The following is a 72089-nucleotide window of genomic DNA, read 5'->3' on the forward strand; positions in this document are numbered from 1 at the left end:
GACAAATTATAGGCGAAGCTAGAAACAGTTCTTTCAGTTAATTTTGCTTCTGAACAAATATTCTTTGAAAAACACTTTCTTTTTTTATCTATAAAATGTAACGATATACATATAGGCTATTTATAATACACTTATAGTAACATCAAGGTTTTAAAATACCCATATATGTATGTACTACTGAACGCAATAGACGTTGTCCTGCCCGAACATTGGCTATTTATATAGATTGAATTATTTATTTCAATATTAAAACAAATTTTATAAGTTGATCCCTATAACATTCAATTAATGATTTTGTTGTGATATGTTCTTATAATCGCAAAATATTTAAAGGATAAAAAATCGCAGTGCCCCTTACCGGGTCCGTTAGTGAGTCCAAACCATACTTCAATGCATGCAAACTCATAGAAAGTTGTTCAAGATTGGTCTAACCGTTTAGGATTTCAGTAATATACACACGAACCGAAGAATATTATTTGACAATTCGTATATTTTCTACTGTCCATAAATGACGCCGTCATGTTGAGAGTACCGCATAGACCATGTTAGTAGTAACAATGGCAAACAACTCTTGAATAGTATTTCTATCCGGAATTTTCGCTAAGATACCTTTATCAATCTTTTCTGACAGTACCTTATCGATCAATTAAATATAAATATGTCCATGTTCAAACCTCGGTTTTGGCATTTAACATAACGTAGTCAGCAACTTGTTTCGCCAAAAATACCGAGTGATTTCTAATCAACTTCATCAACCAATTCAGTTTTTGTTTGAACATACGAGCAGTAATATTATGGTGATGCGTTGATATATGATCGGACAATAACACCCAATCCCAGTTTGGATTGCAGGTAAACATGATGAACAGATATAGCGCAGACTACCAGTATATGATTATGGAATAATATATACGGTATCGATGATGTTTATATCAATTATTCCATCTACGTTACTGACGATAGCATTAGCCAAGTGTATATAGTTCTCAGAACGAAATTCTCGCACACATATCAACAATGTATTAATGAAATAGCTAGCGGCACCGGAGAATGTTGTTATATTGATTTGTACTGACCATCAATCTATATGCGCAGAAGTTCATAGCGCTAATTTTATTTTTATACGGTGTAGATGGATCATATTCAGTTGTGTTTATGATTTTGGTAAAAGCCCCCAGAGTTGTCACATTTCCTTACTCCTCCATCTGCTCGATGTGGTTGTATATACAGCGTATGTTAATGTGTTGCCCGTCGTCGCCCATAAATTAGATTTGCAAAAAATCAATTTGAAGGTATGCGTGGCCCGAAATCTTGAATGTTGAATAAAAATTACGAACAATAACCGGTAAAAGACGTTATAAATTAAGGATGTATGTTGTTATGTAAGCCACAATTTTAGTTTCTGGATAACTATTCCAATTTAAAGGAAGAAGATGTTATGTTAACCATAATGAATGAAGGACAGTATGAATTATTAAAATAGTATGATGTATACATGTACTAGCGACCCGCACCGGCTTCGTACGGGTGCAATGCTGATACTAAATTAAATACACTGCAGAAAAAATATGAACGTTGTATATAAAAACATAGCGGCCCGCTCCGACTTTGCACGGGCATAAAATATATATGCCTATGTCACTCAATGAAAACATGATTAAAATCGATCCAGTATTTTTGGTTCATTCATTATTGCCCTTGGCCTGCACGCATTAAATTTGGAGTAAAACAATTCCTCTTCCCCTATACTTACTATGAAGATTTCCTGCTATCTTTGGAATATCTAAATTCATACAATTTTTATTACATTACACATTTTTAAACGCAAATTTTAAATTTGTAATATGTCCGAAAATATTTGTTTAATTTACATGCTGTAAGGAACCATATTGATCTATATTAATTGCACACTGTATTTAAGGTACTTAATTCGATAAGGATTAATGCCGTATTGCTTAAAATAGCTTCGTAAATAAGCCATTTTCTCACGTAAAAAATAAACAATAAAAATGGTTAATGTGGGTTATCCCTAAAAGATAAACATATACCATCGCGGACTTTTTTGTAGACCTTTTTATGGTGTACAATACTGTAGTACATTAATTTGATCTTACTCGTAAGGTTAGGCAGCGTTTTTGCTAATTGCTAAATAAGGCTAAAAAATAGGTTAATTTACGACATCACGTTAGAAACCTCTAAAATTAGCAATGTTGCCTTAGTATATTATGCATGTATTATACATACAAACCTTCCTCTTGAATCACTCTATCTATTGAAAAAAACCGCATCAAAATCCGTTGCGTAGTTTTAAAGATTTAAGCGCACATAGGGATATAGGGACAGAAAAGGCGACTTTGTTTTATACTATGTAGTGATAATCTAGACACGGACTTAAAGCATATGGATTCATATGGATTTGAATTGCATTCCTTGCCTGTATTGAATGAATTGACAGAGGGATTTCCATGCTCTTTTTACGTATCGAATGAGGAAGCAGTGAAGGAATTGTTTATTGCCCTGGAAGATATATTATTGAGTAATTTTAGAGATAAATTGATACTTCTGTGTACATGGATGATAAGTGGTAAATAAATTATATTTGTTACCTTACATATTGTTTTATTTTCTATTTTTCCTTTTAAAATTAAATATGTTTATAAAAATTTAAATAATTTAAACATAATATATACACTTAAAATAATATATAGAAAACTTAATTAAATTTGAACTTACGCTTCAAGAGAGGTTTTAGGTTAACTTGTGAATTTGAGAAAATATGTTATACTCCTGAAATATACCAATAATTTACAAGAACTATAGCTTTGGTTTGTTATTGTAATGTTTATGTATTGATATATTACATGTTCTTTCATTTTCTCTACTTTCCACCAAAATTATTTCAAAATGAAAGATGTTTACAAAAGATTCTTTATATTACATTTTTTATGTACCAAAAAAATTTAACTTGAGTCTCAACGGAAATATTAGGTTGAGTTTCAAATTTAATACTATTAATAATTTATACTATTTATATTATATTCTTCAAATATACGTATAATTTTCAACAACTGGCAACGTTGAAATTTCAAGTTCTACATATGCAATGGTTCTCCTGAATTGTGACAGATGCATACCAGCTGAAATAAAAAATATTGCTGGAACCATATCTACAGGGTCCAATTGTGAATCAAAATCATTATGGAACCTACAAAAATACAAGAACAGCATTCCATCAAAATCGATCCAACCGTTTAGGGGGAGTTCACATACCCAAAGACAAAAACAAATTGTTTATAAAGATATCGCGTGATTATATTATCTGACCAAAGAAATTTGAATGCCCAGGCCACACCAAATTCTCGTAAGTAGTGTTACCGACTTTCACTTGCTTTACGAAACACTGAGGTCTAACTATATAGTATTCAAAGAAACGATACTAAACAATGGATAAATAAAATTGAACAACGAATGTACGTACAAAATTCACAAAAACAATAGATTGTTTAGAGTTGCTGAAACAGCAATGGCACTCTAATAAAGATAAACAAACCAGATACATTAAAGTTATGGCAAGAAGCTGGAAATGGGCTTAAATGTTTAAATGCTGCAAATATTTTGAAAAAAGAAAAGACCAAAAATAACAAAGGAGAAATTTTAGTCCACACGAAGCCATTACCTCTATTTATGTTAGCCTTTGAACATGATACGGACGCAAAAACCATTTTTGGTATTAAAATAATTTTAGGGGTCGAAATAAAAATCAAACCTCTAAAAAAATCGAACTTAATACCGCAATGCTAAAGATGCCAATTGCATGGACACACACAGAAATTCTGCAGAAGAGAACCTGGATGTGTAAAATGTTCAGGTAAACATATCACCATAGAGTGTAGAAAACCCAAAGGAACTAAGATGAAATGTGCAAATTGTAATGAGGCGCATCCGGCAAGTTATAGAGGATTTGTAGTTGCTAAAACACTTTCAAGAGAGGAGAAATAGAGTAGTTCCTCAAGTTAAACCTCAAGAAACAATGAATGAAAAGAAAACCGAAAAAATATAACAAAGTTAATGGTGATATGACTTATGCCCAAAGTATCAGTCAAAATAATTAAACAAACAAAAAGGAAAATGAAGCAACCACCAACGAATTGCTACTTAAACTAATAGGAAAGCTAGACAGGCAAGAAAAAATGATCGAATATTTTTCCGACAGGATTGAAAAACTAGAATTGAAAAACATTAGGCCTGTGGCCCGAAATGGCAAATAAAGATATCCGAATAGCAATTTGTAGGCTATGATTTAATAATTGGAGAGTTACTGCAAAAGCTACCAAGAATTATAAATCTCACCAACTTGATCAATAGAGCATTTAGATTAAAACGTGTCCCAGACATTTGGAAGATGGCGGAAATTATAATGATCCCAAAACCTGGGAAGTCACCAAACGAAATAAAATCCTATAGACCTATATTACTGTTGCCAGTAATATTTAAGGTTTTTGAAAGAGTCCTGTTGAAAAGAATAAAACAGGTGATAGAGAAAAAAAAACTAATACCTATACACCAGTTTGGGTTTATTAACAAACACTTAACAATTGACCAGGTCGTATTATATATATAGAAAACAGATCGTATTGAAAAAGCCTACGAAAGTAAAAAGGTATGCTCAGCTATATTCTTAGATATGGCACAAGCCTTCGATAAGATTTGGCATGAAGGTCTTGTTCATAAACTACAGAGAATCTTACCAACTGTTACAGCGAACTATTAAAATCATACATTACAACCAAAATGTTTAGAGTCAAACAAGGAGAAGCTTACTCTACAATAAAAGAAGCTAAGGCAGGTGTACCACAAAGAATTGTACTGGGACCAATGCTTTATCTACTCTACACTTGTGGTATACCACAAATATTATAATATTATAATGGCTACATTTCCTGATGATATTGCGATTATAGCTGTCGGAGACAATAGTAAATAAGCTTCACGAAAATTACAACAGGCAAGTGACAATATAAATAATTAGACACGAGCTTGGAAAATAGGAATTAATGAAACTAAATCTAAACATGTGCAGTATATTAAATAATACTATCATTCCATATATCCACAATGCTAAACATCTCGGAATGAATCTCGATGCAAAACTTCGCTGGAAGGAACATATAAAGAAGAAAAGAAAAGAATTGGAATTGAAATATAGGAAAGTGTACTGGCTAATTGGAAGAAAATCACAATTATCAGTACGTAATAAATTGCTAATATATAACCAAATACTGAAACCTATATGGACATACGGAGTTCAATTATGACCAATTTTTCAGAACAAAGTCCTGAGAGTTATTGGGGTGCACCCAAATACGATAGGACTGATTACCTACATTGAGACCTTCAGATACCCACAGTCAATTAAGAAATCAAGAGAATTGTAAGGAGGCATCTGAAAAAGCTCCATTCTCATGAGAATATTGAAATATTGCAGCTTTTGGATACCACCAGAACAGGACACAGACTCAAAAGAATCAAATCATCTGATCTTGTGTAGTGTTGTGTAGTGAGGTGCATATATTAAAAAATACAGCAGCGACATTTATAAACATTATTTCACCAGAGTCTGAGATAGGGCCGATGGGTCCCCCTAGTTATATACCTAGATTTAAATTATCATAAAGACAAATTGTAGGTTAGACGGAAACGACTAGTAACAATGTATTAATTAAATAATAATAAAATAATAATAAAAATATTATCCGACCACATTAAATAATTAAAAATTCTTTTTAGTTTTATAAGTTTTTCTGTCTCTCTCCTTATCCCTCCCTTATCGATTTTAAAGCAGTAAGTCCGATTCCGATCCGATTTATAGGAAAGTATCGATAGTAATAGGGCAGCAGAACGTGAATGGGATTACCGTTATTTATCAATTTATTAGAACAATTTGGGAATACGCTGTAAAGAGAAACGTTATAATCTAATGGTCAAAAAACTAAGTGTTAACAAATTCTTGTGAATCTGTAGACATTCGAGAAAATGCTTAGAAATCAGTTTAGGACAAAGAGTATTTCCCAACCTAATTTATGCGGTTTATTGCTTGAAATTCTTTTAGTAAAAACCCACCATATTACATACGTGGGAATATATTAAGGCTTGTTTTCTTTATGTGCAGTATGAATTAAATAAACGATAGATTGTAAATAATTCTGAAAAATAATTATTTATTAAAATTAAGAACAGATGACTAATGAAATACTTAAAATTAATAAGGATTTTTTTGGAAATGCATAAAGTAATTAGAAAAATATTTTAATACATCGACAACAGCCTTAATGATGTAGCTAGTGATAATAGTAAAGTACGTTTGAGTCACTATATCACGTTAAGACTATAAAAACCATTTAATCACGTTACTTAAGCGTTCATTTTGGTTTTGTTTCCAATAGTAAAGAAAAGCACGATGTTGGTTAAAGCAATTTTTTTGGTTGTTTGCCTTGCAGTCCTGTTGGGTGATGTTCGTTCAGCTCGAAGTCACTACCAATTGGGAAAAAATAAAGCCACTGTTACTACCGGACAACATCGATGTAAAAATGGAAGGAACAGCGAGGTAACTTTATCAGTAGAGGCGGAACTCCATGAAAAAAGTAACAGAAGAACCAATTTTGGAAGAAGGTATATGTTTTTTTTTAAATATTTTTTGTAATTTTATATGAGGCCTGTTATTTATTTTCTTATTTTATACTATTCTATAAAAATTTGGTTTTAATAAACAATCTATATATACGGTAGTTCTGTAAGTGTAAAATAATTATTACTCCAATCAACAGTGACATTGTTACTTAATTAAGCAAATATTTCTCCTTTACAAATGGAGTATGGATCATAAATATTAAAATTAGCTATTTTAAGATAACTCATTTTCAACAATACTGCACTGTAATTTCGATAACAACATATTTGCCAAAGTCAAACTTATATATTCAATTTACGTTTAAATTTAATAACATTCTAGTTAGTTTTAGTTTTCGTTCTTAATTTCAGAAAGTCACTTATTTAAAATATTTGAAAATATAATAATGGATTTTTTTGCAAAATAAAAAGTCTATGATTCGGAACAATTGTTTGAAAATAAAATAAAAATTTGTATCCCTTTATATATAGATTTCTTTTATATTAGATAATATAGATGGCGCTACATCCGTTTAAAAGGAATCAATGAAATTGTTCTAAAATATCTGAAAGTGGTAGTTTTTCCGATAGATGGCACTATTATTAAATCATTGGTCTTATAAATGATTAGGCGAAATTAATTAGATGGTAATGGGAAGATTGTAAATAATAATAAAATAAATAAATGACAGTTGGACGATGATTATTTACTAAAATTTTACTAAAAATTTGTTTTTTATTCTTTTAATAATGACAAGAATTTTATACTTTTTTAAAAGTATTTTAGTTGATGATGATTCCTTCTAAGATGGTTTGAAAAGTGACTTCAACCTCAAACTTCACATATATAGTATTTAGCTTATTAATATTGGATCAGTAATTATTTTTTGTATTAATAATTTTAAATCGTTGAAATTATATTACTGGAGTATTGTATCTTAATAATGAAATTTATTCCTTTATTCCGGGCCTATTTGATTTCTTCAACATTATTACATATCCACCTGCCGTACTATTTTATCCTACAAAAATCATCATTTTGTCCAAACGTTTCTTTGTGAACTCTCCACACTTCTGTTTATAGGATTTTCGTATATAAATTTTGAGGTTCAATAAAAAATTACTTAAACATTAAGAGTTATTTATGGGTATTTAATATTGCTACCTTGAACAAACATACTTATTTACAAAATATACATAAAGTTAATTTATTTTTATATGGGAGCTGATGCAAAGGGGGATATTTTAGGATGTTGAAAATTCTCTCTTTTAACAACTCCGATTTAGCCATCTTTTTATTTCAACAAAAGTAAATATACGTTTAATCAAATGTTTAAATAAACGTAAAAGTGAGCTCGCCCGGCACCCACTTTGCACGGTGTTTTCTCATACCGAAATATTAGTGAATGATATGATGTACACGTTTAGTTGATATTTTTAGAGTGTCTGCTATTTAATTGAGTTAAAATTTACGGTCATTCCAAATCATTTTGTGGATTTTTAAAATGTTTTCGTCGGTAACAACCTCTTTTGGGCGTCCACTGCTTTCACCGTCTTCATTTCACCACGTCTAAACATAGTATACCAATCGATAATGGTTGATCTTCCTGGGGCAGTGTCCGGAAACTCGGCAGCAAGCCAAGTTTTTGCTTCAACTATATTTTTTCCTTCAAAAAGCAATATTTTATCGACACGCGAAATTCCGTTTTATCCATTTTCTTGACAATAATTAAAGTTGCTTCACTCAAAATACCATAATACACAAGCTAATGATCCGACAGCTGTCAAATTTATACACGCATCTTTTGAGGATTAGGGCTAACTAAAAAATTATATGGATGTTAAATCATATGGATTTAATTCTAGTAGCGCCATCTATGTGTCAGGACAGGGACTTTTCTATTAATCTGTCATAGCTTGCCAAAAATGTTTCATAGTTTTTTAGGTAAATCTTAATAGGGAATGTGCAATTAAGAGTGGACCAAAAAGAGTGGAGTAAAAAGTCATAGATTTTGTTTAGAAGGGCATTATTGCAGACCTATAACTACAAAAGATGTATTGTTTCATAAAAGACCAGCGATAGCTATTAATAGACACAATGCCCTCTGTTGTGTGAATACTCAGCCACTCGGTTGCATTAGATCTAAAGGGACACTGTTACAGCACGAATGAGATGTTCTGCCGCATCTAGCATACTAACGAGATATTGCGCTTTCTAATTACTACTTGCTCAGATCGATGCAACATAGCTCGGCAGGTATATGGTTTCGAAATATTGAAAAAAAGTGTGAAAATTGGTCGATTATTGTCGCTAGAAGATGACAAAACGTCGTAGAAAATGATGAAAAATAGTTTTATTAATATTAAATGGACCAATTTTTTTCAATAACCACCTTCTTAAAGTAAAAAAGTATCAGAATACATATAAGACCTAATAGTTAATTTCTTTCATCAAAGTTATTCATAACCAATTCTAACGGATCAAGTTCTAGTTACTACCTACGTAAACTTCCGATGCAAATATATTGATATTATAATGTGTTTTATTTAAACAGTTTCAATAAACGAATGAAAGAGCTCAACTCTATCAAAGGAGACCACAAAGGCCATATATTGGCTTCAGCTTTTGGGGGACCAGCGAAAAACTGGAACTTAGCACCACAAGCTGACAATCTGAATCGCAAATATAGATGTCGGACGAGCATATTGAACGTTTGGTAAAACTAGTTTTAGTCATATTTCAGTCAGAGTTTTAATTATTTATTCGTCATTTTAGGTACGATTGCGAAAAATGGATTTTAGATCAGTTAAAAAATAAAGTTGACCTACCCATATCTGTAAAAGTTACTTTGGACTATGAGGATAAAAACTGCAGACCGACCCGTTGGAGCATCGAGGCCAGGTCTAAGCACCGTTCAGGATGTGAAGCGAAACATGTTAGAAATGGAGGATTACCGTTTGGTGTTTGTCAAAGAGCTTAATTAATATACACCAAAGAATAAACCAAATACGATTTAATTGTATTGTAGAGTATAAAAATATGTTACAATAAATACATGAAAGTTAAAGTAACAAAAGGGCTTTTATTTTCAAAAACATTTCGTTTGATTTTCTGAATCTAATGAAGACGACTAATGAGATTAATTCATAATAGAGTAAAGGAACTAACTTAAATGATAAGATACTAAAAATAGTTTTCACATTTCAAAATAAGATCAGAAATGTATTGGATATATAACAATAATAAAATAATAAATGTCTGTGCATTAAAACATATTGAAGAACTAACGCAAGAACTAACACACACTAACTTTTTTGAATAATTAACAATGTATTAATACTACTACATAGACTACTACAGATGAACCATTGAACCACCAATAAAAAGTATCATAAGCAAGATTATTCTCAGAATTGTAACAGCTTCAGGGCATCATATATAATTATATATGGTCTTTCTTTACTTTTATGTATAGAATACATGATTGTATATTAAAACAGAGAATATATGAATGATACAATTTTGAAAGTGATATTTGACTTTAGTCTGTATTTTAATATATACAATAACGAACGCAATTAGGTAAATTATTTTTTATAAATTAAAAATGTGTATTAAAGGAATCTATTTACAATCATTAAATTAACTATTGTTTTTTAAAAACTGAGGTCTATAAATTAAATAATCAATATAATTGATAAGTTTCAAATAATAAAATTCTGCATAATATAATATATTAATCCTTGTTGCATTAATTTACACCTTAATATTTATCAATGCTTTAAAATGCTTGAGAGTATTCTGGAAATAATTCGTAGTTTCTTCTATTTGTTCTATGTGTTCTATATATACAAATTATGTAGTTAGTTTCATTTTAACAGCTGCATATTTTCATAACTTCCTTTAGGTATTCAGATAGCCCTTATCCATATTTCTTACCAAAAATATATATCGTAAAAACAATAACTACACCAGGCTATGTCTTTCGTTTATCTACTTTGTCTTATATCCCACGTTAGATTCCAATATTCGGTTAGTGCTTTGTTAAAAAATGTATTTACTAATGAAACTTGAAATGGACCAGAAGTTAATACCACTAAGATTTACAGGAAAATCTTAGTAACCTTTGGAATTACCTTTAGTACAATAATGTATTATGTCCCCAGAACCATATCAATTACGATCAGTCCTTAAGCAAAAACACTTTTTCTGTTCTCTGTTCACCGTACGTCAAATTATATTAAAAGCTGTTTTCGTCTTGTAATCTAACAAGCTTAGTAAACAGACGATTCTTGTTATTCTTGCATTTTGTTAATCTATGTTGATAATATTTTCACATATATGGGGTTTTTATTTCACAGATGTCACACACCTTCCTATAAAGGGGTCACATTAATTTGTTCTCTCTACAGAATATGTAAAATATAACTTTACATGACCATACTGCTCCATACCTAATTGTTATTATTCAAAATTGCAGTAACTCTTTAATAGTTACAACAATGCGGGAATAACCGAAAGGAACACAACATCTTGAATAACCTTGCGTATTTTGTTTTACTGGAATCCTACTTACTAGAGTTATCCAAGGGTTGCAATAGTTCGGTATCAACAGGCTAGTATAGTTTCATTTCATATCTTCTTGGGATATTCTTGATTTTCTTTCGGTGTAATGATTCCTGTAGTATCTAGGTGAAAATTTTCAATTTTCTTTATATTACTTATGGCCAAATATCTATATAATTGGATGTCATAGGCCTGTATCAGTTTTAGATTTGTTTGTACAAAATCCACTTATTATGTACGGTTAATTTAGATTGTCCTTTATTATATTACAAATAAATTTTATATTCCTACTTCGGTTTTCTCATTTTCTTTTCAATGTGTTCCTTGAAACGGAATTTTCCATCCACATCCATCCCAAGATACTTAAATTGGTGCTATATGTAAACTCATTATATAAAAACTCAATATGCAATTCTTTGCTATTCTTAACTTTTATTCTCTATAACTGGGTGCAATATTGTTATAAGACTGTTGCAATCTTCGGGTTGTTTTTTCTGTATTATGTTCAACAATAGATATTACAGCATCGGCAATTTCAGCCAAAGTGACATCTTCAAGTAAAGCGTTTAAAGGTAAAGAATTGGTTTTAAAATATTTCCTTGTGGTACAGTTGCTTTAGCTATTTTATTGTAATATAGGCTTAGTCTTATTTTACTCTAAATATCCTGCCTGAAATGTGAGAGTATTTCAGTGTGTTTCTGTGGTAACATTTTTTGTTACGTTTAAGTCTGTTTTCAATCATTGTAGCATTGTCTGTAGGGTTTTAATTAATTGCTCACAATTTTAGAGATTTCGAATCATGTTTTCAGCCACTTTCCAAACATTTGAGACATGGCTTAGGCCAAATGCTGTATTAATTAAGCTGGTAAGATTTATCCCTTTCATCGTATATTTTTCACAGCCTTTGGGTTGATGTCAGTTTTTGTAACTTTAGTGAGTTCTGGAAACAAGCTGGATTTCAAGCGTCTAGCTTAATCGAGCTTTTCTATTTCTAACTTTAATTGTTCGGTTGTCTTAAGTGGTAACGAATGTCTTTTATTCTGCAAATCTTTTCCGGTCTGTTAGCTAATTTCTTAACATTATTATTATTTTTTTATTTATTATATATTCACTCTGAGTCAGAATTATTTTAGTGTCAACAAGTTTAGGTTTTTATTTGGACGAGTTGGCCTAAGTTTGTAGTTTCGTTGATATGTAACTAAATCCCAGTTCAGTAGAATTGCTCATACAAAATTAAGAATACTGACGTTGAAAACACAACTTGAAGTTTTTTACAGATAAAGAATATAATTGTACATGTGTGCATTTTAGTGTTCTTTCTAGAACATTTGTTTCTATTTTAGTAATAATAATAGAGTATTAATGATTGCTATTATGCAATATAACATATAAACTTTACGAGTCAGTTTGGATATTTGTCTTTGGAAGTTTTAGAAGTGAAATTCTGAAATAATAATTGAGAAATAATTAGGCTACATACAGTAGAAAAAGAAAAATTAATTTTTTTAAGGTCTGAAAACACAGTTATAGAAAAATAGCTAATAGAGTTTATAACAAGAAAAAGCCAAGCAAGTTTTTTTGCCTGTAGAGATATTCAAAATAAGTCTACAAATCGTAACTTAATAACATATTAATTCAAACAAGCCTTTCTCGTCTAAAAGTTATATAAAAAGTCTTTATTTTTAATATAGTGATATATAAAACATACTGATATTTTATCATCCAGATATTTAGTTATTGATATTTGATTATCAATAATTTTCGCCAAAGGTCAAACTTCTAACAAGAATTGGATGGATCTTCTTAGTTTTCTCATCAAGAATACAATTCATATTATTTGGCAACCGCGCTTCAGCTCTAAGAAGTTAAAGTTTATTTCCTAAAATCACCAACTGAATCGAAGAAGCATATGAAAATAGAATGTAGGAAATCATGTAATGATGTTGGCAGAAATGTATTATGTATATATGTATATATATGTATAGACTCCTATTTGTTTTACTTATTCTATCCTAGATTAATAAAAACACATTAAGCAATAATAATTGTAAGACGTATTCATTAATAATTCATAGAAGCATTCAATTAACTGATATATATTACTGTATTGATAACAGTTTTTAGTAACAAATGTTTGCAATGTAACAATGTATTAAATATATGTTAATAGCACTTAGGAAAACAATAACTCTTAATAATTTAGTGTAAAGTTGATGATAAAGCTAATGTATTAAGGCTGTTTTATTTGATGCAAATTTTGTACTGTATTTCTCATTGAATATTTTCCTTAATTTAAAGTTAATTTACTCTCCCTCAGTGGTAGTTATATTTCATAGTTTTGTAGACGCAATTGAGGTCTGAGACAAACCGCTAAAGTTTTCCAAATTTGACGAAGAATTCATTGGGGCAAGTTTTCAGAAGATTTTCATTTATTTAAGTTGCTGGGTTCAAGCTTGTTCACTAAAAAAAAAATAGTCAGCTAACAGCTAAATTCTGTTTCTTTTCGTAAAATTTAGATTATATATGTATATATTATATTCTGCTGATATTCGAACCACCTCATTGGAGACCCCATACCTTTAACAGTTTTTAATGTGTCTTTGGTGGTTCTATTAACAGAATGGTGAAGTTATAAAATTGTAGGCTTTACAGAAATTATAGTGAGATTGAGCAAATAAGCTGTATGTTTGTGGGAAATTATTATTTCTTTTCTAAACAGAATTACAAATAATTCCACGTAATAGATTACCGTTTTCATTATATATATTTGTCATATTATACTATGTCAATAATTTTAACCGCCTTCAATTGATATATAAGTTATGAAAAATGTAGGGTTTCAAACAAAGGTTTTTATTTTACATTAAAATTATTTTATTCTATGAAAGGAAATGACAACTTATTGAACCGAGAACTATTAGTGGCACAATTTCCTTTGGATGGCCGTATACTCTGAATTGCAAGCTAGTTTACAGTAACTTTTATCCGGCTTTGACAAGCTTATACGTTGAACTGTGATGCTTGTGTAAAGTGTGTTTTCAAGGCATGGATATTTTCTAGTTGTAATAGTTTACGATTAGGAGATTCTGAACATATTTAAACTTATATTAAGCTCTATCAAAAATTGCTCGTTCCAATCAAATACTCAATCTATTACGATATAATACTTCAAGAAATGATATACCACAACTAGTTTTCAGTCATATTTATGGATGCAATGTTGCAAATAATATCTTACTTCAAACTTATTTAATTGAGATTTTAAAACAGTTGTATCAAATCGTACTCAAAATGGTAAATAATATACGTAAATGTAATTGAATATTTTCTTTTAAGCACTAGACGTCATTTTATTAATATGTAAGACATAAATCACTGTTAAGTAACAGTAATATATTGTTGTAAGATTCTTTAGAAATACCTCATTATATACATTTCACTAAAGTAGAACATGGTTTTGTTAACGAAGCAATTTTTTTTAATAACAAGAAACAGCCTTAATAGTAAATATATTAATTATAGGGAATACATATCTAACAATAAGCCTCACTTATTTTAAAAGGCTAATGTTGTCAGTTGCTTTCTGGTAATTGCTAAAAAATAAGAACTAAAAGTATTAATAATGTATAACAGAATTGTTTGCATACTATTCTGTACATTATTTTACCAAAATAGCGTGTTATCAGCTGTAACCAAGTACACTTTTGGACGCAATTCCGCCACTATCACTACTGGAACTCATATATGTGCTAATGGAAACAGTACACAAGTAACATTATCAGTTGATGCAATTCTGAACGACAAAAATCCTTCGAGGACAAATTTTGGAAGCAGGTAGTTTGTTATTACAGCTACTATCTACATATTAAATAATTAAATTGCGATTTCTAATGAAGCTTCGATAAACGCATGAAAGAGTTGGATGCCAAACCTGGCGACCATAAAGGTCATATTCTGGCTTCAGCGTTCGGCGGTCCAGCTGAAACTTGGAATCTTGCACCGCAAGCTGATAATTTAAACAGAAAATACAGATGCAGAACAAGTATATTAAATGTATGGTAAGGAGTTGTTTGGATTTATTCGTTAAGTTTTGCTGATATTTTTTATTTGTTCTTCACTATATACACATCGTATTTTATTTATTATTAGGTATGACTGTGAAAAATTTGTAAGAGACAGTCTTGATAGTGGAAAACTGCCAGTGAAAGTTAAAGTTGTTTTGGACTATGAAAATAAAGATTGTCGACCAACTCACTGGTCTATTGACGCTAAATCTCCGTCGGATGCTTGTACAGCCAATCATATCGCCAATGGGATTTTGCCCTTTGGTATTTGCCAAAAGGCTTCTCTAGTGATATACTAAAAAAATATAACATAATGAAATGTATCCAATAAATATATGCATTCAAATAAACATTGTATTTTATTAATTGGTAGTCCAATATTGTCATAGTTTCTTGCAAAGTCAGACTTATTTTCTCAATAATATTATCAAGCTTTTATTTTAAATATGTTTTCAGGTTTGAGATAGTCTTGGTAAAGAGAATATCTTCATTTATCTAATAAGATTGGTTTTCCTTAAATATAGGATTCATTAAATGCTATTATATCAATATCTATATCTAGTTCCCAAGTTCTAGTGACATGGCGATACGGTACTGAAAGAATGATGTTGATTACGCAAGCCGAGCAGCCATCACATTTAGAACAACAATGTATGGTCATTATTAGCTATGGTGTAGATGTCGGTGGCTCTCCTGGATTAATGGTAATTTGTACTCGGGATTGTCGTAGTAGATCCGCTTTTCCCACAATACACCAAGGAAAACTCTTCGTTTTTGATAGGTAAACAACGAAGCTACGATGTTGAAACGGTTTGGAATGGTATTTCCAATCAATTCGTGTTTCACGTTTTATATAATTTACTTTTTACAAATAGTACTGAAAACAGATCCATGGTAGATCAGATGGCAGAACAATATGGCTATTAAAGAATATGTCTTTCTCCCTATCATTGCATATCCAAGCTATTGGCTTGATACTGCTATATTCCTTCTTAATTACTTCTATAACTACCTGTGTACATATTTATTGAAACTGGATTTAGCCACTGCATTCTCCATAATACCTTTGCCATATCTGCAAAAGAGTATTCCCTGACTCCTAATACATTTTAACCAAATATTAATGTATTTTCTGCAGAACTATACATATATTTATGCACACAGTTGTCACACAGTTCCAAAGAGTTTTTGTTTGTATGTTATTTTCGACCTACATGTTTAATATAATAATTCTTTGCCATACCCCATATTAATACAATAGAATTGAAAACACTTCAACGAAGCAAACAAGAACTAAACGTAAAAAGTAAATATGTTCTGTAGTAAAAGTAAAATACATTACTTGGATATACAATTATTAATTAAGTGAATTGGGCCTGCAGGGGGAATACATATTACACATTAAAATATCTCCTATTACAGTAGGAGTGGGTGGTGTGGATAAAATACAACCTTAACCTACAAACTATTCACTTCAAACCACCATTGTTATGGTTTAGGGGATATCGCCGTGAATCAGTATGTTGGAGACCTAATATGGGGGTATTCGAAATTTATTAAATAATAGCTAATTTAAATATTATTTTTATTTGAATTAAAAATACGGTCAGGTTATGTAAATAGAATAGTACTAATCCAGCCCAATACTAGATTTTTTTAAACAGTTTCTTATTAGGGATTGAATAAAACCCGTTTTTTGTAACTAATTATTTTTGACTTTTGCCATTTTTACAATACGCCGTAAGGCTTGGTGGTGGTCTAAGGTGGTCTAAAGTGATTTAAAATACCTACCAAATCTTCTTTCTAAGCTCTCTTTTAGTTGTGTTGCAATAACAGTATATTTTATATATAAATGTATATATATATAAATATAGGATTCGATATATATATATATATATATATATATATATATATATATATATATATATATATATATATATATATATATATATATATATATATATATATATATATATATATATATATATATATATATATTAGTTATTATTTAGTTTGCTTGTAAATAACAATATATTGTATATTAATATAGCAGTATTTTGGAATGATATTTTTCAAGATTGTTAATGTAATAGGGTAAAAAATTAGAATTGTTAATGATAAATAAATAATTACTTTTGACTGTTTTTATGGGAGTAATAGGTATTTTTTTTACTTTTTAGGTTTCGACTGTTTTCAGTCGATAGTTTCCAACGCTAACTAATAGCGTGTCGTTTTTATTTATGATTTATTAATACGGTCATTTATTTTGCAACATATTGATAAAAACTTTTTGAATAACTACAGAAAATCGGATGAAAGTTATTAATTTGTTATTTTAATATTACAATACGTATTAAAATTATATTAAATTATTATATAATATTCATTATCTACTTCTATTAGTTTAAGTAGTCGGCCGTATAGGAAATAATGCATACTTTATTGTAAATTATTTGATTGCTTATTTTTATATGTTAAATAACAATAATTGCGCTGGGAATACCTTTGTTGTATTTCTATAGATAGTGCAGGCGAGACAATAATAAAATAGTTCAAAATAAGAAATAAAAATATTGTTGATTCTAAATTCTTAATTCTTATTGTTACTATTAACTGAAAACAGAAATAATTGAAACTTGCACCACAAAGCTGTCCGAATTTTATTTCGGGGTAACAGATCACAATCTCGAATCACTGCTACTACATTTTCCTTAGAAAAAAATAATGTTAATATAAGATCTTATGTAGGTAACATCAGATGGTCTATTAGTAAAACATTTGTCGAAGGTTACAAGCACTATTAAATTATTCGTCATCAAAACGTCAGGATATTTTTCGCGAAATTTATAATTTCGTCATTCTTAAATAGTAACCCAATGATTATATGATTATAATGAAAGTAATGATTGTCTTACATTTGTCTAGTATAGTTTGATATATAAACGTCGGCCCTATTTTAATCTCTAGTCTAATAATATTTATATGTTAACACTGCTATGTTTTTCTATTAAATATACTAGATCTCCAATAGTGAGACTACACTCTATCTATAGATCAAGTGGTTTGATTCTTATGAGTCTGTGCCTCGTTCTGGTGTTATCCAAGAGTTGTAATATTTCGACATTAACATGAGAATGGAGTTTCTCGTTATCTCTCAATTCGATTGACTTCCTGAGTGACAATCGGAATCTGAAAGTTTTTTTATAAATAATCTATTCTATAATATACATTCACATACTATGCTTCTTAGGATTTTGTCCTGGAAAATTTGTATTGCATATACATTTCTTTTCGCGGAACATCCTCATTATAATTTCCGTAGGTCCATATTTCTTTTAATATATGTTTGTATAATAGTAGTAAATGTTAGATATCACATATATAAAGTTGGTAAAGAATTGTCCCAAATATACTTTCTCGTGGTACACCTGCTTCAACTTATTTTATTTTAGGAGATGCTTCCTAGTTTTTGATTTTAAATATTTTGGCTGTGATATAAGATTTTAATGGTTCAGTGTGTTGTTTCGGTAAACTTTTCAGTAGCTTATCAATAAAGCCGTCATGCTGAACCTAATAGAGGGCTTGTGCAACATCTAACAATAACAGGTCAATTAAAAATTATTGGCCTGACACATAGATGGCGCTACTAAATAACCCTCAAAAGATCCCTGTTGAAATTTGACTGCTGTCGGGTCATTAGTTTGTGAATTATAGAATTTTGAGTGAAACAACTTTTGTTATTGTGAAGAAAATGGATAAAAAATAATTTCGCGTGTTGATAAAATAGTGCTTTTTAAAGGGAAAAAATACAGTTGAACCAAACATTTTGCTTGATGCGGAGTTTCCGGACACTGCTCTAGGAAAATCTACCACCAAGGATTGGTATGCTTAGTTTAGACGTGGTCAAATTAGCACCGAATACGGTGAACGTAGCGAACGCCCAAAAGAATTTGTTACCGAGGAAAACATTTCATATCATTCACGAATATTTGATATTAGAAAGCTCTGTGCAAAGTGGGTGTCGCGCGAGCTCACTTTTGACCAAGAATAACGGCGAATTGATGATTTGGAGCATCGTTTGAAGTTGATTAAGCGTAATAAACCCGAGTTTTTGCCTCGATACGTGACAATGGATGAAACATGGCTCCATAATTTTAGTCGCAAGTCCATTCGATAGTCATCCGAGTGGACTGTACACGATGAACCTGTTCAAAGGCGTGGGAAAATCCAACAGTTGGCTCGCAAGGTTATGGCGTCTGTATTTTGGGATGTGCATTCAATAATTTTCATTGACTAACATGAAGAAGGAAGGACCATAAACAGTGACTTACATAGAGTTATTGAACCGTTTGAAGGACGAAATCGCCGAAAAAGACCGCATTTTATGAAAAAGAATGTACTGCTTCACCAAGACAATGCACCGTGTCACAAGTCATTGAAAACGATGGCAAAAATCCATGAATTGGGCTTCGAGTTACTTCCCCATGAAACCGTTTTCTCCAGAACTGGCCCCAAACGACTATTTTCTGTTCTCGGATCTCAAAAGAATGCTCGCTGTGAAGAAATTTGAAGAGGTGATCGTTGAAACTGAGGTCAATTTTGAAGCAAAGGACAAATCGTACTACAAAAACGGTATCATAATATCGAAATATAATGAGTGTATCACCCTTGAAGAGAATTATGTTGAATAAAAAAAACTAATTTTGCCAAAAAATGTGTTTTACTATGACCGGCCGGGGACTTTTCAATTGAACTATTATAGGTGAAAATATCTTAATCTTATCATAACATTATCTTCATAGGTTTTTAAAATAGCATCTGTTATTCTATGCACTTGATCAATTGTTGAATACTTCTTCATAAGCCCAGATTGATAACAGATAAATTTATTAAAACACCACCAAGAGGTATTAGTGAGTTTTTCAAATATCTTATAGCCATTACTGGTAGCAAGGAGATGATATATGGGCTTTTTATAAAATAAATTTTTGGCGTTTTTGGAGTATGCTTCCCTTCATAATAACATAACCACATGTTTCCATACACTCCAAACTCCATGACGGCAAAAATTACATCATTTTAGTTTCTATGGAAGACACTAGTACATATATGAAGAATTCTTTATTATGAAGTCAATCGTAGTGACTGAAAGAGAAGGAATCAAAAGTGAAAATCAAACCATCATATTATTATATTGTATATGTAACAGAGTGACAATTTATATCTGCATCTAATCTTCAACTATGTCTGGTAGGATATTGAAGTTGCGCAGAATCATTGAAACTATTTTATAAAATAATTAAGTCGCGCACAGAAATCAGAAAAATTCAGCAGAAATATTGTTTACTGTACCAAATAAGACTTCTACTAAATTTAATAATTAATAAAAAGTAGCGACAATTGTTATTGATCGCAAATCTATTTATTGTTTAAATAAATTATAGTATTGCAAACAGTGAAAACCAGATATCTAAAAGAAAATGTAATTCATGGTAATACCATTATATGTTTCATGTAAAAGCATGTATTACTTTTTCTTCTTATTATTATTAGAACTAATTTCGGATAAATCCTACATTTTCGGAATATCCCTAACAATGTTGTTTATACTCTCTTCTCTTAATGCTGTTACCACGTATGAAATGAGACAAGTGCGGTAAAACTGTATTAATATATCCAATAATGACATTTTCTCCTACTATTATTTATTATATAGCTAAAACAATATGAAACACATACTAAGAGGAAGATAATATATAAGTAGTCGAGTATTAGTTAATTCTTTATCTGGAATTATTCATTAGCGATAATTACCTTAAGGTTGTTATGTGATGCGTGTATACATAATAGACGTAACGCAGAAAATAATAAACCAGTTGACCTCTAAAATATAACAGAACAATAACAACATGTTTAAACGTCTATCGTTCGTATTTTGTTGTCTGTTGGTTGTAAGTTACAATATTGCAGAATCAGCTACAACTACCGTTAATCTTGGCAGTAATACTGCAACCATCACTACTGGTGCTCATGTCTGCAAAAATGGAAAATCTACGGATGTTACGTTTGAAGTTAATGCTGTTTTAAATGTGAAAAGCAGTCAAAGAACCAATTTTGGATCTAGGTAACTTACTATTTTCCTATATATCCAAAGGTATTGTTAGTCAAAGTTGGTGCAAAATGTTTGTCTATTACAGTTTAGGAAATAAACCAAAATGCTAAAAATATATAAATTCTATTGGTAATTTATATAACGTGTGCATTTTCCCCTATTTTAAAAATATTTTGCATATCACTGTATTTAAATAACATTTATTTTCACATAAATTATTATTATTATGACTTTTCCTTAAAAATTAATTTTGAATTGTATTTCATGATTTCGTTTTAGTTCAGTGCAATTTATAGAAATCAAGTGAAAAACGCAATAATTTCTGGTAATAGTGTAACTTGGCATGCTAATTGATCATATTTAAGGGGAAATAAATTATTTTGCATCGATATATGATAACAAAGAAAAATACTCCACAGAAATATTTTATTATTTTAAATAAATTATTTTAAGATTTATAAAAACACTTTTATTTTTACAGTTTTAATCAACGTATGCAGGAATTGGACTCTGTAGCAGGAGATCACAAAGGACACATATTGGCTTCTGCTTTTGGTGGACCCGCTGTAACGTGGAATCTAGCACCACAAGCTGATCATCTGAACACAAAATATAAGTGTAGAAACAGTATGTTGAACATTTGGTAAGGCTACTTTACGATCATCCTGTTATGGCAACATTAACTAAACCAGAATTCTTTTTAGGTATGATTGTGAAAAATTTATTCGTCAAAATTTGGATAAAAATATACAAGTTGATGTGCAGATAATATTGAAGTATCAAAATGGAAACTGTAGACCTACACATTGGTCAATAGATGCTCAAGCTGGCAACCAGGGCTGCCAAGCTCTTGATATAACCAACGGCCCTCTCCCATTAGGTGTTTGCCAGAAGGCTTGAATATTAATAAAATTCTGTTATAGGGTGCCCTATATTTATACAAAAGCGAACATCCGATACACTGCATGAAAAAGTAATTTTATATGATTGCCCTTAATAATTAGGGAATTTTTATTAAATTCACATCAGAGCTGTTTTATTTCCAACAAAATAAATATAAAGCCGTAATTCTGTTCTAGTTATAATATCACTATATTTTATAAGTATAAAATCTAATAATTTAATAATACCTATTTATTTAATTTAACAACTATTTCACTGAGTTACAGTGAGATATTATTATAATTAAGACCGATATTTATTTGAAATTAAAAGTTGCTATTTGATCTTTAAAAAACTGATTATAATTTGACTGAGACAGTAAACATGTTTATATGGTAGCATCCTTCACTCTGGAATGGGATTTATCCGGAATCTATCAGGTACTTACTGATTTGAGGACTAGATTGGAATTTAGTTTACCCTATTGGTTGGGACAGGAGAACAGAGGAATGAGATGATTTTCGATATTCGCTGGTTAGAGAGAAGTTTAAATCAATACGCCTATATACGTATAAAACAAGATAGTGAGTTTAGGTAAAGCGTGTTGATATCTAAACTTGTGTTTACAGTTTCTGCTTTAATTTAATATAAACATTCGTCATATTTAATTTACAGTATAACATAATTAAGTTTATTTAAAACTGATTTATTTATATATACTTATAAAGATTTCGTCTGATGATAGAAAAATAAAATATTAATTACATCTGAATATATATTTGGTATTATCTGGACGACTTGGTATTTAATTCAATCAATATGTGTTATTTGCTTTAGTAAGTGTCCTATTGTATGCGGATTATCAGCTAGTACCTATAACAAATAAAAGTATTAGTTAATAGATGCATCACATTAGACAAAAAGTAAAACACATTAGAACCAAAATAAAAGAACTATACTGGTTAGTCTGAAGATACTCTCAACTTGATCTAAAATCAAAGAGGTTGATTTATAATACAATTATAAAGCCAATTTGGACCTATGGGGTGCAAATATGGGTTTGCACTAAAAATTCAAATCAACTAATTATACAACGCTGTCAAAACAAGGTTCTTCGATTGATTACCAATGCCTATCGCTATGTAACTAATGAAGAACTGCACGATGACCTTAAAATCAAATGGATTTCCGAAGTTATCCAAGATTTCGCCTTGAAACACGAAAGAAGATTACTAAATCATAATAACGTGGAAGCAATACAACTGCTGGACAGCGCGTAGGATGTCAGGGGATTGAAACGAACAAAACCATACGAACTTATATAAGGTGTATACATTTAGTGTAAACTATAGCTATAAATTAATAATTAATAAATAATTATAATTTTATAATTGAGGAATACATACTGATGTATTTTCTCGCACTCGTCTTGCTTGTTAATTAATCCAAGTACATAGGAAAAGTAGTAATAAATTAATTGTAAATTAAGATTATACTGAGCGTATCTAATAAAGATTTTAAAAAAAAGTTAATAGATAGTTATTTTAATAAAATACATTTTAATTGGTAATAATCATAAAGTAATAATTTGATGTTAAATTCGCGAAAATGTATTAATTGTGGGGGGGGAGGGGCTTAAAGTCTACTTTTCAACTAGCTTCAATAGTACTCTAGAACTCGAATATTCTTTACCAAATCTCGCCACTGTTGATTTGCTGTAATCGTTTCGCATTTTTCTACTATTATCTACTGTTGTTAATATCTTCCATTCAAAAGGCCGATTTCGCCACAGAACTCGTAAAAAATTCGTTACTATTCATTCGATAAGTATGTCGATACTAAGGCTGCCGAAAAATATCTATATATCAAAAGAAAAATATCGAAATTTTCAGTCGATATTTTTTTGACCGATATATCGATATATAGATATTTTTGTTAGTCGATATTTTTCGATATTAAAAAAAAGCATATTTCTTAAACATTATAAAAAATCATATAATTATTTTATTAAAAATTTCAATTTTTTTATCACCGATATATATATTTTTAAAAAATATCGAAATCCACATATCGATATAAAAACATTTGTTGTCATATATCCATATTTTTTCGAACATCGATACATGGCAATATCGATATATTTCTCGGCGGCCGAAGCCGCTAGTCCATATTATAGCAGTATGCAAACAATCTTTCGATTTTTGTCTCAATGATTATCCTGTTTCATTTCTAGACGATCTCCAAGAGAAACATGTAGATTTTGAAATACTCAAGTTTATAAATATCATAATGATGTCTCGGAACCGTACACAATGATTGATAAAATAAATGTTTGAAAGAGTCGGATTCCGCGAGCATCAGAGAAACAAAAGGTTTTCCAACTTGGCTGATTAGGTTTATTAGCTCAGCGGTAGATCCCAATTTCTTCTATATTATTGATTCCAAATACTTTTACATTTACTGCATTTACTCTAATTGCGTACTATAGAGTTTTACATAGCAGGAGATTCGCCAGTTTTCAATAATATGGTCTTGCCTTCGTTAATCCTCAAGTCAGATGGATCTGAGAGAGATTATGCAGTGAAGAGTCCTTGAAATCTCAACATCTGTGTCAACTAATACTGTTAGCATCAGTGAGTATATGACATTTGTAGCATCATATTTAAGGTTTATATTTATTTCTTAAATATATTTCATATAATAATTGCATCCATTATTGTATTTATAAGCAGTGAGGAGACGATATCACCTTGACTAATACCAGTTTAGATATCAAATTAATGTGATAAATAATTTCGCTCTTGCATGCATCTGATGGAACTATTGTGGCTGTATATTTAACTATAGCTTAAGTTATTCGATAATATACGCATACACTAGAATGTTAAAATAAATTATATTTGATAACATTATTTTTATTTCATTATTTTATTTAGGCCTGAATTTGTTATATGTTAAAGCTTTTCTATTTTTTTGTCAAATTGTTTTCTTATCAAAATAAAAAAAAACTCAATTGATTTTTATAGTAAGTAATAATAGGTAAGAAAAATATACAAACACACAGAAAAATCAAATAAGGAGAATAACACTGGTTATAGAATAGACAGTATAGTAAGCTTTGAAATCAATCGATTAATAATCTTAAATCGAAATCGTTAATAAAATAGAAGTGATTCTTCAGATATTTCAGATACTTTAGATACTTTTCAATAACCAAACGTAGGAAGGTAAATATATTTTATCAAAAGCGTAATATATTATTATAATATTTTTCTTACGCCTAGGAGTAAATATCAGTCAGGACTATTAATAATATTTAACTTACAGAAAAAGTAATTAAAGAGAACTGCACTGGTAATAGAATAGACAGTATATATAAAGTTTTGAAATCAATGCAGTAAAAATTTCAAATCGAAATCGTAAATAACATAGAAGTGATTCTTCAGAGATTTCAACAAAAGATTGATTCAAAAAGAAAACGTAAGATGGAAACACAGCAATAATTTCCAACAACCAAACGTAGAAAGGTAAATATGCTTTATCAAAAGCTCTATATACTACTTTAATATTCTTCTTACTTTTAGAAGTAAATATCAGTCAGGACCATTAATGATAACTTACAAAGGGTGGACTTGGTCTATGGGATAGCAACACAAAATGAAAAAAGGGCCTCGAACTCTACCTCATAGGTGGTAGAGTTAATTGTGAATATTATAAGGTCGTATACAACCAAACAGCCTGCTGTCTTTTTGGATATAATTGTTTCATATTTCAAAAAATGTATTAGATATAAATTTTATGTATTAATATTTTATTTATGTTTTATATAAACCAAAATAAATATTAATCACAAAGCTTCAAATATTAAAAAAAAATTCCACCCACTTTCTATTAACTATGTTACATCCTATATTAGCACTACCCTAAAAATTAATATTATATTTAGATATCTAGCTTTTATTAATATTTTGTATAATCTTCAAATAACATTTGCTTTCATATTATTTAACATAAATAAACTTTTGCTCTATAGCAATCTACAAAATTATAATATTTTACCAATAAATCATATCTTATACACTTATTTTTGCATCATCTCATGCTAATTTTCTTTAATAAATAGTAGATAATTTTATTGTCTCAACTGAAACTTGATGCAGGTACTTTATTTCGCATTTTAAGGACACATCTTGGATAACTTAGTAAATCCTTTCAATTTCGAGGCCATCGTGCAGCTCTTTGTTAGTTACGTAGCTATAGGCATGACAGTTATCCAGCAGTCCTATATCTGCACCCCACGTGTGCGAATATCTGATCTGCTCTGCTTCTTGTCTAACATTGTTTCCAATTTAACTTACCGTCGTGATGGATTCCAAGGTATTTTACTGATTTTGCTTGAGAAATCGGCCAACCAGATATAATTAGGTTTTTGAGATTTGACCACAACGAAAAATTGACACTAACAAATTTCGAGCTATTAATCTGTGTTTTAAAATGTTCGGCCCATTTGTGGATCTTGTTAATTGACAGTTGTTCATTTGAATTGACAAAATATCCCAAGTACTGTTTCTTTGTTGTTGGAATATCAGTATTTTAATTTATTTATTAATATAAAATTAAATTTAAAACTTCGGGTTGCTTTCTATAACAAATAATATATGTCTGCTTCCGTGGTTATTTATTTTTAGTCCAATATTCATCTTTTGATTACTCCAATTACTGATTATATTAAACATTCTTTTCCTAATCAGTAGATTTACTAGTAAATATTGTTTCTTAAAATTTTTCTTTAGGATTCATGTGCTCAATGTTAATAATACTGAAAAGTGGTCAGAAACCCAACACTATGGTTCAAAGTCTGGAACTCTATTATTTTCGGTAGGCCAGTAAATGTGTTCTCGCGCTGAATCATAATTATAACTTGTGATATAAATGGCTGCTAGATATTCATTTCCTTTTCCTGATGGTAATCGTGAACGCCAAGGTGGGTGTTTAACATTTTCCTCCAGTAATAAATCTTGGATCTAATTATGAAATTTCTGTATGTCTGTAGTGTTATTTTGTGACTTAATGAACAATATATTCATAAAGCGAAGAACTGGCAACTATCTAGACAGGTATTTTCCTTGTTTTCCTTATAGAAATCTAAGTATTTAGTAGTATATATATTTAACTACATTTTCTACATCATGTGCAATACCTTTTTAATAAACAGAAACACCCTCAATAAAAATTATATTAACAATAATTTATTTTATTATTTTATTTATTTTTAAAAGCCGACCGATATCTTCTACCCGATATATGTTCGTTATTTTCTGGTAATTGCTAATAACACGTATTAATAATGCTAAACCGATTTGTTTACTGTTTTTTTGTTCTTTATTTTACCAAAAAAGGCGTCTTGTCAGTGGCAAATAAGTATAGCTTTGGTCGTATTTCCGCCACTGTCACCACTGTCTGAAGTAAGTCTGAACGATAAAAATCCATCAAGGACTAGTTTCGGTAGCAGGTAGTTTGTTATTTGAGGACATGCATTTGAATGGCAATTCATTTAACCATGATTTATATTGAAGCTTCGATAAACGGGTGGCGGAGCTTGATGTTAAACCGGGCGATCATAAAAGTCATATTCTGGCTTCAGCCTTTGGCGCTCCAGCTGAAACGTGGAATCTTGCCCCGCAGGCTGATAATCTAAACAGGAAATACAGATGCGGAACAAGTATTTTGAATGTGTGGTAAGGAATTGTGGAGATTTGTAAATCTCTGTAATTTGGGTTTCCAATTTTATAGTTTTATTTTAATTACTATTAGGTATGATTGCAAATAAAATCTAAGAGACAGTCTTGGTAATGGAGAAGTTCCAGTGAGAGTTGTATTTCCATGTTCTATTTTCTTTCCACTTCAGTTTATTCTTTTCTTCGTTTTTTATTTCACGAATGCCTTTATATATTTTGTATTGGGAGTTGTTGTTTTTGTACATAAAATAATATTTTTTAGTTTAGTTACTCAGTGTATAAGCATGCTAATCATGCAACATTCAATATTGAATCTTCGACAATCATTGTTTTGTTGTGATTGATGATTTGAAGAAACCTGCTACAGAATTCAAGAAAATACTTTATCGTGGTGCTCTTCTGTCATGTTGTCCTAATTTTCAATGATTTAAAACCTGGATGACAAAAAAAGTCCGAAGACTAAAACTCTGTTTCACCCCTTAAACAATTTTGTACAAGTTAGCAGTTAATAAAAATAATTAACAATAACAACTAAAATAAAAATAATCTAGTTAAAATTACTATGAAACGATAAATAATAATACAACTAGTTGTGATAGCCGCGGGTTCGAATATTGCTGGGGCATGGCCGTAAATTTTGCGATTGTTTATAATTTGTGAATGTTCTAGGCAAGAATTTAAAATCCGACAAGGAAAATGATCCCAGTCACACCAGTAACCAGACTGGCTAAGACCGGATATCTTCTGGGATGATTTCTAAAGTTGGACACTCGCCAGTCGGTAGGCTTAATGCTGAGGACCGTGGTTCGGAGTTCCCGTTAAACTTTAGGCCCAGTCGAGATAAACCCATAGTTGGTAAAAGGGGTCTTTAAAATATATATAAAAAAATAATAAACTAAATTATTACATAATTCTGTTAAAAATAATATATTTTCAGATGAAGCTGAAGCTGGCGTGATTTACTATTGGTATATTTTATTTTTAATTATTGATATATTTAAATATTGAATAAGATGGCTGATTGGTCTCATTGGAAAAATCAGGAGAGTTATAATACCGGGGAATATCCAATATTATCCGATAGAACTGACTGCGCGATAACAGTTCCTCGAAGTCGAACAAGTTCATTCTCCTGTTTACGTAAATATATGTTATAAATCGACGGCCTAGGGCCTTGTACTTATCTAATTTTATTCATATCAATGAGAAATACATTATTTAAAGCTTTGGCTCAAAATTCATTGTATTAATATATTACTTAGACACAGGATTATTTTCAGACGATGTTTAATGATACTGACGACAGATATTTTCGATATACAACGATATCGATGATGATATGTTGATTTAATCAAAGTCGTCGTTAATTAAGTGGTGCATTTAAAATATAAAATAAATACTACAGTATTTTAACTATTATTATTTAAATTATACTAAATAACTAAAATTACTATAAATTATTATAAAAATATACAACTAAATTATTATATAATTCTGTTAAAAATAATATATTTTCAGATGAAGCTGAAGCTGGCACGATTCTATTGGTATATTTTATTTTTAATTATTGGTATATTTAAATATTGGATAAGACGACTGATTGGTTTCATTGAAAATATCAGGAGAATAAGAATACCGGGGGATATCCAATATTATCCGATAGAACTAACTGCGCAATAACAGTTCCTATCGAATTTCAACGAGTTCATTCTCCTGTATTGATTTTAAGCGGTAAGTTTTTTGTATACCCGTCAATATATTTACGTAAATATATGTTATAAATCGACGGCCTAGGACCTTGTATTTATCTAATTTTATTCATATCAATGAGAAATATATTATTTAAAACTTTGGCTCAAAATGCATTGTATTAATATATTACTTAGACACAGGATTATTTTCAGACGATGTTTAGTGATACTGACGATAGATAACTTCGATATACAACGATATCGATGATGATATGTTGATTTAATTAAAGTCGTCGTTAATTAACTGGTGCATTTAAAATATAAAATAAATACTACAGTATTTTAACTATTATTATTTAAATTACAAAATAGTGTCAGGTTATGTAACTAGAGTTGAACTAATCCAATCCAACCTAATATTCAGTAAAAGAAAATTATCCTTTCATGAAGAATAGATTCTTAAGTGCACTATCAAACAAACAGCCTGATATTGGGGATTGAATAAAACCCGCTATTATAGCTAACTATGTCTTGTTCTTTATAATATACCTCTAAGGTTCGGTGATGGTCTAAAATGGGCCCGACTGCCAAATCTTCTTTCTAATCTCTCTTTTATTTGGTATGCGGTAACAGTAAAATACCTCAAACTGTAATCCTGCAGCCAATCTAATATGACCATTACAGTCGTTAAAGTAGGTAGATGCTTGCTATAATATCAATTGCTTCCTTAAAGTTATGCCAAGTATTCTAGTTCTATGGCCGAGGAAGTTTTAATTTTACCCAACTTATTGAATGAGTAAATTAAATTTGATTTATTTCTCATAAGCTGTATTTTAGAATCGAGTCCCGTCTAATGAAATAGGGATACTGATGTAGACACTCTTTTATGCCTTCAGTCCACTTGGGCCAATTCTTATTATACTTATACCATAATAAAGTACATTCACCAAATGCTGAATACTGAACTGTGCTAACACGAGAATTGTTGGTGAAATTATTCGTGTTTGTAGTTACTAAAAATATTTAGCTTTCACCTCCGATGTGGCTAGGCAAATGCAATTCTTTCTCTTCCTAGTTTCATCTTCGGTTATATTTACTGGTAACAATATCTCTAAATAAATTATGATCAGTCTATTAGAATAATGGATAATGGGAAAGTATAATATCGGATAACGTCAATGATCAGCAAAAATTGTGAAATTGTCTATACACCTGATCCGAAGTCCCATATAACATAGGAGCTTGTGACGACTTTCGTCTTTTCGATTTTCGAAACCATCTCCATACTCTTTTAAAAATTATCTTTGATTGTATTTATACAAATCTTTAAATTAAATCTATATAATCCGGATTCCAGCCTGGATCCAAAGGGCATACCTAGAAAATGAATGAATAGTTGACAGCTTAACCAAATGTGCTGCTATATATGTTGCTATAATATATGATAATACAAAGCTTTATTTTATTTTTAGATTATAAGAAACATAGTTTGAGTCTAAGTGGGATTGGGATTTTGGCTTATCATATAGTACAATTTTTTTTCTCTTAATATTTTTCAATAAAAAAGATACGTACAAACACAACTAAGATAATATCAATTCATTTGTTTGTCATTGATCCAACAACTTATTAAGCAGGCTAACTTAACACAGGAAGATTTGGGTCGTTTAAAAATTGTGTACATATTTCAAAATCCCTAAACTCTTTGATGGCATCAAAGAAATCCTTTATTATCCCCCTTTATTTTAAAATTTAATTTCTTTTTACACAGAGCATTGTTATATTTTGACTTTTATCTATATATAATATTATTTATTTACTTCTTTATTTGTTTTATCCAATCTGGCTAATAACGTTATTGGGATGGTTTTCATTGTTGATTGTTATACTCTTGCCTATGAATATTATTAGAAACAAACACAAACATACATTTATAACCATGCCTTAACGCTATTCGAAGCCATGGCTATGGATATGTTATAGTTTTGAATGTTTATTTTCATTAAGTACGCTTAATATACAGAAGGACTCTAGTGTCTTATTTTTCTTTCTAATTCTTAGTTTACTTGAGAAATAAATTTTGACTTAGTTACCCCGCATTCGGCTATATTGATTCAAAATTAATAACCTAACGAATCTAATGTAAGATGTAACAAAAAAGCAATCTTCTGCTTTTATACAATTTGTTAATTGGTTAATTACAGCAAATTAGTTGGCCTCATCTTTAATATGTTTTTAATATATTGTCAAAATATATGAAACAGAGATTAATTTTGAAAGGAACAACAATAAAATTAAAACAAAAATAGTTTTTATTTAGAAATAAAGGTATGCAATAAATATCTCAATACTACAGAAGCGTAATACTGATATTATTTATTTTAAAAATCAACATACAGTTTTTCAAAAATAAATATTAAACCAGTTTGAAATATTGTAATAATTGGACATAACAAGATTTAAAAAAGTATGTTGTCCAATAAAAAATATAACTTGACCAGTTATTTATATCATTTCTTATTATGTGACCTTGATGGTTGAACCTTGGCGTTCATACGATAAAGACAAATTTAATTTTAATGATCCTGATATTTTCAAATGTTATGGGTGAAGTTTTAAGATTTAATTAAGGAATTATATAAAAAGATATAAAGTCTCCTTCAAACCAACCTTTATTCCAACTAGGGTTTATCTGGACTGGACCTACTGTTTAACGACAACTCTGAACAATGGTACTCTGGATTAAACTTACCGATTGGCGAGTAACCAACTGAGAAAATAATATTAAAAGACATCCGGTCTTACCCAGCCTGGTTAGGGGCGTAATTGAAATATTTTCCTTGTCGAATTTAGCACTCTTGAACACTAGGCCTAGATCAGTTAAACCTAGTTAGTATAGAAAAAACTCCACAGTATCAGAAAAAAAATGTAGAAATCGAGAGAGGTTCCCCACGATAAGAACTTACATAATAGATCGCTCAGTTTTTCCAATGATCCGATCCAAACTATATTAATTAGTGGAATTTTTACCAGTTTGGGTTTATCAACAAGCATTCAACAATTGAGCAGGTCCACAGAATAACAGATGTTATTGAAAAATCCTACGAAAGTAAGAAAGCATGCTCAGCTATATTCTTGGATGTAGCACAAGCTTTCGATAAGGTTTGGCATGAAGGCCTTGTTCATAAACTGCTGAAAATGTTACCAAAACAACACACCCAACTATTAAAAGCGTATATCACAACCAGAATGTTTTGTTTTACCACAAGTAAGTTTACAGGGGCCAATGCTTTATATACTCTACACTTGTGATATACCACAAATGGAGAATATTTTTATTATATAAGCAAATACTGAAACTATATGGACATACGGAGTTCAATTATGGGGATGTTCTGCAAAGAATAACATAAATAAAATACAAATTTTTCAGAACAAAGTCTTGAGAGGTATTGTGGGCGCACCCAAAGTCTGTAGGCTTGATTACTACTTACATCAAGACCTTGAGATACCCACAGCCAGTCTAGAATCAAGAGAAATGCAAGAGTGCATAAGGAAAGACTCCATTCTCGTGAGACTATTGAAGTACTCCAGCTTTTGGATACCACAAGAACAGGACACAGACTTAGAAGAATCAAACAATCTGTGTAGTGATGTGCATATAATAAAAAGGAATATGCATAGGAAAGTGACATGTATAAATGTTATTTCACCAGAGACTGAGTTAGGGCCGATGGGTCCTCCTAGATATATACGTAGATTTAAGTTATCATAAAGACAAATTGTAGGTTAGTCGGCAATGTACTAATTAAATAATAAAAAAAACAGTTTTTTAATAATTAAATAAAATAATTTCATCATAAAGAGCATTTAATCATAAAAACAAATATCTATGAATTTCTAATATAATAAGTGTTAATATCATAACGTTTTTACTTATTATTTATTAATATGGTAAGATATTTATAATTATATATAACTTGATATATTTACAACTTGAGGAAATCGCATAAAATATATTTATTTTTTGTTTTAATATGTATTACGAGGGTGGTTCAAATATAATGGAGACATACGATGTAGATTGCGTATGTGTAAATATGTATGTTTTTAATAAAATAAGTATGTTTTGAAGGTCGCGGCTTGAGTATGTGATATCTAGGTTCCTTACGAATAGTGTGACATAGTTTCGTACGTGTACGACAATATGAGTGAATGTCAAGTGCCGACCGCCGTAGCGCAACGTATTTTCATTCGTTTTTAGTATGGGAAGGCGTTACAAAGACGGATGTTTTTCTGAGTTTGCGAAATCACTTCAGTAGTAAGTGCCTGAGTATGGCTGCTGTGTTTAAATTGGCCAAAGCATTCAAAAATGGTCGCGTAACCATCGAGAATGAGCCGCATGATCGTTGGCCGCGAACCAGCATCAAACCAGACCATTTTGAAGGACCGTAGGATGAATGTTCGAGGCAGTTCGGCTGAACTGGGCATCAGTATTTGTTGTGCAGAGTCTTCCACGAACACCTTCAAGATCGCATCATCCACGATCACCTACAATATCGCAAAATAACGGCGCGATAGGTTCCTAAACTGTCGAACTTCTATAAAAAATTTGCGCGTTTGAAAGTTTGCCGCTGCTTGCTGACGCTATAAGAGGCAGTCTTCTCTAGGATAACGCGCGCCCTCATACCGCGCATTGCTGTCTGAGTCGTCCAAGGAGTTCGATGCCGGTATCAAAAAAACGTCCGGAAAGATGGAGAAAATGCGTAAGTAGTGAGCTGAATGCCTAGAAAAACTGTAAATTTTTGTAATTTACACTTGTAACTCGATGATATTTGAACAACCCTCGTATAATGATATTAAATTATTATATAAAAATTCATTTTCTAGTTTTGTTGCTTATCCTTGGTGGTAAATTACATGATTCATTTTTACATGTTAAATAACAATAATGGCGTTGAGATTACCTTGGTTGTATTTCTATAAATAATAAAATATCTGAAATTAGAAACTGAAAATATTGTTGATTTTTAATTCTTATCGTTATTGTTAATTGAAAACAAAAATAATTGAAACTTCCATCATAAAGCCTCCGAATTTAATTTCTGGGATACAGATCACAACATTGTCTAAACCACTAGCATCACATTTTCCTTAGATAGGGATATATCAATATCAGATGTAGGTGATAGTGGATGACTAGTGAACTACTAGTGAAACTTTTGTTGATGATTTCTCAGAGGCCACAAGCACTACCATATTACTGGTCACTAAAATGTCAGAACATTTTTCACAAAATTTATATTTTCGCCATTCCTAAATGTTACTTCTACGATTATATGGATTTAATGGTAGTAATGTTTGTTTTCTATTGGTTTAGTATGGTTTGGCATATAAGCATCGGTCCTAAATTAGTCTTTAGTCTAATAATATATACACATTAACACTGCTATTTTTCTATTAAATTCTCTAGTTGAGATTTCTAGTGTAGACTCACTATTACTACCATCTTAACTTAGAGATCGAGAGATTTGATTCTCTTGAGTCTGTATACTGTTCTGGTATTATCCAAGAGTTGCAATATATTGATATTTAAATCAGGAAAATAAATCTCCCAAATATACTACCTTGTGGTATACCTGCTATAACTTTGTTCACTGTAGAATATGCTTCCTATTTTTTGACTCGTAACATTTTGGCTGTGATGTGAGATTTTAATAGTTGAGGGTGTTGCTTCGGTAATCTTTTCTGCAGCTTACGAATGAGGCCGTCATGCTAAATCTTATTGCGTGTTGTGCAACATCTAAGATATAGCTGAACATACCTTTCTATCCTCATAGGTTTTTTTCTTCAATGACATCTATGCATCTCATGAATTGTTGAACGCTTTTTAATAGACCCAAAGTGGTAACACACCAGTTTGCTACCATACACCAACAGATATTAGTGAATTTTTGTAATATATAATTTCTAGCCATTACCGGTACAAGGATATAGGTCGACAGTCTTTTTATAATGTATCTTTTCGTGTTTTTGGGTTATGTATTCCTTCGAATGAAGTAGTCACTTGTTTCCTTATAATTCAAGATTCCATGACGGAGAGAGAGAATTACGTTATTCTATAAAAGCTGATATTTTTTCTACGGAAGGTACTAGCATAGATATTTATTTATATCAAAACCAAAACCATCATATTATAAAGCATGCAGTTTTGATGTTGAATTTATAACAGATTGACAATTGATAGATAAATTATCTGCATGTATGCCTGGTACGATATTAAAGTGGTGCAGATCCTTCAGAAATATTTTGTAAAATAATTTTTCATATTGCATTTAGGCACACAAATCAAAGAAATACGGCAGAAATATTGTTTACTCTACTTAATTAATAAGACTTATATAAAAAATAACAACATTTCTTATTGATCACAAATCTATTTAATGTCTAAATAAATTATTATATCGCAAACAGTGAAAACCAAATATATAAATGTAAATGTAATTCATGGTAATACCATTATGTATTTCATGTAAAAGCATGCATTATTTTTTCTTCTTCTTATTATTAGTGCTAATTTCCGATAAATCCGACATTTTTGGGAAATCCGTAACAATTTTATATACTCTTCTCTTAATGCTGTTACTACATATGAGACGGAACATGTAAGACTAAAATATATTAATATATCCAATAATGATATTATTTGTTAATACTATTTATTATTTAGCTAATGCAGTATAAAATGCATACCAAGAAGAATATAATAAATAAGTAGTAGCATATTACTTAATTCTTTATCTGGAAATGTTCATTAGCGATAATTACCTTAAGGTTATTATGTGGTATGTGTTCATATAAAAGACGTGACGAGAAAACAATAAACCAGTTGACCGCTAATATATAACAGAACAACAGCAAAATGCTTAAACGACTATCGTTCGTAATTTGTTGTCTGTTAGTTGTAAGTTACAATATTGCAGAAGCAGCTACGACTACCGTCAATCTTGGTAGTAATATTGCAAGAGTCACTACCGGCTCTCATGTCTGCAAAAACGGAAAATCTACGGAAGTTACGTTTCAAGTTAATGCTGTGTTAAATAAGAAAAGTAGTAAAAGAACCAATTTCGGATCCAAGTAAGTTGATATTTTTTAATAAACAACAAATCTTCTGAAAAGTCGTATAATTATAGTATAAATAGTGATCTTTCAAAATATATGTGTACTATACTATGGCTACAGTTCCACTAAGATATAATTCCACGATCTTTCGGAGCTTTACTTGATGCGGAATCGGTTGAGCTCGGTGAATAATACACTGAAGAACATTTATGATCCAAAGGCTGTTTAAGGCTTTCAAGTTTAGTAAAGTCGGTGTGATGTGATGGCTCGTGTATCATCCTAATGTGGCTACTCTGGATATTTAAATTTATTAATTGAACGAATCAGTAAAAATAAGAAGAGTTAATTCAAAAAATAATTAAATAATAAAATTAATAAATAGATAAAAAATTTATCGTAAATTTCTTTGGGTACCGTGATTCGAAATTACAGAATATAATTTGTGAAAAACTTTGTCGATATTCATTTAAATAAATAAATCCAATAACTTTTTTTTTAAATTATCTAATAGTAAATATTTCGATCGCTCAGTGGTTGAAATCCGATATAAATTTATTCAAGTACCGGCTTGGTTGGCGCAGTGGTAAAAGCGACATGACGGTCCACCTACTGTTGCGATAGTCGCGGGTTAGATAGTCCTGATGGGGCATGGTCATAAATGTTTCAAAATACTTTTAAATCACCAAAAATTAAAGATTATTAATTGTTTGCTAACCGTTTCAACGTAATTCGTTGTCCAAGATGTAAATTTAAATTATTAGTTAGGAATCCAAAGTAGAAAACATGCCTTTTCCAAATATTTATCTTACAACTTTACACTTTTAGTCTCTATGCTATTGTTTTTTTTGACCTAAAATTAGGTGATACAAAAATATATCCAAAGGAATATGTATCATATAAAATATTTCCTACTTCTTATATAATAAATAAAAACGAATTAGACACTATATCTAAATACTAAAATAATACTTTATGGAGTGCATTGTCATTGTATTTTAAAAATTTTAATGCTATAGGCTATATAGATTGGCTGTGATTGGTTAGTTGCTACATTTCAATTTATTTTGGTTATGTATGACGTTTTTATTGTTAACATGCTTGTTTTTCGGTCAGAAGTAAATTACTACATAGTTTCTTTCTGAAAAGCGATTGATTAAAATAAGTATAACATTTATTAATATTTTAGGATAATTAGTGGAATTGAAAAATGAAATTGTTTCTAAATAACTCAAATATCATCAAAACATCAAAGTTTATAAAATTGATTATTTGTATCATAAATATTCCTTCTGTATTTGGATTTTCTTCTTGTAATGTCATATTTGTCACATAGTAGCATCTACGTACTTTGCATATTCCTAACGTGTGTTAGTTCAAATTCCCTGCCATTATGAGTGCTTTCAAAATTACCCTATTTTGGTAAGTTTGTTTTTGTCACATCTAGAGTATATTATAATTTTGTTCATATTTTCCAATATATTTTCAATTAGTAATAGTATTTTAACACATTCTTACTGAGATTAATGTATATTCATAAATATGAGGAATACATGCTGATGTATTTTCTCGCACTCGTCTTAGGAAACTCGTCTTCACATAGGAAAAGTAGTAATAAATTAATTGTAAATTAAGATTTTACTGAGCGTATCTAATAAAGATGTTATAAAAAGATTCAATTTAACTGCGTTGCAAACAAAAAACAAGTATTTTGTTACTTTTCCCCAGAATTAATTAAATTTATCATATATAATAAATTAACAACTAAAATATAATAAGGTAATACCATAGCCAGAGAATAGTTTTTAATGTATTTTAAATTCTCCTTTTTACCAACGATGGTTTATTTGGAGTGGACATACTGTTTAATGTTTAAGTAGCTTCGAACCACAGTCCTTGGTATTAAGCCTACCGTCTGGCCAGTGACCAACTTAGAAATCATCCCAGAAGATATCCGGTCTTACCCAGTCTTGTTACTGGCGTGACTGGGATCATTTTCCTTGTCGGATTTTGCACTCTTGCCGAGGGCAATCAAAAATATTAAACAATCACAAACGTAAATTTACGTTCATGCCCCAATATGATTCGAACCCGCGACTATCACAGCAGTAGGTGGACCGTCCTGTCGCCTTTATCGCTGCGCCTGCCAAGCCGGCGACCAGAGAATTTTCATGAGCATAACGGATAAGTATTATCGAAATACACATGCGCATAGAGAATCATTACATTTATTTATTGCAATATTTTGTCTGTTTTCTTGTAGTCTAAAATATTTATATTTATAATGACATTTGTTGGCTATTAAACTATCAATATAACCAAAAAATTTACTAAAATTATATTGTCAAACCATGATAATGTACTAATGGAACAAATATAAATACTATGAAGACATATAAAGAAATTTCTTTTTTATATGAAATTTAACGCACTGTTTTTTCATATGGAATTAGTTTGTTGTATTGTGTTGCCATATTTTAAAAATTAGACGTCGTTAGTTGAAATACCTCCTGCAGAAAAATGTTCTGTGTTCTACTTTACTTCTCAGTATAAGTCTTCGCTCTACGAAATTTTACATATTATTGACGTATTAATATACAGATATATAGACAATAAAGCCATAACGACTTATTTGCAAATATGTGGATTTAAAATTTACATACCGCGGCGTTAAGAATCATAAAGATAATAGAGTTCTTGACCCCTATTTACTTTCGTTAATGTCATATTTTTTAAGTACTGAGTTTTTTTCTATATATTTAGTAGTGAGTATTCTTTGTCAAAGTTGTTGCCTAATATCTTCCTTTTGCGGTTTAAGAAATAAACCAAATTATTAAAAAAATACAAATTCTTTTGAAAATGTATATTATATTTCAATTTTTCATGATCCTACATATATTCGATAATATGCACTTTTACCTATTTTAATAATACCTCGCATTTTTCTGTATAGAAGTAACTTATTTCCAAATACAATATTATTATTTTTATTTTTATTTAAATAATAATGTTTAGTACTTTATAATATTAATAATTTAGTATAATTTCTAGCAATTAACTGAACAGTTTAAATTGTGATGTAAGATGCTATTTGATTATTTTTATGTGAAATAATTTCTTTGAATCCAGTATATGACAATAAAGAGAAATGTTCCATAGACAAAAATCGATTAATTCAATTAAATCATTTTAAGATTTTTAAGAAACACTGTTTTCGCTTTTTTGCAGTTTCAAACAACGTATGGATCAATTGGACTCTGTAGCAGGAGATCACAAAGGACACATACTGGCTTCTGCTTTTGGTGGTCCTGCTGTAACGTGGAATCTAGCACCACAAGCTGATCATCTGAACACAAAATATAAGTGTAGAAACAGTATGTTAAACATTTGGTAAGGCTATTTTACGATCGTCTTGTTATGGTGTCATTAACTAAACCAGAATTATTTTCAGGTATGATTGTGAAAAATTTATCCGTCAAAATCTTGATAAAAAGAAACAAGTTAGTGTGAAAATATCATTGAGGTATCAAAATGGAAACTGCAGACCTACCCATTGGTCAATAGATGCTCAAGCTGGTAGCCAGGGTTGCCAAGCTCTTGATATAACCAACGGTCCTCTTCCATTAGGTGTTTGCCAGAAGGCCTGAGCATTATTAAACTTGTGTAATAGGATAGTGTATGTTAATACGAAAGCGAGCAATTAATATACTGCATGAAACAGTAATTATATACGATTGCCTTTTAGCCATTAGAGAATTTATTATATTAAAATGATATAAAAGCTGTTTTATTTCTGTCAATAATTGCAAATTTGTAATTTGTTCTTATTTTAATATCACTATATTCTACAAGTATTAAACTGAATTTAATATTTATTTATTTAATTTATCAAGTATTGCACAGAGTTACAACGAAAAATTGTTATAATTCAAAGACAAATATTAATTTCAAATTAAAAGTTATTTGAATTTTATGAAATTATTTTTTGAGTAAGAAAATAAACATGGTTGTATGGTAGCGCCCTTCACCCCGAAGTTGTAAGATCAGGAATCTATCAGAGGTACGTACATGTATTGATTTGAGGGCTCGATTGGAATGTAGTCTGCCCTATTGGTTGGACCAGAGGAACAGAGGAATGAGATGATTTTCTATATTCGCTGGATAAAGAGAAGTATAAGTCAATACGTCAGTATACCTATAAAACAAAATAGTTTAGGTATCTAAACATTCGTCATGGTTAATTAACAGTATAACATAATTATGCTTATTTAAATCTGATTTATTTATCTATACTTATAAATTCATTGTCTGATGGTAGAAAATTAAAAATATTAATTGCATATAAATATATATTGCGTAACAATGACGATTTCTTTCATTTAATCAATATGTGTTATTTGCTTTAGAATGGATGCCATTGTATGTGGATTATCAGCTGGTACCTAGAACAAATAAAAGTATTAGTTACTATATATGCTTAGTAAATAATTTAATATATTAATCATAATTTTTATGAAATATTTCTAAATAGGCAATAATCACAAAATAATTATTTGATGTTATATTCAATAAAATATGTTAAATGGATATATGTTAAATCTCATCATCTCTTTGTCTTCTTTACATAAATTAATGTACTAAGAAGAGTTTAGTTTTTATTGTTTATTATAGCAATCTGGTAAATTAACACCAATAAGCATTTGTTTTTAGCTTAATTTGCTACAGTTTAAAAATCATAAAGTACTTATTCGAGATGGATATCTATGTTACTGTCTTTGATGCAGAGTTTAACTTATAAATTTACTGAATTAGATTAAATGGTTTTACTCTCTTAATCTCCTAAATAATTTCTAATTTACTCATCATCACGTTAGAAAATATAACCACATATAAAATTAACTGCCCCAAGCAATTTTCTCCGTCCCCTCTCACAATTTATACAGATAAGCATTCGTACATCTCCATCTGACATCACGAATTCAAAAAAAGTCGGACCTTGCATTTTTGCCGCTAGTTTTTTGACTCTCGACTGTTTCGAATGTTTTCAATGGATAGTTCCCAACGCTCCTTTATATTAAAATACTATCGTATAAGCATATTGACATGAATATATTCGAAGTATACAAGCAAAAGTTAATATTGAAAGCATCTAGACGTTCTAAAATAAAGTGCTGAAGAATGCGGTTAGTTGCATTGATATTATTTGTATGAACAATTTTTAACTTTTTGAAGATATATGGCTCCACTTGTGTTAAGTTGTTCACGGTGGCTGTAATTTTTATTTTTATTAGGTAGAACAGGAAAAGGTCACGTTAGACAAAAAGCATAACAGATCTGTCCCAAAATCAAAGAATTGTTCTGGCTAGTCCGAAGATTTTTAACTTATAATCAGTCAATTGTAAATCCTATTTGGACCTATGGATTGCAAAACTACCTTCTAAATCAGATGGATTTAAGAAATTATCTAATATTTCAGCCTAAAACATGAAATAAGGTTACCGAATCACAGAAACAATAACTATTTCTCCTTAGCATAAGTAATCTAATTTAATTTTAATTAAGGATTTAAAAACTGATCTATTTATCCCGCACTTGTTATTCCAGTGTATTCATGCAAGTACAACAAAACAATGGTTAAGTTTGAGCTAAGCATATCTGAGATATGGGCAATAAGAAAATCATAAAATATTCCAGAAAAAATGTCTGCTGCAAATAATTTTACTCTATTGTTATTTTGTGGGTATTATAGATTATGGCAAGTTATATAGTTTGTTTTAGAAAACTAGTAGATTCAAACTCTAAAGACGTTTAAGATAATTGAGATATTGAGGTCAGTCGAATGCAACATACTCAACGTCTTTTCAAAAAATTCTCCCAGAGTAAACCAAAAACAATAACGCTGGGGCTATGCATCTGAGTGGATAAAATAATAGCCCACCTATTTTGGGAAAGTTAAAATTAGCAGAAGCACAATTCATTATTGGATTGATGAATTATAGAAAAAGAAAAAATGCATATGTACATTATAGAAACCACCGGTTAAACTGAATGAATATCTGGATCTATTGATCTTTTGTAGTCCTTAATAAGCTTTTACCCGAAAATTAAAAAAATTGTGTGATATAAAGAATTGAATTTACTGAGATTAGGTCTATTTTAATGAGATAAGGTCTAATTAAAAAATGCATCGAAAAAACGGAATAGGATTAGAATGAATGCAGTTATTACAATTCGAGAAAGGTAAATTGACGAATAAAGTATAATAAAGACGATTTATTAGCGCACATATTTCAGTATATATTTATTATGGTATTTATATTAATATTGAACATTTTTATGAAGTGAAGTCGTCAAAATAATAGTACAACTTAATGTTATACTTCTTCTTTATTGTAACGGTATGTATTATTTAATTTATTAATTATTTAGTTACTTTTAACACCTGAATTTAGAAACAATACTTACCGAATGTCCTGCTCTATGCACCCAGTACAAATTAAAATTCTTGTATCTTTTCTGGTACCCTTCATATATATTATCGATCACAATTGGTATCCTTTCAGTTTCTTTCCAAGTCTCACTGTATCTCCAATGTAATTTGTTCACCCAAGCGACAGTACCTAAAATATTTTACCTACTTTACGATTTTTCAATAAATATATCAAAAATCTTACCTGGAGTATCCACGATTAAATCTAGTTGACCATTGTAAACGGAAACTTCGATATCAGTCTCGTTCAATAGCCTTTCGACCAATTCAGTGACGGGTTTCATGAAATCAAGGTCGACAGCTCTAAAGACCATATCGCTCTGTTCGCCCCATTCTATCGGCAAAATATCGGAAATATTTAAGGCCGTTTTCACTGGCCCGTTCATTAATTTATATAATGTTTGATGATCATCTTCGTCTTGCGATTTAAGAACTACAATTATTATTTTTTTATAAAACTAGCGTTTCTATAACATTGTAATTGATTAAGTTACCTTGCTTGATGTTAATCAACGACTCAAAAATATCATATGGTATAATACCTTTTAGTACATACACGTCCTCGGGATTCTCCTTCCCTAAAATCATACCTTCTGTAAATAAATTCATTTCTTGATGATATATAGAAGGAATATAACGTAAATAATTAATTAGGTTTCGTGGAGATTTTCAAAAGACATAAAAAAATTCAAATACGCACATTCACTATTCCTTAAATTGTAAACTTTGTTTTGTTCCTTCATGACGTTGTAATAATCCACTGAAGTGAATTTGTTTATGATGAATTGAGTAGCGTGAAAATATTGGGTAGCATTTTCGAAGTTTCCATTCGCAACATCTTCTTGGATGTAATCGGTGACGGTTTTTAAGGTATTAAACTCTTCAGTGTCTAAAAATCCCTAAAAATAAGGATAATAATGTTAAATATTTTTTACATTATAATATACAGATTTATTTGTATGCTAAGTACTATGATAATATGAAGTTGGGGAAAAGTATATATATATATATATACATATATATATATATATATATATATATATATATATATATGTATATATATATATATATATATATATTACGTAGTGCATATTCAATGAAGCCATACTACAGTAAGTTTGAAAGATTAAAGCCGTATAACATACTAATGTTTTAACTCACTCGAAGGATATTGCACTCTATAAATAGAGATATCACATCGTTTTCATCATATTTTAATTTTTTTGCTTCTGAAAATGGACAAATACTGCACATACTATGGTGATGATTGCTTAGTCATACTAGTGTCAGAATTAGTTTGCTTGGTTTGTTCCAGAAATTTCGATATTAAAGATGAACATCGCTGTTTGGGGCATTGTTACCGTTTAAGAGGTAGAATTAGAAAGATTTAAGTAAATTAATCTTGTCTCAGTTCACAGTAAATAGTGTAAATAAATTTAGTAAAGTACAGGGCTTGTTTTATTAATTTAATAGTTCAGAACGAAGGGTAACTGAAGTAGTCAGTTTTTAGCAACCAAGTCGTAAGACAAGTCTGATGCTACTAATACTAAACTATATAATAGTCGCTTTTGATTATCCTTCCTTTTTCAAGGTTATCAATGAAAATTGTTCAATGCATCTCAAAATACAGACGCCATAATCTTGTCGGCCAACCGGAGCGGGTTCATCATGTGCAGTTCTCTCGAATGTCTGTCGATTGGACTTCGCACTGAAATGATGCAGCCATGTTTCATCGATTGTCACATATCGGCGCAAAAACTCGGGTTTATTACGCTTGATCATCTTCAAACACTGCTCCGAGTCATCAACTTGTCATTGTTTTTGATCAATATTGAGCTCGAACGGCACCCACTATGCACAGAGTTTTTTCATACCCAAATATTCGTGAATGATGTGATGTACACGTTTAGTTGATATCTTTAGAAATAAGTAGCGGAGTTATGAAATACAAGATGAAGTGAATATTCTGCCTGCTCTTTGAACCCTCTTAAATATCCCGAGGAATCTGTTAAAAAATTATTAAATATAGTACAGCAATTATATGCGGTTTTAAAAGAATTTTTGATTAGAAAAATACTTTTATTTATTTTAGTTAGTGTTATTACATCCAAAATAATAATAACTTACCAAATTGTATAAATAATTCGGCCATGAAATCAGTGAATCTATGGGTGATATCCAAGAGTCACCTAATGCAATTCCCTTCAAATTACAGTTAACATTTCCAGCTTTGGACTCCTAATTTTGAAATAGAATTTTAGAGATATAATATATGGTGTTTAAGTTTGAAGTCTACCTGATTTATAAGCCAAGCAATATCAACGGCCATTTTACCTCCGTAAGACTGACCAAATATATATATTGGAACCTTCTGAAATTCCGAGTTTTCGTTGAGGAACCCTTGCAAAAACACTAGAAAATTTTGAGCGATTGCCGTATTATTTTTAGCAAAATATGCCGTGTCATTGTTTTCAACATAACTGAAACTTTATTATTAAACTGTATTAGTATTTAAGGTAGATAATGTTTTTTTGTTATAATACCCCGTTCCCACTGGATTGTCCACGAAAAGTACATTCAGATAACTAATCCAATTAATTTCTCTAGGTTGTTGTGTTACATCCACCGGTCCAATTTCAAGAAAATTTCCTATTCCAGTGGATGAACCACCAGGTCCACCTAAAAAATAATCTTTAGTAACTATTTTTTATGTTATAATTTTCAAAAACTTTATGTTTCAGTCTTTATATGTAAATCATTCAGTGATAATTCAAAATTCTAGTAAAATTTTTTCATGCATTTTTCTATAGTATTATAGTAACCTGTTTACAAATGCAATTCTGTTGCTAAGTGGGCGTTGCATACAAGTATTCATTACATCTGGCAATAAGTGAACTCATGATAATATATAATATTATCACATTTATTATATACCAAGTTTATATCAAGTCATAATTTAGAAATAATAATAAATTTACGTTATATTTAATATATTTAACGAAAACATTTCACAAAGTGTAACAAGCAGTTGTTTCAATATTTTAAATAAGGTAATTTTACTACAGCTCGCCAGACCCACGAACAAGAATAAACAGGAATAGAATTGGGAATAGAAATGGTGTGGATCCGAAAGTACTACTTCAAAAAATTAGTTGAATATTTATCACAACCGTAATGAAAGTTGAATACTCATATTATATGTTCATTAAAAATTTCAAATTTCTTTGACAGAAGAGGGTTGCTGCTGCTTTAACCAATGTATACGAAAAGGAACACTACTTTATTTGGTTAATTCCCAGTGACAATTTTAATTTAATGTTAAAGAACCTAGTAAAGTACCTATTAATTAAGAAATACTAAAGAAACCTACATAAGAAAAGATTACTATCATCATGGAATAGTTTAGTTTTTAGAAAGATATTATAATTCTCAATTCAAAGCAGGTTTGATTCTTAAGATGAAGGAACAGTCAAGATATTGAACTGAAAGACAAAAATTTTCTATAAAAGAAGTGACCAGTTTTCCATTATTTTTGTTGTGTCAGTTGCAAACCTTGTTCCGTCAGTTTTTGAGGTTGAAGTTGAGGAATTAAAATTAATGAAATGTGTATTAAAATAAGGATTTTTTTAGATTTTATAACTATATATCTGCCACGAAAAATGATTACTTGGCAATAATTAACGCTGATAAGTCGTTAGGTGATAAGAAGCACACGTTTGGTAAGTTGATAAAACGAACTTTGAATATCATATATTCAAAATATAGGGGGAGGGAGTTCATATAATAGCGAAAATTTGAATAAACTCTCATATTCGTTTTAATAAATATGTCTCTCAATTTCACTATTAATTCTATAAATGTCATCATATCAAAATTGCCCCTAATATATTATTTTAAAACTATTCTCATCTTAATTTCGTTGAGGAGCATTTGGGGAAATATACATTTCTAAAGGACGAAAAACTGCCTCAGCTTCAAATGAACCATACAAACACATGTCTTTTAGTTAGCCATGAAAAGGATTGGAATAAATTAAGTTAATCTGATCTAAGAGTTGTGAACCTAGTTCTATGTAAAGACAAGATAATGGCGTTAGATTTTTGAAATTATTACAACGTTTCACTGGTAATGTCACCAAATCATCTTTCAGTAGATGTTTGATTTACATATATATTATTCAAGCTATAATTTTTTCAAAAAATGAGAACGGTATTTTTGGAATTATGCTTGTATAATTTTGTTAAAATTGGTACGTTTTAGAACACAATTTTTCTCTATTAGACCAATATATCATTAAAACTGTCATTGTAATATTATAAATATGCATCATAAAATATTATGATACATATATAACTTAGGATATATCAAATATTAACTCTTACCACAATACTGTTAAACAGGCAGATTCATAAAGAGTTAAAATGTTTAAGGAAATATCATTATATTAAATTCATCAAATTACAAACAAACCGCTTAAGTACAAAATTATATACTGTTTATAGGGTAGATAGTCGGTTCAGTCAGTATATATAATAAGCTTTTACTTTGGTTGTACTGGGGTTGTTATAGCTAAAGCAATATAACCCAAAAATTCTGAAACAAAGTAATACCAGATTTTGTTGATGATCCCATGGTATATTTAATGGTATATTCATGGTATATTAATGAAAATCTGCATAAGGACCTGAAGGTTGCAACAGTCGACAAGAACGATGTCCAGATATGAACAGAGGTTCCATCAACATATTAATGTTGACCTCTTACATCTTCCAGATAACAACCGCTTTGTCAGAAGATCAATCAGAGTCAGAAAGAGATTCGAACTATTTGATCTAGTGCAGTGAAATTCTAATTCTAAAACCGTAATTACGATAAAAACAAATAGTTTATTAGTGTTAATTTACTAGGTTGCTATAATAAATTATTAAAAAAAAAGTAATTCAAGTACAGAGATGTGATTGAAGTTCTTCACGTTTATTATTGACCATGAATTGTTAAACAGGTAGATTGAATATAAAAATATAACAACAATAATTCGCGTTGTTGTTAAACGCAGTTTTATATAATTGCAGCAAAATATCCGTCAATTATCAACAAAATGGCAAAACAATTAATGGAGAGTATTACACAAGAATGACATACTCATTGTATGATCAAGATCTGTTTCATAAAAAGAATACATTGCATCAGAGCACATTTATGCCTGTAACTTAGAAAATTTTCATTTTATTTTCTATTAGAATACAAATAGTATCTTTCTTCAAGATAATTGGCATTTACTATTGATCCTGATTGATTATTTTCATAACTATGAATATAATAATGCCTAGACTAATCACGTCAACAGTGGTAGAACGCAAATATAATTATTTCATTAAAAAAGTTTTGAGAATCGTTTGTTAATATCAATTTTGTATTAAAACTTACCTTGTAACCATATAACCAAAGGCCTTTGGGTATAATCACTTGTAGCTGTGGTATAATAAAGCCACCAAAACATATGAGCTTTTTCGTTCACCTTCGCATAGCCCCATTTCTCGTCGGTCCCACCAAATCCGGATTTTCCTACAATACGTTATATTTATTAAAACATTGAATTAGACCACGAAGTGTTTACCTTACCATTGACCAAGCAAAGACACCAAACCAGCACAAGGAATAAATTCATTTTGCGGTCTGGTAACCAACTGAACGAGTCACCCACCGAAATTTGAAATAACATTTTAATGAATTCTCGATATGAAGCTGTGCCATGTCAAGCATGAAACCGACTGAACGAAACAAACACGATTAGATCGATATGTTAATACGGAGTGTTTAGCGGCTTTTATCATATATTGACACTAATTTCAGCGAATCCGATATTAAGAACGTGTCCTGCAAGCTAATGGTGTAATATAAGCGAATAACGTTTCTTTTTTGTTTGGTATGACGTTCGAATTGTTATTAAATTTAAATCGTACGGTTTATAATGTTTACTATATATTTTGGTAATTTTTTACTTAACGGTGTCATCACAGAACATTTATAATAACAGAAGTATGAGGAATGTTCATTGTTCATATTGTCTGAAGCTCGAATTTTATTTAAATTTAAATTATGTTGAGACAAGTGGGCGCTAATATATTTAAATTTATTCATTTTTAATACTCGAATTGTATTAATGGAATCTCATTATATTTAAATATATTAAGTGGATCATTTTAGCATTAAAAAGAATATTTTTTTTATATTTTAAAGTCTCTTTTTATATCAACGAGGGTTTATCTGGACTGGATATATAGTTTAAGGCGGACCCCGAACCACGGTCCTCGACATGAAGCCTACCGACTGGCGAAAGGTGAAGAAATCATCTCAGAGGACATCCGGTCTTACCCAGCCTGGTTACTTGCGTTACTGGGATCATATTCCTTGCTGGAGTTTACACTCTTGTCTAGGACAATCACGAACATAAATTTACTACCCTGCAGCAGGATTCGAACCCGCGACTATAGCAACAGTAGGTGCCGCCTTTACCACTGCACCAACTAAGCGGGTAAGATTTTTTGTGATAAAGTTAAGAAGAAACACTCTGTAATAGACTGCATGACTATTTTTGAAGAAATACTTCATGCCAATTCTACATATTTATTTTTATTCTTATTTATAAATTATATTAATAATTTTGCTTTGTTAATGTTATAATTTGACTTTCTAATGCCTCTCAATAGAGTGAGGATTCTTAATATATTTATATATCGGCAAAAACTCCAAACAAATTGTGTATATTGAAGATTGTGTAAATGAAAATTTCGCCGATATAATTTGAATATCGATAGTTTATCAGAACAATAAGACCAATTTAGCGTGAGCGCTTACTATTTTAAGTACCTTAAATTAGGTACAGAGTTTTAATAACGTAAGATCCAGGTAAATAACACTGTTGATGACATTATAACACTATTGATGACAAACATAGGTCCCATTTGTAATGTTTATTATGTATATGAGAGCTTAATAATTTTTTTCAGTTACCATATAATATGGAAAATTATATTTAATATAATATGATGGATTTGATCATATAATTATGAATTTGATCATAAAGTCACTATACAGATCTACAAGATTTGTTTACCAACCAAACAGAAGAAAACGAGTTTCTAACTGAACTCACTGAACAATCACTGCACTTAAATTTTTTCCTTGCACTTATTAATTTTCTTTCCAATGATTATACTAACAGTATTTTTACTTAATGTTCTTTAACATTTTATCACATTTCATAATTCATATATAGTTATATTTCATATATGGTTATATTAGTATTATTGTGGGGAATATTCACTCGTTTCAATTATATAAAAATTTTATTATTTTTTTCAAAATTATTATTTCAGTATCATGTTGACATATATATTTAATGCCTGTTTAAGGATGAAGCATGTCCCGGAATGCTTTAAGGTGGGAAAAATAATTATGCTCAAAAAACCTGACAAACCTGCAGAACAAGTCGAATCTTATAGGCCTATTTCGCTAATACCTGCAATATCAAAGCTATTTGAGAAGCTAATATTTAAACGTGTTAAATATTTGGTAACAATACTGGATTTCCAGTTTGGTTTTCGAAGTTACCATTCAATAATCGATCAGGTGCACATAGTAACGGCGGCTATTGAAAGAGCGTTTGACGAAAAGAAATACTGCCCTAATATTGACTGCAATATTATTGGATGTTTCACAAGCTTTTAATCGAGTTTGGCATTTGGGATTAATCTGTAAGATGAGCAAATTGTTACCACGTAACTATTGTCAATTGCTGGAGTCATATTTATTCGGAAGAAAATTTAGTATCGCACGAAAAGGCGTTCTCGACATTTAAAATTATTTCGGCTGGAGTTCCATAAGGTAGCGTATTAGGACCTCTCCTGTATCTGTTCTACACTGCTGACATTCCAACAATAAAAGAAACACTACTTGGAACCTTTGCTGGCGACACATTTATTATAGCAAACGATATATCTCTGCCTAAGGCAATAGAAAAAGTGTAAGTGGCACTCAACAAAATCTACAAATGGACGAATGATTGGAAAATTCAACTTAACAGCTCCAAATCTGTCCACGTTAATTTTGCATTGAGGCGAAATAATAAACACTTAATTATATCACTTGATGTCGGATTCCTCAAGTAGAATCAGCTAAATACCTTGGAATCATCGAGGTCGATCTATAATACAATTATAAAGTCAATTTGGACCTATGGGGTGCAAATATGGGGTTGCACTAAAAATTCAAATCAACTAGTCATACAACGCTGTCAAAACAAGGTTCTTCGATTGATTACCAACGCCTATCGCTATGTAACCAACGAAGAACTGCACGATGACCTGGAAATCAAAGGGATTTGCGAAGTTATCCAAGATTTCGCCTTGAAACACGAAAGAAGATTACTAAACCATACTAACGTGGAAGGAATACAACTGCTGGACAGCGCGCAGGATGTCAAAAGATTGAAGCGAACAAAACCATACGAACTTATATAAAGTGCACTCGTCTTGCTTGTTAATTAATCCAAGTACGTAGGAAAAGTAGTAATAAATTGATTGTAAAATAAGATTGTACTAAGCGTATCTAATAAGGATGTTATAAAAAAATATATTTCAGTTACAGTCACAATTAACGAATCACTTCTGGACAAATTTAAGTTATTTGCCTTAATAAATCCCAGTTCAGTCTTCAAATGTAAGATAAATAATCCAAATATAATCGAAGCTCTCCTAAAAGTTCAAACATTGCAATGTGGAAATTTTGGCTATGAAACGGTAAGTGACGTCAATGTTTCGTAGCGCTTCTGATTGGAGTTTGACTTGAGATGGCGAATTTTTAAATGTTGTATATTTATATCTGGTAAAATCTTAGTAAATCCACTTTTAATTAAAAAAAATATTTTCACTAATCTCTTTATAATACATTATTATAAAAATAAATAATTTGTGATTCTTTATTATAGTCATCTATCCTTTTGGGTGTTACCAATTTTTGCCTTTTTTTTAAAGAGTTTTAAATCATTTTACATGACGGGAAAAACAATTTAAACAATTCAAAGTTATTTTGCACATACGTCATCTAAATATGTGAAGTCAAAACTTGTTGCAATGTTGGCGCATCAACCCTGAGTTTTAATTCAGTTTGATTTTGACATACAACAAAATTTTAAACTAGAATAAAATAATGAAACAAAAATGTGATCAAACATTTATAGTTCATTTTGAAATTATAGTACATCTAAAGCATATATTATCGAAGGACGTAAAGCTATAATTAAGAACCCAGGTATAATAGTTTGTATGTTAGTGTTGTTTTTTTATATTTACACTGAAATCCTTTCCCCACCACCCATAAGGTAGAAGTCTACGTTTTTTATGTAGTGATATTTCCATGGACGCCTAATCTACCCATTTAACCATTATATATCAAAGTAATGTATTTTACTTTCATTAGAGGGCATATTTACATTCTTTTTTTTAGTTCTTTAGTTTAGTGTCTTCGTTTAATTCTTGTTTCCTTCGATGGTGTGTTTATGTGTCAAGTCATCTTGATATCACTATATGTTTTATTTCTTCTGCTACCACCTGTGTACACCATTCTTGATAAAATTAATCACCGAATTCTCCCTAATGCATTATCTACAATATCTACAAAAGTGTTAGTATTCATCTTCTCTTCATACGTACTAACCTAATGCTCATATTTAATTGTGAACAATTACAATCATATCTATGCATACAAATCTTTCACACCGTACTATTTTTTTTTCATTTTTCTACAGTTATACTCTATTAATTATGTACCTACCTTTAGTTGTTTTCATTCTCATCACTCTGTCTCGAGAATTTCCAGCATAGCACAGCATTATCACCTATCCTGAAAGTTTCCTTTAGTCATCGCCACTTTCCGAGTCACTGTCCAAGTCAATCACTAAACCCTTAATTTCCAATCTGTCTAAAATATGTTCACGATTCCACTATTTATCAATTTCCTCCTATGTATGTCTTAGTGAATTAATCAAAATTGAAGGTGTTAGGGTCGACAATGCTTCCTTCCACATATCCAAATAGTTTTTGATTAAATATCCTTCTCGGCCAGAAGTCTATAATAATAATTATTTGCTACCCCTCCATATCAACTGGTTTGTATTGAATTTATAGTGATGGGAAAAATTTGTAATAATATGTGACCATATTGTCCAGCCATCTGATCTACTGTTTTTCTTTTATTGGGCTTATTTCTAAAAAAAGTGCAAAAATCGCAATGAAACTTTTAATTTTTAAAGTAAGAATTTGTGAAATTGTAAGAAACTTAGTAAGAATTTGATATAGTTAAGTTTTTATAATAGTCTCTTCAGAACTTTATTCATGTTTTGAGGGCCATTCTTTTATTACACCGTTTATTGATGCTATTGTTGGGATTTTTTGCACCAGTGTGATATGATATTGTCCATAATAATAACTGATGCTTCCTCCAGGTTATTTAACATTTTATTTTCAAACCATAACGCTAAAAATATGCTATGGTTCACTTCTCCATGGTAGTTCGCCTTGGACTTATAATGCCCCAATGAATCATTTTGAAATATCCAAGTTTCCTCAAGATACGCAAATTCAACTAATTTTTCTTCGTTGATTTTATTGTACACTTTTGTACAATTCTTAATTGAATTCTTTTTAAAGCAATTTAATAGTTTTAAAGAAATCATATTCCATTATTTCGTCTTCTTTCCCGCTATATACAAACATCATCAACAATTTCTTCATTTTCTTTAGAGGAAAAATTGATTTTATGTTGGTGTGCGATACTGCCATATTTGGTATAAAAACTGATATCATAACATTCATCTAACATCTATATTTTTTAGATAATTTGAAATATTCCACGTGAATAAAATATTAATTATCATTTATTCGAAAATTTAAGAACGGTTAAAAATATGTTATTGTTGTTTATTATAACCTGTTGATCCGCTTTTTATTCTTCATTAGTAATATCTACCAACGCACTGCTTCCTTAAACGGAAAACATGAAACGGAGATGCGTTTATAGTAAGTATATTACTTCTAATGTTTTTAAATTTATATTATAATAAAATACGTACCTTTACACAATTTTTAAACAAATTTAAAACTTAATCCAGATCTTTCTTAATTGTATTCACGTGACGTATAATTTACTAGCGTTAGTTGTGTCAGCGCTTATTAATTTTTTATATCAAGAACTAGGGTATTGTTCAGAGTAAATATCCTTCTGATAAAAACGATATGCATCTAAAATATTTAAGACTTTGCATAGCTAGTATTGCTACGATATATGCTTTGCGTCTTCTTCAGTGATCTATTGCATTATTTCATTATTTTTCTTACAATGAACAAACATTATGAACAATATCATTATATTCTTCAGGCGTCAAAAAGCATCTTTTGGACAATTTCTTTTCACTTCGCTAACTTCATAATGAATAACCAACTTAAATATAATAAGGCGAAATATATAATAACGGCTGTTATATCCGATTTTTTTGATATGTTTTAATTGTTTTGTAATGTTAGTATGTTCATTACCATATATTGCCACTACAATAACACTGTTGATGATATTTAAACATAGTTCCCATTTGTATTTTTATGAAAACTAAGTTGTTATTAGACCTAAGAAATATTTCTTAGTGTTCAATGTTTCAGTGTTAATATATTTTCACTATTCATGAATTATCGCATATTATTAGTACATTAGTACATTAGTACTTCTATACAGTTGACCCAAAATTTTCGGGGGTGGGAAATAATATTAGTTTATTTGAGTATCTTCAGTTTGAGTGTAATGAGAAATAAAATTCCTGATGGAACCCAGCACAGACTCTTAAAAAACTTTCAGACAGCTTAGTAGTTGTAGAATTAACTGTTTCCACTTGTCTATATGCGAGTAGAAAGCTTGAAAAGTAGAGAAGATTGTGAAAAGTAGTGAAGAAGTGATAGATCACCGCACGAATTTACTGAAAATGTTACTGCAAAACGTTTAAACATCTTGGTTACATTGTATGCTTTAATGGAAATATTCCAGCCAGTTTGGCATATTTCCAGCAGCTACTGCATTGAAATCTCAAAATGTCTAGTGATGTTATTAAAACAAATTCAATGATGTATTACTGCAAAAAAGATATTGTAACAGTTGTAAGCGCAAATTGGAAGTTCCGCCATACATAGTGTATTCATCAGGCAGATGATTGTTCAGGGTTTCGAAATTCAGATTATTTGAGAATTTTTGGTTGTTTTCTCTTTATCACATAATTTCATCATTACTACAGTTTACTTTTTTTAAAATTAAGTTAAGAGTTCGTTGAGCCATACGAGACTTACGTCATACGACACAACAAATATTGTTAATTCTCCATTAAATTTTGACAATTTGACAATTATTGTCAAATTTGGGAGTAAACTCCAGGAAGCTAGGCACTTAGAATTTTCTTTCTGACATTTCTCGATGTTGGAACCTCCCTTATATGTTCGTGTGCATTTAATTAAGCTTCGTAGGTTTTCACATTATTTGCTCATAAGAACACAATTATCTTTCTTTGCTTAATTTTTTCAGCCATCTTAAGAACAAATTATCAGACAAGTTTGACAATTTTGTTAAATATACTCAAACACTAATTATCTGAAAATATAAAAGCATATACAAACATATAGCGAATTATTTAATACTCATTTTATCAAGGAACATGTATAAGTAAATATTTTTGGCTCGATTAAGTCACTGATAATATATCTAGTTTAAAAATATATTCAAACACCTAAAAATAAGTTCAAAATAAACTAAGCAACGCAATTAACATGATCGATTATTAAGTGCAAATTACAAATATCTATAAATATATGTATTGAGTTGATTGATTGATTGGAAAATTTGATGCCTGATTAACGGAAAAAAACTATTTGTTTTGAAATAGAAAGTTTTATGTAAAGTACTATGTAGGATGATAGATCGCTGATGTTAAAATTAATTGTGATTTTGAAAAAAATCTTACTTCTATAACGCATTTCTTTATCTCGATCCTTAACACACCACTCAATAGTATCCGGTCTAACGCAGATTTTTTAGAAATTCGATTTCATTCATCAAAGTATTCTTTTTCCTGTGTGGCTTTTTCATGAGGAACTATTTCTTCGTTGATACATAAAACTTAGTCTGCAAAATAACAGTACCATTCATTATGTCCCAGACGTGGAGTACTATGAATGCAAATGCAATTAGAAGCGTAATTAATTCACTGACTTGGTAAAATATTTACTTCTTTCATATATGAAACCGCCTATATACTTATAAAATCAGAAGTTTAGTTTGCCTTATGTCATAATGCTATGCTTATGTTATCACATCATTTTTTTTATTTGTGCCGAAACCGTATCTAAATATTAACTATACAATTACAAAATATTTCTCTTATCTTTTCTGAAACTGATTAAAATTTATATTTTTTTATTAACTATTTATTATATTAAAACTGGTCGATCGGTACTAGCCTAGTAGGTGGCCAACTAACTTACTAGGAACACCCATCGGTCCTATCTTAGTCTCTGGCGTAATAATGTAATAATACTATGTATTTCTATTACATGCACCACACTACATTGTAGTACACAAGGTCAAATAGTTTGACGCTTTTGAGTCTTGTTCAAGTGTTACCCAAGAGCTGAAATATTTCATGTTTCCTTGTAATTGAGTAATACTCAGTATCCGAAGTGTAAGTAGTCAGTCCTCTAGTATTATTGTAGCAATTTATTGTGTACTGATAATTGTAATTTCCTTCCTTCATTGTATTGTAAAACATTATATTGTCCAGGCAAATCTTGAAGCCGGTGTAAATCCAAGTATGGATATGAGTTATGCAAATAAATATAGCATTAACACGTTCATACTTACACAAATATTGTTATCTGCAGACTTTTTAACGTCCCATGGTACATCAGAAATGAAAAGATCCATAAAGGTCTAAGGGTACCAATCAAAGGGATCAGCGAGAAATTAAAAGGTGCTTACAAGCCTTCAAGAAGCATCAGCAAAGATTGCGTGCTTCAGAAAGATATTGAAGTACTACAAATTCTCAACATTAGTGTATTTATCCAGAGGTTGAACAGACAAAAGCTGTTTAAACTAATATGGTTATGTGTGAAAACTCTGCCGGGTTAACATAACAACTAGTTGTGATATGTGCGTCATGTTCTATTAAATAAAAATATAAGAATTACAAGAATTGAACTAGGTTCTGAATTTGAACTTTACGATCGAAATATTTTCGAAAATAACTCACTACGTAGTATAAATATATATTAATAAAATTAAAAGGCTACGTTTTTCTTGTACTAGATGTAATATTTGTAAAATTATGTCCAATGCAGTTTATAAAAGACTTTCAAAGCTATTTATTCGTTTATTTACACAATTTTAATTACTTCTAGTACAGAGATTTGTAAATGTGATTTGGATGTCAGATTGTACTTATATTATATCAACAAATATATATATTTAGCGGCCATTTCCTTCATTTCACCCCAGTGTCGATCCAACCCTCCGCATTTGAAACGACACAAGGGTATTCGAACATAAAGGGAGTAGATCCTTTTAGATCCCATCTTTGGATTTTATTCTCCGCGTCCTCCGACCAATAAGACTGCGGTCCGGAGCGGCCATAAAAGTTTACGACTGTCGTACACATGGTCCGATATTAAAAATGTTTAAGGGCTAGACGCGCAAGAGATATATGGCATCGAAGCTCTCTTTATGCCGAATAACTTTGGCCAAAATTAATGGATCTCTCGGTTATTAGAATGGAGGAATGAGATCGTAAATTTTCCGAGACGTTTTTTTAATCTCTAGAAATATGCCCTTTTCTGTTGCTGACTTATATTATTTATATATATATATATATATATATATATATATATATATATATATATATATATGTATATATACTTAGAGAGATCCATTAATTTTGCCCAAAGTTATTCGGGTTTCTTTTAATTAAAAAATGATACGATTTTTTAAATATTTAACGTAAATGTATACATATATAATTTTTACTTTTGAATTACAGGTAAATTAACATAAATATATTAGTAATGTTTTTCATGTAAAAACAATACTTTAAATAATGATTTAATACATATAAAAACACATAAAGTAATTAACAAATAATCGAACCATATATATTGGTTTGCAATAGTAACAATTTGCATAAAATTGGCCAAACAACAAAATGGCCAAACTTATTGAGTTTTGTATTATAAAGGCACTGCATATATCTCTATATAACCGTAGAACCAACTGATGGCTCCAAATATAAAATAATTTGAAATAATAAAATAATTTCTCCACATGCTTATAAGGCAAACTAAATATAGAATATAAATACAAATATGTTATATTTAAATAAAAGAACAATGAAATATCTCAAAGAGAAAACCACATATCATTCACAAGTCAGTAAATAATTACGGAAAAGGAAGATTGGCATATCCGTAAGGAGGATAAGAACATTGAAAAAAATAACTACACAATGAAAGAACTGAATGCTGATCTAAAACATATAACAACAAGATGGTCAGTATCTAAGGTTTTAGGGGTGAAAAAAATGCAATTGTAGACTTCCTAAATTCTCTATTTGAAACAGATATATCCTAGAGAAAAGATACTGACGATTAGTAACTGAAAAAAATGGACAAAATCTATTGGAAAATAAATAAAATTTGAAGTAGTACTACAAATTAAAAATTTAGTATTATCGTAGCATATGGGATACAGCTGCAATGATTATAATACCTATATTCTAAGCTTTTAAGAAACAGTAAATCAAAAAGCTTATTACAATAGCTTAATATACAAATATTATCCTAGAATATCAATTTGGAATTGGTAATAAAGGGTGAACTAAATAACAAATATACAGACTGATTCTCCAAATAAACCAAGATCTAAATGTTAAAGGATATTGTTTAGTTACATTGCTGAGTATTAAGTTTACTATATAAAGTGTGACAAATAGCGAAACTAGAGAAGCTTCCCATTCATTCGCACTTTTAGTTACTTGAATCTATGTAATAATATAATCAATTTATAGAAATATATTCATTATATCCTGGAGGTCTGCAAGGCAGCTTATTAGATCTAATATTATATCTCCTGTATACTATTGATCGATTGACTATTGTGGCTAAATACGCAAACGACACGGAAACCTTAGCATCTCACAAATAGCATCAAAAAACCGCTAAAGACACCTTAAAATTATACAGGCTGAAAACGTAACATGTTAGAGATAATAAACTTGTAACTTAAATAAACAAATAACGAGCTTTTACCTTTCATAAAATAACGTGACCGCGTGAACATTAATAATGCCACCTTATCAGATAGATGATACCACTTATATTGGCATGCATCACGCCTAACCGATGTCTTACTAGGAAAAGTCCATAATGGTAAATTAATTAATTAATAAACTCTTAACGAGTTTAATTTAAAATCTTAGTATTATGTTATTCGACTACATATGTTGGCACTGAATATCAATAGAGTAAGTTTAACCACCCGATCTGACTACTAGACATATACAGAGAGTAAAATTTAGAGTAAAACATCTTACAGAAGATAAATGCTTATTGCCTACTCAGCGGTTTGTTAAACCATTAAGGCTATTAAATATGCGAGATAAAATATCGGTAATAGATTATATAAATAATTTAGTTGAATAATTGTCTAAACGAAGAGAATAATTAATATTTCCATTAATATGAAAAAATGAGATTGACCAACCACTATTAATAGTTTAATTATTAGATTATTAGATTAAATATAATAGTTAAATTAGATGTATTTATAGAGAACTTCCTATTAATTGTACTTACTACAATATATTAATATAAAATAATCAAAAATGGTTATATATACTATGGAAAATACATATTTCTTTTATTTAAATTATTATTAACATAAAATTTTAATTAAATAACTGACGAATAGGGAAAATTATTTATTTATTTACTAAAACGATTTATGGTTGTTTGTGCCAATTATAATTAGTTTAAGAAAACAGTCTCGAATGAATTGAAGAATGTTTTATTGCCGTACAAATAATCAAATTGTCAAAGTGAAGATTAGTTGAGTAGAGTAGTAGTATTCTTATGTTATACTTAACTAAACCAAAAATTAACATGTAGCTCAACTCGCACAATAATCTGCTTTGCAGTAATACTTTTTTCATATATATTTTAGTCTCCTTTTGCCAACTATGGGTTTATCTGGACTGCGCCTAAAGTTTAACGTCGGCTCCGAACCACGGTCCTCAGCATTAAGCCTACCGACTAGCGAGTGACCAACGTGACTGGGATCATTTTCCTTGTCGGATTTTACACTCTTGCTTAGAACATTCACAAATTTTAAACAATCACAAACATAAATTTACGACCATGCCCCAGCAGGATTCGAACCCGCGGCTATCGCAACAGTAGGAGCCTATCCCATCGCCTTTACCACTGCGCCACCAAGCCTGCTATGCAGTAATACTGTTTCACTATTTTTTTTGAATTATTCTATTAGCATTCCACAATCTGCTCAATAGGTAATAAGTATTTAATGAGATTTATATTATACATAAATCAAATGGAGAAGATCGGTTTAATAAATGATCTGCTGTACCAACTTATGAACTAGTAACACTTAATTTAATTACTATTCTAGGTTATTCTAAAACTGTTTTACGTGTCTATTAATTTGGTCAAATGGTGGGGTTTTAAGCGTTTTAACCTACGCACTTCACTGACATAGCACACATTTAATTGTTTGGTTAGTGTACTCACAGTGTACTTTGGCAATTTGAATCACACTCTTTGCGGTTTCCAGGGGAATATCGTGCTGAAATAGGCTGTTGGTGGCATAATATGGAGCGTTAACGATGGCAAGTAGCATTTTAATTTGGAATCTCCCAAGGATGACTATGTTGTATTTCGATACTATATGTACATATGGGATTAAGACTTGACGTATACAGCAATATGTTTTTATCCGAAAATATATCACTACATTTTGTTCATTTTAAAGTCTGGTTCTTTACGCTTTATGAGTACGTATTTCTTCCAAACTTCCAGTCATTTAACATTATCTGCTTGCAAAAGTCCACGATTATTAAGATTTATTGGACAAGTCTTTCTACGTAGGGTGAACGTCATGTTAGTAGATTTTGTCTCATTCGCCTTAGTTCGCCATGTTTTCACTCACAAATGAATTTTGTTGTCATGAAGTTGGGTGTTCATTGTGGGTGATATTGCATCCTCGTGAGATGATGAAATCGCCCTTTCGTAATCATATGTTGCCACAGCAGTGGTGTTTGAGGTTGGTACGCCACATGTATACACAACATAACAACCAACCAAGGACATTCCCGTACAAAACACCTGGATATATTGTATATAGTTTAATGTATTCGTCACCCTGTCACACTAAAATGTCTCTGTGAGATATGACTTTAATAGTTTAAAGTGTAAATGGCGCTAAAGGTTTTTTCAACTTGTCCACTGTATCATGCCTTATCAAAAGCATGAGATATATTGAACAATGCAGTCGAGCTATATTTATGTTCGTTTAAGCTTATATTTATTTGATTGACCAACCTGTGAACTTGCTCTATTGTTTAGTGTTTGTCATGGAAACCAAATTGATGCTCTGGAATAATATTACTTTTTTATGCGATTATTTTGAGCCCCTTGATGTATAGTTTCTCGACAACCTTAGATACCAGAGGTAACAAACTTATTGGACGATAGGAGGAAATGATTTCTGATTTTTTCCCTGGTTTGAGATTAGAGCCACTTTCCAAGTGTTAGGGAAGTAGTTTAAATGTATTATGACATAAAAAAAAATGTTATTAACTTGAAACACTTTTGTGACAATCCTTGTAAAAAATATCCAGTTAGGAAACCAAATCCGGGAGGTTTTTTTTTCGCATTAAGTTACTTGATTTTCTCCATGAGCTTTTCAAATAATTTTTTTATTGAAGAAAACTTGAAGTATTGTTGGAGACTGTGGAAATATTTTATTATTTTCCTTGGAGGTATAATGACGCTTCATCATGTTTCTTTATCCTACAAATTGATACCATCCCATCTAGAAACAAGTTACATTAACTTAATAATTATGACTGAGTGTCTAAAACTATTTAAAGCTGAATAACGGATTGTTGATGAAGCTAGAAGAAGTTAAGTTGGAATAGAACATATTATCAAAAAGTTGTCTTTCGTCGATCAAGCACATAATGCCATTTTTGTAAAGAAAATGTGAAATCATATTTGTACACGCAATAAGGTGTCGTTCGTCAGTAATAATTTATTTATTAACAATAAACATTACAAAAACTATGCAAATATGGATTACTAAAAAGGTAAACGTTTGTCCAAAACTCCTATATATTTTTCTTATACTGTATAGAATAAAAATTGGGCGTTATTTCAACCCTGTATTTAAGCAACAAGGGGTCTAAAATGATCGTAAAATTCCCATTGGTTATCTCGCGGCAAGGCCATATTTAAAAGGGCGTAGTAGTCGTAAAATTGGGGTGGTTTTCTAAGGGTGACCATGTTTCGAGACCCTGCGACACAGGACCGTCTCACGCTTATTTAAATAACAATACATATTTTTGTATTCCACCAGATGTTCTTTGTTGTTATATGTTACTGTTTACGTGAGAAATCTACCCTTACAATATAAGTTGACATTAATCGACAATATTTGCATCATAATGCTGTAGAATCCATTTGCAAATTTTCAAGGAAGTTATTGGCGTTTACGATTTTTTAGAAAAATAGTACGATACAAAAATATCATAAAAGCTTTTAATATCAGTTTTTTATTTGACTAAAAGAACTCTTGTAGGATGTAACCGGAATTTACCATAAAAAGTAATGGTTTCCGTATATCTAATAAAAACCCAGTGGTCAACTGAAATTTTTTAATGATGAATAGTTAAACACAATTTTTTGTTCTTAATTTACATAATTTATGTAGAAATCATTAACGACTTTTTACACTCGGAATTTATCCATTATTAGGTTTACAAATAAGTCTCTTCCATACCCGTTTCTCTCTTCTTTGTTCGAAATTTATGTGCAAGTGTCATTTGCGAGTTATTTGTATTTCTATATTAATTTGAAGAAATTAAATACCAATAACATGAAGTTATATCGCAGATTACTATAAGTTGATATCGATATATTTGAGCTCAAGTGTTGAGTTCAAACTGTCGCTATAGAAGTAAAAATGCAATTGTTTAAAATTTTACGTCATTCAAAATATGCAACAATCTTCTCTGGAAGTATAAAATGGGTTCGAATTTGATTAAAAAAATGAGAGAAGTCATAATAACGATGGACAAAATATCGATTGAATAAACTATATTGTACTAATTTCTGTGAATGAAGGTTCAATGTTATAAAAGAGAAATTTATAGTTAAATAGATAGGGAGATCTATTTACCAGTTAAATAACTTGTTATAATTTGTTTAAATAGTAATTACATTTTTAAAAAGATAGGCAAAAAAGTGGCCATAGAATAAATAGCCTCAATAATGAACAATATTTTCGCTTAAATAATAACATTGATTGATTACATTGAGCCTTGATTAAATATAGAAGAAATAGTATTTAGTTTGGCTGATCAATATTATAGCTAGTTGCTTAATATAGTTGTTGTTGGTGAATATACGAAAATTCGCAAGCACAAATGTCTTGGGTTTGTCAAACACTCTTTGTAAATATTGAAACGATTTGTGAGTATATTACTACAATGTTTTTTTCAAAACAATACTGTCAAAAAATGCCATTAGCAAGTAATGGTTATTTTATCTTTAAATATAGTTGAATATACAAGTTGAAAAAGAAATTGTAATCAAGTACTTCATTGTATTTCGATCAGCGATATATATCGGCGAAAATGCCCAATATTAATGTAAACAACTCTTAAATAAACTAACTAACTGTTAAATTCTGTATTTTTAAATTTCACTATAGTTCTATTTTGTAACAGTTTTACATTTACTATTATTAAGTTATTCAATATCATAGAGAGAAAAAACCTAATAGCAACTCACCAGTTTGGATTTATTAAAAAGCATTCAACAATTGATCAGGTCGATAGAATAACAGATGTTATTGAAAAAGCCTACGAAAGTAAAAAAGTATCCTTAGCTATATTCTTAGATGTAGCACAAGCTTTCGATAAGGTTTGGCACGAAGGCCTTAATCATTAACTACAGAAAATGTTACCAAAACAACACACCGAACTATTAAAATCACACATTACAACCAGAATGTTTAGAGCCAAACAAGAAGAAGCTTACTCTACAATAAAAGAAGCTTAAGCAGTTATACCACAAGGAAGTGTACTGGGAACAATGCTTTATCTACTCTACACTTGTGATATACTATACATGGAAAATATTACGACGGCTATGATGATACTGCGATTCTACAGCGATTCTATAGCTGTCGGAGAAAATAGTGAAGAAGCCTCACGAAAATTACAACAGGCAGGTGTGACAATATAATAACTGGACACAAGCTTGGAAAATAAGAATTATTGAAAGTAAATCTGTATATGCGCAGTTCACCTATAAACAGACCGTACAATCACCGATAACATTAAATAATACTCATTCCATATAGCAATAAGCTATCAACATAGCATTATCTCGGTATGAATCTTGATACAAAACGCTGAAAGGAACATATAAAAAGAAAAGAAAATAACTGGAATTGAAATATAGGAAAATGTACTGGCTAATTGGAAGAAAATCACAATTATCAGTACATAATAAATTGCTATTATATATATTAAAGCAAATACTGAAACCTATATGGACATACAGAGTTCAATTATGGGGATGTTCTGCCAATAGTAATATAAATAAAACTCAAATTTTGCAGATCAAAGTCCTGAGAGGTATTGTGGGTGCACCCAAATACTATAGGACTGATTACCTACATCGAGACCTTCAGATACCCACAGTGAGTCAAGAAATCAAGAGGAGCATGCAAGGGAGCATGAGAAAAGACTCCATTCTTATACGAATATTGAAATATTGCAACTTTTGGATACCACCAGAACAGGACACAGACTCAAAAGAATCAAACTATCTGATCTTGTGTAGTGTTGTGTATTGAGGTGCATATATTAAAAATTTCAGCAGATACATGTATAAATATTATTTTACCAGAGACTGAGATAGGGCCGATGGGTCCTCCTAGTTATATACCTAGATTTAAGTTATCATAAAGACCAATTGTGGGTTAGACCGAAACGATAAGTAACAACGTTTTAATTAAATAATAATAAAAAAAAGTTATTCGATGTATATATTCACCAGTCATAGGGCTTTGTAATTAATACTTATTCTGGTCGATGTAGCAAGGGTTTTCTAGTACACGGTTTCGAAATGCTAAAAAAGTGCAAAAATGGATATATCTCGCCATATTTTCGGAAAGATGGAAAACATTTTTAGAACATGAGGGAAAATATTTTCATTAATATAACATATACCCATTTTTGTCAATAAAAGCCTTTCTAAAGTGAAAACATAAAATAACTACTAATCTAATTTGGAAGTGTGTAATTATTAATTCAATTTCAAATATTAAAAACATTTAATATAGAAAAATTTTCTCAAGAAGCAATTCACATTCGCTGTTAAGTCTTATTTTCAATGTATTCTGGCAGAGTGCTTTTAAACAATGGAAGGAGATAATGATGTGTATTGTGTGTAAGTGTATTGTGTCCAATATATGAGTACCAGTATATGAGGACCGAGCACCAGTTTGTGCTCGGTCCTCATTTACTTCTAAAATCGTTCATTTAGTTTTTGAAAATGGATATTAATTCAACGAATATTAAAGTCTTATTCACAAGAGGATGTGTAAATATGTAAAATATTTAATTTATAGATGTGACATTGATGAATGTCAAACAAGATTTATTAAAAAGTATTGTTTATATAATTATTATAATAAGCAATCTGAAAACATATCAGCTCTGATAACAAATACAATTGCCGAAAATATCCGTATCCCGGATTGAATTTCGGAGAATCCATCAATCATTCGTTTTAGACAAGTTATTGTTTTTTTGGCTGTTGATTATTTTTTCGAAGTTTTGGTTATGATACTCATCACTTTATCATTATTTAAATACTTACCAATTTGAACGCAATATATTGTAAACTATTTATATGCTATGATTCGATAATGCTTAATTTTACATAATACTTATTTTTATACCAGATATTTTCTTATTCTAACATATTCTATAACCAGATGAAGAAAATTTTGTAGATGTATTATTTTCTTGTTAAATTAAAAGAAAAACATGAATAAAAATCACCGCATGCTTGCTTGGAGATGCTTGTGTTCGGTAGTATAGGTGGTTTAAAGTATCGATTCGAATTAAAACATAAAACACAGCTCAGTTAAGATATTGTATCAGAAACCCACATATAACTACACTAGTATAGGAGATCGCTATATACATACAGTAACGGATCTATATATAAGCCGCCAGTAAAGGAGAATAGTTAAAATTTTATCATAATTGTAAAAATTTACCATTAAATTATTAAGTCATTATGTATTTTAATTTATTATGTTATAAATAATATTATTATTTTAAAGCAGATATATACCACATATTATTTGTTTCAATTTTTTCTTATTTTATTATTTTTAATTTGAACGATTTGTCAAAAATATATTTTGCTAATGTTAGTTCTACAGCTACAGCATTTTCTACAGTTTTTTTCTATCTGTTTGGCAACATGGAGATACCATCTCGAAAGAACGGTAATGTTTGGGCAACGATCCAATCATTAATCCATTTTTATACTTCATAGCATTTGGAAATCGCATTCCAGCCAAGCCATACTATATTAACCTGGACAAATGATAATGCTGGATGTAGCAGAACTATTTATTCTTGATGAAAAACAAGTGTACACTTCACAATTTTGCCAACATTGGCTGAACATAGCCATACAAAACGGCTATTTTGCCTTTATTATTCTCTATTTCTGTCCTTCATTTGAAGAGTATGTCATTTTATATGTTTAATTGAGATCTATAGATATCTGCAGTTATATCTGCACTTGGATTCACCAGTTACAAACTTTACAAAAAAAAAAATTTTTTTCTAGCAAGCAATAGCACTTTTAGTACGTTGGTGTGATAGGGATTTTCTCTTTATTTGACCTGCCTATAAATAGTTGATTCATCAACTGCTGAGCTATCTAAAAGTTCTTTGAGAGTTTGGACTAGGCTTTTGTCCAGTAAATGTTGCAATAAATTTTTTATCTTCTAGATGGATTGTCATTTACATTATAACGGAAAATTGGTTCAATCAAACAACAAAAGTAGTGAATGTCGCGAATGCAAACAACTGAATAACTCAATAATACTGTTTGGAAACCTTAAGTTGTTCCTATTGGTATAATCTATTGTTAACATATTTCGCCCTTATTACATACAATAAATTAAAATAATGAATGAAAGTCCCTTTAAAAATATTTTTAAATTTTTTCTATGTTTCGTAAATATTATCTGTGTGGTTGATTAAACTTTATTTTAAAAGTTTAGAAATCCCTATACCCATGCATATTTCCTCAGGATAAGATAATTCTAGAGACAACAACTTATATTAATAGACAATAAGAGTGTTTTAGCTAGTTCTTAGTTCAATAGTATATACAATTGCTTGATTCCGCAAAAGCACATCTTCAGCTGCTAAAGAACTTCGTTCGAAGAAGTTATAGAACTCATACATTTGTTTTTAATAATGGCGTTCACGATAGTGCTGCCAAATCTCAAATAACAAACAAAGTTCAGAAATATACAGATGGCCTATATATCTAAATATGTGTTATTGTGAAAGAGTTTTTAAAAGAGTGTTAAAGTGTCGAGTAGTGTATAAATTGAACTAATTGGCATATGAATATTATTTGAAAGAAAATGTCGCTAGTAAAACTTTATAAATCACTGCAAAGAAATGGTTTTAATTGATTGTTAGATTTGAAAATATAATATATTAGCCTTTAATTAGTAGTAAAATATTAGTAAGAGTTAAAGTACTTTTTTTGAAATAACACGTGTATTATCTCTGCCTTCTGTTTTTACTCCTAAGCACTGGACTGATAAACTAGTAGCTACACTCGGTTTATACTATACTACGTTATCTACTTACAGAATTGTGAGAATCCAAATTAATAAATAGCAATTTGGAATTAACAACTATGTTCACATTGAGTCACGTCTATCAGTTACGGTCTTCACTAATCGACTGAACAGATCTAAAAAATTCATCCCTGAAACTTACATTTACAACATTTTCCAAATAACATAGTTCATATAATCCTTTACAATGATCTGAACATAATCATAAAAATACGAAGGTTTATTCGATATCGAGCTCCGTTAACCTTCATGGCCCTCGTTTCGATTTAAATAAAAAGTTTTAGTGTCGTAAAAAATACGACTTTTTTTTCTCTAGGCTATGTGCCCGGTCTGCTTGATCCGATTGACAAAAAGGCAGCAGCTTTGCATCCTTGATTTTTATCGATGTGAGAATTTCCACGCTTAGTTCAAGACCAAGGTTACAATGTGTTACCAACCGGTGAACTATTTTTCTATTGAATGAAAAGATAATGCGCAAAATGCAAAAGAATTTTTAACTTTTGACTTGTAGAATTTATAAGAATCTGACACCAATTCTACTAACTTTATTATATATATAGTATATAAAAAGTATTAGATATTCCATCAATATTACCAGGTAGTATGGTGAATGTACTGTATTTCAGAGCAATGTAAGATCTTTTTAACAGAAACTATTTTTATTTATTCAAAATCATTTTGACATAAGTAGGTCTGATTTATAATACATGTTTAAACTTCCGTAAGTATACTATCATGGTCTATGTAGTATCACAATATCTATCACTATATATTAGTATATAGTTCTATAAGTATCACAAATATTCAACTAACTTATTCCATTTCTTCCGTCAATAAATTTTATTTAAATTTTTTTAATTAATTTATTATTTAATTATTTTATTATTTATAAGCTCATAAAAATCTAAAAAGAAGTTTTAAACCTTATTTAAAATTTTTACACCATAATATTAAAGTTTTTGATATAAATATTTCAAAAATTAATCTTGTAATATAAGGCATTCGCTTCGACTGTTTTTCTCATTCATGATATAAGACGGTGATGTACACAATTTGAGAGAGGAACGGTCGATTACAAATTTAAATAAATTTTAATTAAAGAATAGAATTGTGTCCCTAAATATGTTTCTTATTAACATCATATTTTATATAATCATATTTTAATATTGGAAAAATAAGAACAACATAATTTAACAAATGTAAATTGTTGTTAATGTTTTATTATTTGACTAGCTATTGTTTTTCTTATTTTTTTCGGCCATACTATAAGTACGTGTTCCTTTTATACTAATATTGTCAAAGAAAAGGAAGTCAAGTATTATAATATTACAAGTAGCGCATAAAAATATTATTTTATTTAACGCTATTAATATTTTTAAATTAATCTTTGTTGTAATTTGAATTTGATTCTGATCTGCTCTGCTGTTTATCTATCATGATGTTTCCAATTTAACCTACTACCGAGATTAATGCCGAGGTGTTTAACTGATTCTACTTGAGGAATCGGGCATACGTCATAGAGATGTACTTAATGTAATCAGTTTTTGTCTTTTAGAACTTTTAAGCTGTATTTCCAGTTTCTAGTCCGTTTGTAGATCTTATTGACTACTATTTGTACTTTTTCGACAGCCTTGAGTATAGTCAATTCAAACTTTATTTCAATATGCGTCATCGAAATGTGTGACGCCATATCGTCGCAAAGTTGCCGCATCAAATTTGAGTTTTAGTTCAGTTTGGCTTTGAAAAATTCTAATCTAAATAAAATAACTTAACAAAAATGTTATCAAATGTAATTTATTTTAATATTATAGTACATCTAAAGCATATATTATCGGACTTAAAACTACAATTAAGAACACAGGTATAATAATTTGTAGGTTAGGTTTACGTTTGATTATATTTACATTTAACTCTTTTCCACACCGCCCATGAGGTAGTGTTCTAGGCGCTCTTTTTATGTAATGTTATACCGCTGAAGGCCTGATCCACCTAATTAACAATTATATATCAAAGTAACGTTTTTTGCTTTCATTCAAAAGCATATTTACCTTTTTATGTTTAGTTCTTGTTTCCTTCGATGGTGTGTTTACTTGTGAAGTCATTTTGATATCACTGTATTTTTAGTTTCCTCTGCTACTATCTGTGTACACCATTCTTCATAAAAATTAATTACTGGATTATGTCTAATGCATTTACCATATCTACAAAACAGTTAATATTCATTCTACCTCTTACGTTTTATCTAATGCTCATGTTTAATTTTGAACAATTATAACCATATCTGTGCACACAAATCTGTCACGCCCTACTACACCATTTTCTACCGTTATATTTAATTAATTATATGCATACCTTTAGTTGTTTCTACTCGCACCACTTTGTCTCAGGAATTTCCAGCATTGTACAGCATTATCACTTATCTTGAAAGTTTTCTGCAGTCACTTTCACGTTCCGACTCACTATTCTTTGTGTATTTTTAGTTTCTTCTGCTACTATCTGTGCACGCCATTCTTCATAAAAAATAATTACTGGATTGTACAGCATTATCACTTATCCTGAAGGTTTTCTGCAATCACTTTCACTTTCTGACTCACTGTTCTTTATGTATTTTTAGTTTCTTCTGCTACTATCTGTGTACACCATTCTTCATAAAAATTAATTACTGGATTATACAGCATTATCACTTATCCTGAAGGTTTCCTGCAGTCACTTTCACGTTCCGACTCACTGTTCAATTCAATCACTAAACTGTTAATTTCTAATCTATCTAAAACATGTTCACGATTTCACCATTACTTTCTCTGTATGTCTATCGAGTTCATTCAAACCGAAGGTGTTATGGTTGACAAGAACTAAACGTAAAAATACATGATATACTCAGATATACAATTGTTAATTAGTTGGATTAGGCCTCCAGGGGGATACCACTACATAAAAAAACGCGCCTAGAAATTCAATCTCATGGGTGGTGTAGAAAAGAGTTCAATGTAAACGAAACAAATCTCACCTACAAACTATTATACCTGTGTTCTTAATTGTAGTTTTAAGTCTTTCGATAATATATGCATTAGAAGTACTATAATGTTAAAATAAATTATGTTTGAAAACTGTATTTTTTTTAATTATTTTATTTGGATTAGAATTTTTTCTTTTAATTAGTATTTCTACATGTTAATCTAACTAATCTATAAAAATAACATTACCCTAATCTTAAAAATATGTTCTATCACGAAATAGTATCATATTAAGAAAATATCCCGGAATATCCAAACTTAAAATATCCCGACTTGAAAATATATCCGTCGGAAATTATACTCGCATCGAACATCTATTAAAATATTTTAAACGTAGACCCCTGCAGACAAATGATGTTCTTAATCCATTTGCCCCAGAAAAGAAGAGGCACCGAAGGTTTGACGATTTCCAGAAATACCCTGTCAGCAATCGACCGACGCATATTCCAAGTGAAG

At 30.1% G+C, this 72089-nt stretch overlaps 5 protein-coding genes across 5 annotated transcripts; 4 read left to right on the plus strand and 1 right to left on the minus strand.

The window, feature by feature from the left end:
* Positions 1–6412: 6412 nt before the first annotated feature.
* Positions 6413–9743, plus strand: LOC143199919 (uncharacterized). Its single transcript, XM_076410055.1, has 3 exons — positions 6413–6669; positions 9222–9383; positions 9443–9743. The coding sequence occupies exons 1-3, from the start codon at positions 6458–6460 to the stop codon at positions 9645–9647; spliced, it is 579 nt and encodes a 192-aa protein (XP_076266170.1). The 5' UTR covers positions 6413–6457; the 3' UTR covers positions 9648–9743.
* A 5054-nt stretch (positions 9744–14797) lies between these two features.
* Positions 14798–15647, plus strand: LOC143194211 (uncharacterized). The gene is made up of 3 exons (XM_076400809.1): positions 14798–15067; positions 15130–15291; positions 15383–15647. The coding sequence occupies exons 1-3, from the start codon at positions 14856–14858 to the stop codon at positions 15594–15596; spliced, it is 588 nt and encodes a 195-aa protein (XP_076256924.1). The 5' UTR covers positions 14798–14855; the 3' UTR covers positions 15597–15647.
* Positions 15648–21156: 5509 nt separating this feature from the next.
* LOC143199924 (uncharacterized) lies at positions 21157–22538 on the plus strand. Its single transcript, XM_076410071.1, has 3 exons — positions 21157–21421; positions 21891–22052; positions 22114–22538. The coding sequence occupies exons 1-3, from the start codon at positions 21207–21209 to the stop codon at positions 22307–22309; spliced, it is 573 nt and encodes a 190-aa protein (XP_076266186.1). The 5' UTR covers positions 21157–21206; the 3' UTR covers positions 22310–22538.
* A 14062-nt stretch (positions 22539–36600) lies between these two features.
* Positions 36601–40620, plus strand: LOC143199934 (uncharacterized). The gene is made up of 3 exons (XM_076410097.1): positions 36601–36857; positions 40068–40229; positions 40291–40620. Exons 1-3 carry the CDS (start codon positions 36643–36645, stop codon positions 40484–40486), a joined length of 573 nt encoding a protein of 190 aa, XP_076266212.1. The 5' UTR covers positions 36601–36642; the 3' UTR covers positions 40487–40620.
* A 482-nt stretch (positions 40621–41102) lies between these two features.
* Positions 41103–49131, minus strand: LOC143199927 (retinoid-inducible serine carboxypeptidase). The gene is made up of 10 exons (XM_076410084.1): positions 48952–49131; positions 48757–48894; positions 45873–46008; positions 45626–45815; positions 45457–45567; positions 44030–44228; positions 43824–43907; positions 43514–43762; positions 43305–43459; positions 41103–41281 (listed from the first exon to the last, which is right to left on the minus strand). Exons 1-10 carry the CDS (start codon positions 49049–49051, stop codon positions 41219–41221), a joined length of 1425 nt encoding a protein of 474 aa, XP_076266199.1. The 5' UTR covers positions 49052–49131; the 3' UTR covers positions 41103–41218.
* Between the last annotated feature and the right edge of the window lie 22958 nt (positions 49132–72089).

The sequence above is a fragment of the Rhynchophorus ferrugineus genome, unplaced genomic scaffold, assembly GCF_030347505.1.
Source record: "Rhynchophorus ferrugineus isolate W39M unplaced genomic scaffold, kcgeb_rfMv2 rfM1, whole genome shotgun sequence".
Classification (NCBI taxonomy): Eukaryota; Metazoa; Arthropoda; class Insecta; order Coleoptera; family Curculionidae; genus Rhynchophorus; species Rhynchophorus ferrugineus.

Coding starts and splice junctions, on each gene's coding strand:
- LOC143194211 (XM_076400809.1), top strand. CDS start 14,856: ATGTATAACAGAATTGTTTGCATACTATTCTGTACATTATTTTACCAA. Junction 15,068..15,129: donor AGGACAAATTTTGGAAGCAG/GTAGTTTGTTAT, acceptor TTTCTAATGAAG/CTTCGATAAACGCATGAAAG. Junction 15,292..15,382: donor ACAAGTATATTAAATGTATG/GTAAGGAGTTGT, acceptor ATTTATTATTAG/GTATGACTGTGAAAAATTTG.
- LOC143199927 (XM_076410084.1), bottom strand. CDS start 49,051: ATGTTATTTCAAATTTCGGTGGGTGACTCGTTCAGTTGGTTACCAGAC. Junction 48,895..48,951: donor GTGTCTTTGCTTGGTCAATG/GTAAGGTAAACA, acceptor AACGTATTGTAG/GAAAATCCGGATTTGGTGGG. Junction 43,763..43,823: donor GTTGATTAACATCAAGCAAG/GTAACTTAATCA, acceptor TAATAATTGTAG/TTCTTAAATCGCAAGACGAA.
- LOC143199919 (XM_076410055.1), top strand. CDS start 6,458: ATGTTGGTTAAAGCAATTTTTTTGGTTGTTTGCCTTGCAGTCCTGTTG. Junction 6,670..9,221: donor AGAACCAATTTTGGAAGAAG/GTATATGTTTTT, acceptor TTATTTAAACAG/TTTCAATAAACGAATGAAAG. Junction 9,384..9,442: donor ACGAGCATATTGAACGTTTG/GTAAAACTAGTT, acceptor TCGTCATTTTAG/GTACGATTGCGAAAAATGGA.
- LOC143199924 (XM_076410071.1), top strand. CDS start 21,207: ATGTTTAAACGTCTATCGTTCGTATTTTGTTGTCTGTTGGTTGTAAGT. Junction 21,422..21,890: donor AGAACCAATTTTGGATCTAG/GTAACTTACTAT, acceptor TTATTTTTACAG/TTTTAATCAACGTATGCAGG. Junction 22,053..22,113: donor AACAGTATGTTGAACATTTG/GTAAGGCTACTT, acceptor AATTCTTTTTAG/GTATGATTGTGAAAAATTTA.
- LOC143199934 (XM_076410097.1), top strand. CDS start 36,643: ATGCTTAAACGACTATCGTTCGTAATTTGTTGTCTGTTAGTTGTAAGT. Junction 36,858..40,067: donor AGAACCAATTTCGGATCCAA/GTAAGTTGATAT, acceptor GCTTTTTTGCAG/TTTCAAACAACGTATGGATC. Junction 40,230..40,290: donor AACAGTATGTTAAACATTTG/GTAAGGCTATTT, acceptor AATTATTTTCAG/GTATGATTGTGAAAAATTTA.